The sequence below is a fragment of the Pyrus communis genome, chromosome 1, assembly GCF_963583255.1.
Source record: "Pyrus communis chromosome 1, drPyrComm1.1, whole genome shotgun sequence".
NCBI lineage: Eukaryota > Viridiplantae > Streptophyta > Magnoliopsida > Rosales > Rosaceae > Pyrus > Pyrus communis.
This window is the reverse complement of record NC_084803.1, coordinates 20,891,605-20,962,941: the sequence shown is the minus strand read 5'-3', so window position 1 is coordinate 20,962,941 and position 71,337 is coordinate 20,891,605. Positions and strand designations below refer to the sequence as shown.

The window sequence follows — 71,337 nt, the reverse complement described above, 5'->3', positions numbered from 1 at the left end:
AACAAGTCACTAACAACATTATCAACACCAGTACTTCGATGATGCTCAATATAGTTGTACTCAGCCAACTTACCTAACAATTGTTGCATTTCTGATCTCCCTGCTTTTTCTTTTGTCTGATGATAGTGTCTTGCATTGTATATTGTCATCATCGTTGTTACATTAAGTGGATCTTTTTTCTTGATGGTGTTCAAAATAACTTAGGTCTCACTAAACTTGTAGACATGTCAACTAAAAGTTCATTTTGCTCTTTAGTTAATCGTCCGACAAAAGAATGCCCTTCAAGATACTATGAATAAGTATGGTTATGCACCCCACACTCAACCTCCAATTTCCATTCATCTCCTTCTCCAACGTTTACTCCTTTCAACATAAATGGACATCCGCATTTTTTAGTACCAGTATTCCTGGGTTCTTTCTTCTTCTTATTATTTGCATCAGAATTTTGGTCATTAATATCAGACTTCCTCAATATGGATCAATACTCGCCATATCTCTCACAAGCAAATGTTATTTGAGCTCTCTTCCTCCTTCGATCAACCCCTCCCGCATTAGACCTCTTAATGAAAATAACCATATTATTCCTTTTCCTTGTGCGTGAATCCAATCAAGCAAATCATTTTTACTTTTGAACACATGTACATACAAGATCATTGCCATTTGCCACTAATAAAATGTTTGTAGACATGCTAAGATTCCAACCCATATGCTATTCCCTATTATGAACCTAATGCACTATGCTACATAAAAGAATGCAAGAGTTTCCATGAAATTCACATATGCACATTCAATATACTAAAAATAGTTACCTCGTCGGTTTTAAATGCATTTGTGTAATCAACGACACTCGTTGTTGCAACCTCAGTGTCCCCTATAAAAGTATTTCCTTGTATGCTATCATATTTAAATACACCAAAAATTAATATCAAATCCTCGTTTATTTACTAAGAATCATACACCTCAATTATTTGTTAAAAACCATACAACTCAATATCAATAGGCTGAGTGGTACATGCTAACAAACCTGCGACGCATTTTCAGGTCCAACCTCCAAAATATTTTGTCGCTTTCCAATGTTAATTTCAAGGGACATAACCAAACCTTCTCTAAGAGGATCAATGGCTGGATTTGTAACCTGCAAAGAAGAAAATGAATAACCAATGGAAGAAAAAAAAAAAGAATATGAAATTAACATTAGGAAAAAAAAACTATTAGTTGCAAACGATCCTCAATAAAAATAAATAAATCAATAATTATAACATCAATAACATAATTATTCATTATCCACAATAAAGAATGCATAATAAAGAACTATCACACCAAAAAAAAAAGTGAAAATGAACAGAAACTCTAAGTTTCTCACAATTTTCATGAAAGACAATAAACTTTCATGAGATCTGTCTCTCTTTCTTGCTCGGTCCTCATGACAACAGAAAAGATGGACAACTATCCCGCACCACTGAAGAAACATAGTTGAGGCCATAAGGGTCATGCCCCACCTTCCTCCCCACCCAAGATTTCATAGTTCCCTTGACACCATAACCATGGGATAATTGTATTTCACAAATGCTACTCATACAAAACTTTCATACAGTACATAAATTGGGAAGAGTCAACCTTGTGACAACTTAATTTCTGGCATTATACTGACTAATATCTAGTGAACTTCATTTATGGTTTGCTTTCAGAATAAATATTTCGTATAACAATCGCACAGCTTCAATTAAACACGTATTCTCCCATGCATTTGAATGTACACATAAAAACTAAATAACCACCACTTGTGTATTAAAAACCCTACTATTGGTGTATCAAATATCAATGCTCACTTTTTGTATCTTTCACCCAAAAATACACACGTAACCACACTTATGTTTCATCGGATTACCAAAAATATTATCAAGAACTAATCAAACAAACACACCAAAACTAGCAATGAAGGATATCACCTGAACAAAATCCAAAACTCTTTTACAATCCTTATCGACTATAAGTATATGCTCTGTTAGTCTCATGCTTTAAGAATATTTGTTCTTTCAAATAATCTTAAGCATTTTTAACACATGTTTCCTTCTCTTTTTTCCTTGATGAATCCATAAAATAATCTTAAGTTTCATCACTATTACAGTGTCGTACTTGCTGTGGACAGTCCTGAATTGTTCAATCGGATCGCAGAAGCATTCTCATCCAAGGTTGTCATGAAATTTGTAATTCTGCTTTAAGGGGAGAAGTCAAGCCTGGGTCGAGAGAGTCGTAAGAGTATGCTCGACTTTAATGATGCCCGTATGTCATCCCTCTGTCTTTGCTAGCAGTTTCTTTTTTGCTTTAAGATAGTACCAAAGATCTAGGATGCTAGGGCTGCAGTAACCTTAGTTTAAATAGTCTATTAGGAGATCTCGTGTTCAGTCTATTACTAATTTCATGCCAGTAACCAGATTATAGAGTTTCTCAGAGAAAAACAAAGCCCAAAAATCAACAAAACCCTAGCAGCAAAGAAACTGATGAACAGCCTCAGGGATCCTTGTGATCCCTAAAAGATGAATCTGAATATAGAAGTTTAAATAATGCAGCAAACGCAAGATTAAATAATTATCGATGTCGTCGAAATCACTAAAACAATGAAAAATATGAAGTCTTACCTCATGTGAAGCTTCCGAAACATCGATTTCGTGTTCCATTCGTCAAAATCAATTTTTCTCAATCAACATGCTTGTAGTTTCATTGCTTAGGGTTTTGTTCAACAATGGAGGGTGGTGGGAGGGTTTTGATAGTTGAGAAGATAAATAATACGCTAAAAGTGATTTGGGGTGCATTTAGATTTTTTTTTTTAAAACATAATAAGGTCAAAATTGTCATTGCAAAGTGGGGTAAATAAGTCATTTAATATTAAATTTTAATGTATGGTGCATTCAACATTTTGTGATGTGCTAATAAAAAATACCAGCCAAATAAAAACTCTAAATCAAAATCTAATAAGTCATTGTTTTCATTTCAAATATTCTTTATACAGTAAAACCACTCTAAAAGTTACAAATTTAGGACCAAAAACATTTTATAATTTTAAAGAGGTTATTACTTAATAGAGGTGTAGTTAAAAAAAAAAATTATTTATGGACTTATTATCCTTAAAGGATGTTGTATGTCCTAAATAGGATTCTTGAGGATGACAATATGGAAATACTAAGAGTTTCATTCCAAGAAGTTGTAAACATGCTTGAGAAGATTTAAAAACATTTTGGCTTCAACAAGAAGGTATCTATATTCACAAATTATTACATATCCGCAAGCTCAAAGACATGACATCAACTCTAAAAACTAAAGCAGTCGTGATCTTGATCTTACAAGCTAATTAAATGAATTTTGAAAGAGATTTAATAGGTCGCTGCAATTTCTAAAGAAAGTGTGTATATTAAGCAAAGTATTAAAAACTTGCTTCAAAGATATGCATTGGCATTTACGTGTACAACATATACTGCTACATGCTAGCTGAGGCCAGATGCTGAAGAGCTTTGATTCTTCATTACTATAGTGTTCGGTCCAAAATCCTAGCCACAGTCTCATACTAGAATTTCCCACAAATGTTAGAGTAAATATAGAAATATAGAGAATAATCCAAATGATGATTTTGAGGTACGACTTGAATTGTTTCCTTAAAGTGTTATTTGCCCTCACTCAAATGAGTTTGCTAAAAGGTTCTTGGCAAGTCACTTCCAAGATACAACAAAGTGTGGAATATTCAATTAGCAAAACCGAATTGTATTCCCTTAGAAATAACTAGAAAGAAATTGTATGAATGTGATGGAAAGAAAAGAGAGCAAGGAATGTAGAAACAAATTTCTGAAAATTGTGTGTGAAACATTATGCCACAATGGTATATATAGGCATTAAAGCACTCGTTCATCGAGTGCTTTCATTTTAGTTGAAGATATACAACCCTTCTTAATAGTGTTGACTCAAAAGACATGTTTTCTATTTAGAATTTTCAGAAAATAAATATTGATTATTTATATCTTTTAATTTTACTCATACAATTTGAGTAAGCATAGTCATGTCTTTTAACAAAAAAATTGTAGTTAAACCAAAAGATACAAAGGTTGAATTAAATCCAACCTTTTGGTACCATCATTTTCGTACATACATTTTGCACAATGCAACACCAATATATATGATATATATTATATTCATATATATACATATATAACATATATATATATATATATATATATATATTATATAGTATGTCATATGCTGCAATGCTTCACTCGAAGAGAAGCAATGGTTGGGCAAATATCCAACTTTTCAGCCAACAAATATATGAATATATTCTTGAAATATTCAACAACAAATGCATCAAGCCATTTGACATATTTGCTTACGAGCTACACACGACCTAATAAATTAGTATTGAAGGTGAATCTAATAGCGAAATTTTACAATGTCCCAATGTATGTCATTTCATTGGATTGGATGAAAAGAGTTTTAAATGAGCGACCAAGAGTCCAGTAGTTAAGAATCTTGTGATCTCAAATGTCAGTTTATAATATAAACTGCTGTATACCAAAATTAGATTTATGTAAAGTGATTCAAGTGGTGCAATTCAATAATAATTTTTTATAAAAGAAAACATTACTATGTTTTTTTTGTCAAATTAGCCGAATGTACCTTTACACTTACCATCACCATCGCTGTCACCTCCAAACACCATTATTACTGTCGTTGATGTCACCTCGACCCACTATCATTACCTTTGTCGTCACCACCACTTATGATCATTACTGTTGCCACCACAACAACCCACCATCATCACCGTACGTCGATGCCACCACCGCCACCACCGTCACCACCCCCACAAAGTACATTTTCTAACTATTATCTCTTGCATATGTATTGATGACTCTAGATACATATTAAAAATTCTTTTAGCCAGGTTAGTCAAACAAGAAAATTTACAAATTCTATAAAATAAATTTCCATCATTTTGGAATTTCTTCTAAATCTTAAATTTCCTCATCCAAACATATTATTAGGTATTCCAATACTTCCGAACTTCCAACCCAAATTTTTCTAAATGTTCCAAACGTATTCCGATAAAAAAAAAAAAAGTTTTCTGAATATACCCATTTTTATAGTTATTTACTCAAATTATTTAGTTTGTAATCAACTTTTTTATTTTATTGTTCGGTTTTGGATACCTTTGGTTCATTGTTTTTATATATATATTTTTAGTACATCGATATTTTTACACTAAAGAGAGGGGGAGTTTGGCTAAGCCACACAATGGGCAGCCTAATTTGGTATTGAATTCGCCATCACTAGAAGAAAACAATTCATCTACCACGATGGATGCTAGTTGTAGATTGCGACTCATCACGAGCATTGCGCCCTGTTAGGATTCTGGATGTGATAAAAATAAAAAAAAACCATTTTTACCACAGGCAATACCCGTTGTCAAATACAATGTAATCACGGATTGTGCTTGTGATAGATTGGAATTTAACACCACGTGCTATGACCGTTGCAAATCACTAGTTAACCATGTGCCAATGCGCGTTATAAAATTTTTTCTACAACTAATAAAAAAAACTATTTAAGAAATATATGTGTATATATTTAAATATTGATATACAAAATTGTATATTTACTACAATATAATAAAAGGAAAACTAATAAAAAAAAAGGTTTTAAAACTTTAAGTTTTAACGATAAGGACAAAATAAAGATTAAAGTGAATAGTACCAGGATTGACTTTTTAGTGTAAAAATGTGGTTTTTCATTAAAGTGAACAGTACCGCGAGCTTTTCGTTAAAACTCCCTATAATAAATACATAACATATCAAAGATTCAAATATTACAAGTGGTACATTAAAACTAACAACAAAACCAATGAGTTATACTAAGTGCCAAATAGGCCTCTAATAACAAAGATATTGTTACTTGAAGGCCACACATTTCTTTGAACACCTCCGAACAAAGGACTTGAGAATGAAATACTGCCTCTAATGCTTGAGCTTCAGAAATTGGTGCCTCTCTCTATCCATCGGCATAGACATAAGCATATGGATGAAAATAGTGAATAGAAAAAGAAAACTTGAAGCAAAATTAATAAGTAAAAAATTAAATAGACGAATCTCTAACAGTCCACACATGACGCCAAAAAATTAATCAATAAAAACTTGAACATTTATACAGAACTAACCTCAACAAGATTACGTAGTGCAAAATTAACATTGCATTACAGAGAATGGATCAAATGTAGCCAAGAACTTAAATTACAATCATCAAATTCCTAAGATATTCTTCCTATCTGCTCCACCTGTAAAGCTAGCATTTCTTCATTGCTCCGTTCCATCTCCCAATTGACCGAAGTCACTAGCTCCTGATCAATTGTTTACACATTCAGGTTATCTAATGCACATAAACAAAACACAATATATAATTACCTGATTAAATTAAAAAAAATGGAAGAATTGAAATTTATAAACATTAAAACAATAAAATAAAAAAGATGAAGCTTAATTACCCTAAGTGAAAAGCAACCCATCTGAGGCAGTAGAGGCAGTGTGCTCACGGTCGTAAGCAATGTCTGGCCATCGCCAATTAGCCCCCGATGTGCACCCAAAAAAGCTCCAAAAAGCTGCTTCGGGATCCTTAACTGCTGCTCCTTCCCATACCGACCTGTCTGCTCAGACTTGCAGTATCCCTACACGTAAATCGCCCTCTTCGTCGGAATGCTCACCGGCCAGTTGCGACCCAGAAGCTCATCAATGTCAATTTCCATAAATTCCCTTCACAAACTGAACCACAAAGTTGCAAGTCAACGAATTTGACAAAAAATTAACAAATTTTAATCCAATTGAAGGAGAAACTTGAGAGCTTTACAAAACGGGTTCTCTATTTGGTTACCTGGGAAATGGAATAGTGGTGAATTGAGATTTTATCGGCAGCCAAACAAAGGAGAAAGAGTAGCGGAGATACCTGAGGACTCAAAGTGGATGAGGAAGAAAGGAGAAAACTGAAAAATGGTTGTCGTGGGTGAAGTTGTCGTGGGTGAAATGTTAAGAGAGAGAGAGAGAGAGAGAGAGAGAGAGAGAGAGAGAGAGGATAGTGACAGAGATCGATTTAATTTCTCACGATTTAGGGAGGGGGAGTTTTTCAGTTACTAGCTGATGGGATGAGATAGACCAATAAATGAAATTTGAACTTCTTTTATATTTTGAGAAGTGTGCTGGAGTGTTGTGAAATTTTCAAATTTCAAAGATGTTTGAAATTTTCAAATTTCAAAGATGTTTGAAATTTTGCAAAATTCTTGTCCCGCCTCCTCTGAATTTTTTAGTTCAGTGTGTGTGATTCCACCACATATTATGTCTGTGACAGATAACAAAAAGACGATGTGGTTGTTAACAATATTAACCACAAGCATTGTCTGTGGTGGTTTTAGCATATTTCTAATATGCAATTTTGCGCGTGGTCATTCATTGTTGTTTTACAACAAGCTAAGATTTGTCTGTGATAAAAAATTGTTATTACTATGTGCTTATTGAAGGAAATATTTGTGAAAACTAGTTCATTTGAGCAACATCTATGCATGCTATTAACAATTAAAATGCGGAATCATGCTTGTATGCACTCAAAAACAAAACTTTACCCATGAAATTCAAGGCCTAGTAGTTGTGGTGAACCAAGACTCAACTCAAAACAAAGTGAGTTGAGAAACTTTATAACTTTGAAGCACCTCTTTGCTTAGCAAAGGTTAATCACCCATGTGAAGGCCTTCTTCCTTTGTCACCTTGCTCCTTGGCTCCATGGATTTGGATGGAGGAACTTTGCTTCTTGGCTCCATGTCTTCTTGGATATGGATGGAAGAATTGGGTTCTCCAAAAGTCACCAAAGTTGGAGACCTCTAAGTTTTGACACCAAGGATGGTTGAGGAAGAAGATGAGTGACCATGGAAAAATTAGATGCTAGTAAATTTTCTCGTGGTGGCTGGCTGTTCTAGAGAGAAAAAGATAGAGTTGTTCTCTTTTCTTCCCTTAGAAAACCCTAATGATGAAAAGGTTATAAAGTCCTTTATATAGTCTATTCAATTAAGAGACTAAAAGAACCACAAACCCTTTCCTTCTCTATATGGCCGGCCTCCTTTAGGCTATGGGCTATTTGGGCCCTTTTGGGTCTTTAGTCAATAAGTTGTCATACATTTTATGTTAATGGGCTTGACATTCAAATCTTATTGGGCCTTGCGGCCCAAAACTAACCCGAGGTCTATAATGAATTTATTCATTTGATTAATTAACATATTAATTAATCCTAGCCATAAATAATTAAACCATTTAATTAGCCTTACTCATCTCCGTTAAATCCTTCAAACATTACCTTACATGGTGTGCGATCCATTAGGTTCCTTTTAGCGAGGCAGTGGGCAATTAGAACTCTTCAAATCGATTGTGAATTGAAACTTACTTTCAATTCTCCCTTTGGCGATTATACACCTTTAGGGCTTCCACAAACCAGGAGTGACACCTAGTAGTATGTCGTGGCTACCTAAGCTAATTAGAAGAGGTGGAGAACCTATTTAGTTTGGGATTACAATGCAATATAGTCTTTCTCTAATACAATACTCTTGACCACATTGTTTGATAGTTTATTCATGTCTACTATCCAATATCATTCTTTTACTTATATGATTACCTTGAATGTGATTTGGAACGACTTCCTAAATCTCATTCATACTATGGCCAGAGATTCTTAATCATATCATAGAGTATTCTCCTTCAAATGGTTTGAAGGTTAGAGATCCCTTGTTGCGCATTCACTTGCCTCCATGGCTAAATGGCTTAACTCCAACTATGTCGTGGATACCCTTTGACAGAGTAACTTTGACATAGTCAAAGATCAAAGACCTAACCACAAGACAACTATGATGCCTCAGGTCAAATGACTACTTTGAATTATCCTAACCATGAGTTCTCATGTGACATGAGTATGAGAACTCTTCGTTGATCGCATTCAATGGACTCATTCTCTATTGAGCACCTATATGCTTGTCTTGGTGTCAGCTACACCAATTGCTCGAGACCAGTCACTCTCTTTAAGAGAAGACATAGCACGTACTGATCTTAACGGACTGTCAATGCCCAATTGGCAATCCTATGATCATGAATGTTTAGGATATATATACGAAAGAGAATGGTCTCATGAATCTAACTTGTTTAGATCACATTCTCCCAATTACATATTCCTTGGACTTATCGTTTAAGCATATAACATTTATATGAGACAGCTTTAAACAATAATCGTTGTCCTTTATATTAAACTAGATTAGTTTAACATGCGAAATGTCCGTAAAGTATCATCATATGATTGGCTTTAGGGCACATTTCCAACACTTATTATGCCCGTGGTAAATTTGTACTTTTTATAATGAGCTCATAAAGTCCATGGTAAAATTGTCATGGTAGATGAGTTGTTGTGTTGTAGTGCATCGATTGTTTTTATATTAAACATACACTTATATATTAAAAAGGATTAGTATACAAATATACCAAATATTAATTGACATGTTGTGAGCATCCATCCATGCATTTTAGCTTCTTAGACAGTCATTGTTAGGTGAACTTGTTCAATAAGCAAGCGCCTGTATATCTACCACGTGCCCACCACCGTAGCATGAGACAATACTAACCTTAATGCGATATACACTAGCCTTTACGGATAATCAATGTCTAGTTAACTTCCGAATGGCTAGGAACTTAGTTTAAGGGCCAAGTGACTACGAAATACGAGTATCCTTGTCTTAACCTCGTTTAAAACATTACTTCCATACCCAAACCCTATGGACTCATTCATAGTATATTATCCTATTATTCATTAATTAAAATGAAGTTGTTACATAATATCCACAAGGGCGGAGCTAGAAAATTTATGGCCGGTGGGCTAGCTAAGAAGTATAAAAAAGGTTGGTTTTTTTAAAAATGACTATGCGTTAATCTTATAAGCAAAGGTCGTCCAATTATTCTATGTTCATCAACCTTTAATATGGCAAATATATACATAAATAAATAGAAAAAGGTTAACATACTGTAAAACTTTTTTAAACAAATAAAAGTCATGCATAAAATCATTCAAAAACTGAAACATGCAACGAGTTGCTTTTGAAAAGAATTAAAAGCACTATTAGAGTAGGTAATTATTGTCATGATTAACCATAAATGGATAGTATATGAAGTGTAAAATAGATTTTGTTAGGAAATAAATAGTATTGGTTAATGAAGTAAATAAATAAATAAAAAACATGGGCTAATGGTGAGATGAATATAAAAATAAATGAATATAGGAAATAATTGATTTGTAACCACAAGAGCTACCTAGGCTATAGCCCAAGGTAGCCTTGTACTTGGCTCCACCCTTGAATATCCAATATTATGAAATTGGTTTTTAGGGCAAAACTCCAACACTGATCTGATACAATTCTGAACTTTTGGAACGGAAATTGAAAACGTTGCTTCCGATCCGATACATCCGAAAATCACCATTAGATGAAAGGTTGCTAACAAAGACCCTTTAAAGATCAAGCCAGTAAACTTGATAGAATTCTAGGCTCTGGCAGTACGCTTAAAGCTGAGTAGTAAAATTTCATTAATGAGCAAGGAGAACAATTGACACGTCTGACCCCAATATTCTCCAAACATCAAGATAGGCACGTGCTAGCCGACACCCGAGGATGATGAAGCCATATTTGATATGAAAATTAACTTGACATACAAATTAATCCCTATTGTTGACAATTGTAGTATATATGTAAGTAGGGATCGTTCTAGATGGAGGATTAACTAGGGATGCTAATCAACACAAATAAGACTTAAAAATACTAAATTAGACTCTATAGACTCAAAACTAACTTAAAACACTCAAAACAACAACAAATAATAAAAAAGACTCAATTCTAGACCTAACAAGTGATTTTGACGAAAATAAGACTTAACTTGACTCAAAAGACTAAAAGAAAACAGATTTTGACTCAACTAACAAGACTTAATGAAAGGGGGATTGTTTTTGATGAATTTAAAACTTAAAACAGAAACTTTGCATAAAACACTTTATAAAAACGAATTTGGAGAATTGAAAAAGGGTGAAAGGCTGGTTAGATGTTTCATCTCCACACATGACATATGCATACAAACCAATTTCCAACTATTATTCCTTTAGACTATGAATGACAATGCCCCAAATTAACCGTGAAAAGCACAAATTGACTTTCAAATTTTCCTTAACTCATTGAATTGGACAGGATACGCATCACAACCAAATTATCCTTATCAAGTTCCCTAACTATGAAAAGCATGATAGAATGACATATCAAAGGTCATTAAGTTCTTTGAAAACCATAAGCATTGACAAGGCATTCGTAACTATGAAAAGCATGATACTCATACCAAGGATTTACTTAACACAATCATGACTAGTGACTTCCACTACTTGTGAATATAAGTTCATAACGATTATGTGAAACTCCCTTATACTCTATCATCAAATTCATGCATGCAAATTAAGTGTCGACCCTCAACCAACATACATAAACAAGTTTTGATAACTCAGATAAGCAAATCACATTCAAGAATCAAGAAACAATAACTAGATGTAATCAATTCATATAAAATATATAATCATGGCTTCGAATTCACCTCCAACTATAAAGAAATTAGTTCCTCATGATTGCAGAAATTAACAATGAAATCAACATAATTGTAAAACTAAAACAAGGATAGAAGACACCTCAGAGACGCTCCAACACTCCCAAAAGCTTGGGCATAGGCACGGCACAAAGGCTTCTCCCTTCTTTCTTTCTTTTTGTTACGGCACAAATTGAATTTTTTTATTTTCTCTCTAAGTTCTCCCCTATTTGGTGCGGTATAAATGTATATATATGTATGATGCACGGCAAAACCCTAGGGAAATCAGAATTAGGTCTAGGGTTTGGTAAAAATCAGGTGGGAGAAGGACTAGGGTACGGCATAAGGCTTTGGCCTCAAGAAAAGGGTCAAAACCTAATTAATTTTTTAAAAGGCTTTGCACAATCCAAATCCACAAGGAATAAGGCCAATTCAATTCAAAATCCAAGAGGAAAGAAGGTTAGGGAAATTCGCCAGAAATTAGGGCTTCTAGAAACTTTGTATTTTGTGGCAGATTTTGGTACTTCTAGAAAAGATAAAGGTAGGAACAGATAGGGTCTTCTAGAAAGCAGGTATTTAGGTCCCCTTGCAGCTAGAAATAAGGTGGAACAAGATTAGGTTAGGATAAGATAGGATAAAGTTGTTTGGATAATGTTTTGGATAAGAAAGGATAAGGTTCCTTCTTTGTAGCTGATTCCTTACCTTCAAAACTTCCAATTTTGCTTCTCCCACTCTTTAGCACATTCCTAGACACCTTTGGTCTTCAAATTCGTCCATCCATCTTGCTCCACTCACAAGTTATCCAATTGATGCCCAAAACTGCTCCAAATGGCTCCAAAATGCAGTTTCTTGCCAACTTTGCCATTATGACCTACAAACACATGAAAATAGCTTAAAACACTATAATAAGTAGTAATTAGCTAACTAAATGCAAGCAAACAACATAACTAAGTAGCATAAATATGCTCCTATCAATATTAACATGTAATTAAGTTATGAAGAAATAACGAGCGTAAATAGTACACATAAATAATACAACTAATCAAGAATACTGTAGAAGGAATATTATGAATGTACGAATAAAGGATAAGTGGACCGAGTGAGGCGCAAAGCAAAGGATGAGTGGACCAAGTTTATATATAAGTAATACTAAAACAAGTTCTCTTCAAACGTACTAGCCCTCAGTTTTAGAAAACTCATATAGCATAAAATGTAGTAGGTTTTCTGCAAGCCCCATCATGCCATAAAAACCTTCATAAAACATATATCGTATATAGGGTGCTTAGTAGTGGTATCACTATCGCCCGAATGCCCTACATCACCCACTCGAAGGCATATATAAATCTTTCACTTGAAGGCCCTACATTGCCCACACGAAGGCATGTATAAATCTTCAGCCCGAAGGCATATATAAATCTTCTGCCCGAAGGCCCTACATCGCCCGCCTGAAGGCATATATAAATAAATATCCACTAAGTGAGCATAGAAAATCATGGACATAATCTTTCCAAAATATATCTCATCGAAGCTCAATAGCTCAAACATCATATCATAAAATCATATTCATAAATATTTCAGTAACGTGAATTCGATAAAGCATGATATTTCATAAAGCATAGATTTGATAACTCATAAACGTTTCATAAAATGCAGTCATAAAATCATGCTTTTTATGTATGCATTTCTAGTAATAAAATCATGCATTTTGGAAGGGGTCCACTTACAGAAACTTTGTCATTGAAGAGTCATTCGGACAAGGGAGAACAAAATCACCATTGATATATGTACCTAAGCACATAAAGGGATCAATTAGTAAAATCCTACTAAAATGATTGAATTTGGGAAAACGGAGCACAGATTTGGAATCAAGGCATCGAAATACCCTAAAATGGGTCCCGGGCAAATTTCATAAAAGTCAATGAAAAGTCAACATGAATATTCTAGAGAATATTCTAAAAAAAATCTATGGTATATTCCATTAGAATATTTCATAATGGATACTTCGATGAATATTCCATCGAGTCCAGGTCAGGTCGGATCCGGGTAGGGTCAAGTTGTTGGTTTAGGCTGAGTTAGGTTAGGCCTGGTTGCTGGGTAGGGCCGGGTTGATGGGTTTTGGATCTAGTTTTGGATTACGGGTCGGGTCGACCTGATTTTAAGTCGTGGGTTGGGAGGATTCTGGGCAGGGTTCTAGAGCTCCGTTCAAGCTCATTTCTTCGCCATTTTTCACGTTCTAGTTATGGAAATGAAGCTTGGAATGAGGAGAAGAGGTTCTTACCAATTTGGAGCTATGTTATGGTCGATGTTGGCCGAAAAATGGCCCGCAAGTCATGGAATCCCTCACCGGAAACTAGGTTCGTTATCCCCAAGTTGTTTCTGCGTCCAACATGTGAAAACAACTTAAAGCCTACCTTAATCTAACCTTAAAATACAACCCAAAAGGTCCTAGGGACTTACCTATGTCGGGGGTGATGAAAAATCGCCTTGGGTTTGTCGGGAAAAAGGTGAACAATGGCCTCTGCCACTGTCGAGTTTCCAAGACCTTGGTCTGGGCCCGAGATGACGACGTTCAGGTGGTGGTGACGATGGTTCGCCAGTGTTGTTTCTTTGTTCTTGTGGGTTAGTGCCTTGAAGAGGAGAGAATAATGTAGAGGTGAGGGGGAGAAAAAAGAAGAGAGAGAAGTGAGGGGGAGAGATGAGAGATGATCGAGAGTTTGGGGAGGGGGAAGGGACATGGGGCAAGAGGGGATGAGAGGTTGAGTGGGATGCAAGTCCCACTTGGCACACGAAACAATCCCATAAAAGGAAAATATGAAAAATATCTCTCAAACATGAAATTACTACTTTACCCTCGTTCTAAAATTCGTAAAATTCGGGACGGGTTGTTACAAGAATACACATCAAGGAAACATGGTTGAAACTTAACCTAAAAAAAAAACATAATGATCTGTATTGATGATGTATCACATTAAATTGACAGAACAATACGTCGTCATATTATATTGACAAAACAATACATCATCACATTATATTACTTTATTTGATCTAATTACTTTTATATGGCTTAAAGACCGCTTATGCAAGCGATTTCTGGCTCTGCCACTCACGATACACTATTTATATATTGTCAATATGCTTGGGATACATTATCAATATACTATCTAGCCGAGTCATGCGCATGCATGATATCCTTAATATGATGCGACAATTGTTAATGCAAGTTATGCACAAATCATGGACAACCCAGGTGCGCAGGTGACCGAAATGGCTCATTCTTCAACTGGCACACGATTAGAGCCCTGGACTTCTCCCATTGTTTGAGAGCTTACGGTTTTATGTTCTATTTCACTCCCCAACACACAAGAAAAGAAATAAGTAATTTATTGGGTAATCAAATGATACATAGTACGATATAAGTAATAAAAATGAGAGTTGTTAAGCTTTTTATCATCCTGACGTCTAGCCTTAAAATTTTCTTTTTCAAAGTGGATCTTAATCCAAGCCTCTATTTTTAATAACAAACCCAGCCTGCTAATATCAAACGCGTCCAAGCCGTGGTTCCACCAAAGTCGGTTGGGCTAAAAGGGCTTCTAATCCGTTTCGTAAAATAGCCAAAATACCCTTAATATCATCTCGTATTTTCTACGCGCGCCTTCCCACCCCCTCTCTGTAATTTCGGAGTCGAAACCAAGAACCAGAAGCAATGGCTTCTGCAAATTCGGGTCGGATCTTCGCCTGCATTCTCTGGCTTTTTTTCCTCTCGCTCCCGCTTTCATCCGCCGTCGAACCCTCCAATGAGCAGTCCTTAGGTACTTTCTTTTCAAGTCCCCATCAAATTTTACTGTGATTACAAAATCCAGCTCAACGAAGTTATAAAATCTAGGGTTTTAAGTAAGATAAACAGTAATTTGAATCCCAAAACTGTTTTTTGGTTTGGTGTGTTGGGCTTCTGAGAATACCGAGGGAAAATTTGAATCTTTTTGCTACGAATTGATCAAGGATTCGAAAACCCAATTTATATATATATATATATGAAGTGAATGGGAGTAGATTTCTGCATTAGGTTTCTTAATTTTTCTGAAGAAGTAAGATTGTGGGAAATTTCAAATTTTGATTTGGAGTGGGATATTCTTTGATTATATCAAATTATTTTTTTCTGATACAACTACTACATTATAGGTTTTGGATGTATTAGAATGGGTTTTTCTTTTGGGAACAAAAATGTGCCTCCAAGAACACAGCTTTTCGGAACGTTTTGTTAAGGTTGAAAAAGGCCATTTAGATTAGTTTGAAGTGTAGGCAGATAGAAATGGCTTATTTCATGTTTATGATTTTGAGTTCTAGAATTCTGTTACTCATGATTATTCTTTTGGTATTGCAGTTATTTCCGAGTCGGATAGGGTACAATTATCTCATGGCGCGCCAGTAAAAAATTCTCCTGGCTCCAAGCCTGGCATTTCAGTGCTGTGTGAAAGAGTTCACATCCGTGGACTGTCAAGGCTTAAAAATATTGGGAAGTTTGCCAACACGGTGAAGGTGAAGGTATCAGGAACAAATTCAAGCACTCGTATACCGACCTTTGAGGTTTGTTTCCACAGGTGAGTCATCAATATTATGGGCCATGTGAGTTTTTAATACAACTTCCCTGTCAGACACTCTGCATACAGAACTTAATTAACTGAATGGAAAGAAATTAATTATTGTGCGATATGATATTACCAGTGTCTCTGAGATATCTTTTCTATTGCTGTGACGTTATTTATGTGTGGAATGATGAATTTTTTCTTTCTTTGCAGAAATACAACTCTTGGGCTAGGGATGTGCCCTCAAAGCCGTTGGCAGAAGGTTCCCAAGGGCTCCTGGTCAAGGTCCATGTCACCTTTTGAGCACCAACTCTTAGATATACGAACATATGGTTCACCCTTAGAGAGCTTGGACGTGTCCATTGAAGAAGGTAATATTCCTGAGTCTAATGTGCACATGATTTTACCTCTTACTCTAATCCATTTAGTGACCAGTTGATTAATGTGTTCTTTGTTTTGCAGAATTTGTTAAATATCGCGTGACGTTTTTGATATTGGGCATAATCATGATGAGCTTGGCGTCCCTCCTGAGCAATTCATTAGTATTTTATTACGGCAGTGGAATGGCAATTGGGGTGGTCCTTGTAATATTGATTGTACTTTTTCAGGTAAAATAGTTGCCATACTGATGTAATCCTTTTTCTTGATAAGATTGCTGAATGTCCATTGTCCAATGAAGTCCTTACACCATCCAAGATATGACCGAGTATGATGTTTTAATTTTTGTGGTTGTGTACAGGGGATGAAGCTTCTTCCAACTGGTCGGAAGAATTCTCTTGCAATTTTTGTGTACTCATCTGTGGTATGTACCAAAGCTCAGTTAATTTACCTTTCTACACTTTTCGTTTACATGATAATGATTGATGTAATTCTCACACTTTATCAGGTTGGTCTGGGATCTTTTCTCCTTAGCTACCTACCTGGGTTATTGCGTGCAGTACTCATAGAGATTGGAATCAGCGAAGATATGTATAATCCTGTAAGTTATCTTGAATTATTCTTTTAGTTGCCCAACTATCTTCACCATAAAGAAAAATGCCTTCCTCTTTTTCCATCCAGATTTTTTTATTGCATGTATCGTCATGTTTGGCCGGTGACCTTTATTTTAGATAAAATCATCCATGTTTTTTGTTTTCTAGTTGCAAGATGTTACCGTGTTTATCTTTTGGTATTGTTGCTGAAATCTAGCAGGTTTACTCAGCCGGATATAGTTATAACTATTAAGTTATTTAAACAACGATAACAATTATGGGGTATATAGCGACATCATTTGATTACTCAGTGAAAGCTTCCCTTAGAGTTGTGTTTTCATTAAAAATTATGTTATAGGTATTTCAAGTGATATGCATGGAATAATCAATTTATAGCCATCTATTAGGGGGAACAAATTTTCCTTGTATCGCATTGACGTCGGCATATAGTTGAATGCTTTGATGAAATACGAACCGGTAAACATCTTTTATATCAAACCTCTCTTTCAAATAAAATATTCTCTCTAATATGCATTTAATTATTTTCTTTTGGGTTTTGATGTACTCTGTATTCTCTTTCAGGTAAGATCTGCTTATAATTCTGCACTACATTTCTCTTACCATCTTGGATTTTAGTTTTATTCAGGTGTGTACTAACTACTAATTGGTGCCAGAATCAGAATTCAAGTTTTTAATGGCATATAATACCTTAGAGGCTTACAAGCACACACTTGGTTTTTATGCCATATTCTGATAATAGTTATTCTTGTTCTAGTCTTTGTTACGTTATGGTTTTCATCTTGCATCCAAGTTGTCAGTCCCTTAGGCATGTAATAGTTGATAGATCATAATGATATTGATCTATTCCCAAGATATGCATCAAGTCACACCTTCATTCTTTAGGCTAGTTATTGTTCTAGTGGCTTGTATTATATAGAGGTTTTATGTTTTGTAAGTTGGAAATAATGCTTCTCCTTCTTTTGGGCAGAAATAGTTTACAAGTAGACTTCACATTCTTCATTCTTTAAGATACCCTGAAATTGACCTTTTTGTTATTATTTAAGTCATTGCTGCACCTTATTTTACTTTTATTGCGACCTGTATACTTAATGATTGCAGAGTTAACTGTTGGTAATACTGGGGAAATTCTCTCATAATTTGCAGTTGGCTATATTTCTTCTGGCTTTTCTTTTTCTGGCTGGAGCATGGTTGGGCTTCTGGGCAGTTCACAAACTCATCCTTACAGAAGATGGATCAATCGATATAATGACATCTCAGTTTGTTAATTGGTCCATCAAAATTCTGGGTGCTACTGTGATTTTTCAGGTACGTTAGATAAGTATACATTTCAAATTTTGTCTATCAAAGTTTCACTAATAGTGCTTATATATATATATATATATCATTATCTGAAAAGGGATTTTATGTATCCTTTGCATTCAGAGTTCTGTCGATCACCGACTGGCAACAGGAGCTATAGTATTTGGATTCGTCTTCTCTGCTATACTAAAGAAAATCTTTAGATGGAGATTCCTTCGTCGCGTGTGCAAGATTATGTCTTTCCAATTCTGGAGCTTAGTCATGGCCTTCCAGTATCTGCCAACATTTCCTTCGTCGATATCGACCGGGTAAGTAACCACCATAATATTCCTCAGTCGGCAATACAAGTAAACAGTAAACACTGAACAACTTTTTTTCTAATACAGCAATGTATTTTTATAATTGAAGTGTGTTACATAGGAGTCATCTCCAAATGTCAATAGTTGCTTAAATTGCGAGTAGTTGTGTTGTGTGCGTGTGCGTGTGAAAAACACAAATGTCAAATGGTTACTCAGTTTCTCACTATTCTGGTAATCAAAAGGACAATGTGATTTGTTATTCTTATGCATGCTGGTACATTGGTAATGGTTTTTTGGAGTCCTAGTAACATGTATTAGATGATGTGCAGTATAGCATGTATGTTTCTTAACTTTCTTTGATTTTTGCCATGTTTTTTGGGTTTTGTCATTCATGACATATATGGAATGTTCCTGCAGGAAATCGCTGAAAACACCCAAAAAGAACCGCCGCAGATTGGAAATTCCTGATTCTCCGCCTTCTCCACCTTCAGATCCATGGTTATTTCCTTCTACCTTCCACACCACACCTGAAAGGAGAAAATACTCGAAAGAAGAGTGGGACGCATTCACCAGAGAGACAACAACAAAAGCCTTGCGGGAACTTGCTTCTTCTCCTGAGTATCACAGATGGTGCTCCTCAAATGTAGAAAGAATCAGTGTCACTCCCCGGAGCACTAGAAAAGTTGCTGATCAACCGCGCCACTGGTGGCTCCTTTGGTTGTGGTAAACAAGCAGCTTACAACACCTCCTTTGCGAAGTCAACATGGGCATGGCACATGCAAGAAAAGGCTGCCGTATTTCAAAGTTGAGTTGGAAGAAAATAAAGATGTGTTGAACGGATCTGTAAAATTTGTGGTCTGGACTCTAGAGAGTAGCAGGAACGGTTGCAATGTTGTAAAATTCATAGTTGTGCGCAGTTGATGTTTTTTGAGTAACCGGAATGGAAATTCTGATTTCATTTTGTTCTAAAAGGAGATTCAGATAGCCGGTAAAAAGAAACAGTTTCTCCCTTAAGAACGGGGTCATGTGAACGTTGTAAGCTGTTGTTTATGTTGGATGTCAGGTTCCCATTCAGTTCTACGTGATGAAATAGGGTGCGAGGGTCGAATCACAAAAAAATCTGGAAATACATCGATGACTTGTAATAGAACTTATGCTTGATAGAAATATTAGTATCATATAGAGTCAACGAACAATCAAATACCCCTTCACTTTCTCTTCCCCTCTCTTTTCAACTTTGAGATGTATAGATAACTATTTCATTTTTAGTTTTTAGTTTTTTGTGTTGGAGAAAGAAGAGATGGAAGAAGGGTCGTAGGAGGGAGGGGTAAAAAACAAAGAAAAATAGGATGAAAACAAAACCTTCAAAGTGAGAATTACATTAATGGTTTATGATGTTTTCAACCAGAAAATAAGAAAAGAAAAGAAAAGAAAACTAGAAAGAAAAAAGAAAAAAAATCTGTGAATACCAATACCCTGTTGCAATCCTATTAGATTAAGAATGTGATTGTGTAAATCCTAGTGTATCTAAGGATATCTTGAATATTCCCTTTAGTAGTTAATATCCCGTTAGAGTTGTAATTCTAAAAGGGTAAGGAATTAACATTCTCTACTACTATAAATAAAGGCACAATCAAGACCAAAGAAAGCCAAAGCATATCTTCCCTTTCGCGGGGTGAAATAACACACACCTTACAATTACACATCTCTCTCTTTCTCTCTACTATTGCCGCACTCCTCTTTCTATGGCCTTCATAATTGTTCAGTAAATTATGCCTACAACACGTTATCAGCACGCTCTTAACGCTGCACTAAAGAGAGTTTGATCTTCAATCAAGGGAGTAGTACGTTTTAATCATTCTTTTTATGATTAATTTATTATTTTATTGAATTGATCTACATGCTATTTATTCAATTTAATTTTTATGTGTTAAATGTGATACAACGTATTCGAGATGCAATTCCGACTTTCTGAGAATAATCTTCTACAAATTCAAGGGCCTTTGCCAATCAGGTACACTTAAAATAAAGGAAGATATTTGAAACGACCATGAAGCATGAAAACATTCCCCATGATGCATGAGCCCCTTACATTTATATTTATCTTCCGATATATATATACACACACACGCTTCATGCATTACACAATTTTTTCTATGTGAAATTTGTGAGTCAAAGCATATAAATAAATTAGAAGCAATTTGAGTTTTTCAAACCCCAGAAAATTCGAAAAAACAAAAAACAAAACTGGGATATTTTTTGCGACACTGTTGCACCACCGTGACACCATGTCGGACCACTGCGCTGGCTTGAAGCCCAACCGCATGGGGAAGTAATGTTGTATTAACACATGGACAGGGCACACAGCCCTTTGGGCTTGCTACCCTATTGGAAACCAACCAAGCTTTGGCTTGGGTTGCATAATTTACAGGCCTAAAGCCTCGATCTAACCCAAGCCCATAACCCACAAGCCTTTGGCTTGTTGGGCTTGCTACCGCCTCAGCTTGCATGTACCACAGCTAGCCCTGCAAGCTGGGCTTGTCCCACTGCCTAAAGACACAGCCTCAACTTCGGCTGGGTTTTGCATGTGCTAACCCACAAGCTAGCTTCGATTGGGCTTGCTCTCGTGCACCTTTTGGCCCAAAAACGCCAACATCTTGCTGTTGGGCTACCCAGTCCCTCAGCCCATGGCCTGCAACCACATGTGGGCTGCTTAGCAGCCAAACCTGAGGCCCAAAAGCCTCTAAGGCTTTGCCCTACTCACGGTACCCAAACCCAAATGCTATTGGGCTATGGTTTTTCAAATCCAATGCTAATTTTTTGCATTTTAAATAATTTAAACCTAAATGTTATTATTATTTTTGCTTCCACGATCATCCCCCTTTGGTCCCAATCTATTGAATTAATTAAAGGTGACCTACAGTCCATTAATCTGATAATTAATCCAAAATTATTGATCTGAATATCACTTTGGACATTATCGATTCAATAATTTATTTGTATACTTTGAACCGTTGACATCCTTTCGTAGTCCCGAAGCTCTCACACTTATGTTCCCAAAGAAACTCAAATCCACTACACTCTAATCAGTATATTGCATTCTATGTTTCTTACAGGAACCTTTCTTTTATGAACTAAACGTTCATAAACTAAATTTAACCCATTGTTTCGAATTTAGTGCCTTTGAAACCCGGAGTTTTCTTAAAACAATACACATATGAAAACCCGACGTTTTCATGAAAATCATGTCTTAGAACTCGAATGTTCTAATTTTGATGCTTATGGATGATTCATTCCCATAGCACCAATCACAATCTTGTTCCTTCCAATTCAATGGATTGTCGAATCATCACAAGTTCGATTTCCCTTATTTGGACATTTTTATCAAATACCATTGAATCTCCACATTCATGGTGCTCAGTGCTTTGCCCTTGTTCTTGAAGTTCAAGACCTTAGGAGCGAGGTTAGAATGCTTCGGAACTCTATTTCCTCCCTTGGATAGGTCTTGACTCTGTTGACCTTGGTGGGACAACATTTGGCTACGCCTACCACACCTAGAACGGCGATTCGAGCGTTAATTCTCGCTAATATGTGCTTTAGGCACAGTGGTCAAGCCAATAGGTCGAGCTTAATGATTCTTCATCAGCAGCTAATTATGCTTTTCAACAAAAAGTAAAATAGAGGTCAAATTCGAAAACTTAGAAAACTCTGTGCCTATATTATTACTGCAGAACAATATTGATCGTAGAGAAGGTTGAACAGGTTTTCTCTAGGAGATCCTCTTTGGTCAAGTCTTCATTAAAGAACTTGAGAGGTGATCAGATTTGACAAACTTCATAATGGTATTCATTCACAGATTTAAAGTCCTAGAAGCGCAAATGCTACTAGTCGTATCTTGTTTCAGGCAAGAATATGTCTCTTTGGTGATCGAAACAATCCACCAAAGCTACCCATAAAGCTCGTGAAACTTCCTCAACGTGGTACTCAGTTTGCAGTGCGTCGTGTATATATCTTTGTATGAAGATCATGGTGGTGGCTTTCTCAGCTTCGCCAATCGGGATATTTGTCTCAGCTTCAATTGTGGCTCAAAGGCTTTTAGCGGTGAGATGGAGATTCATATCTTTGACCACTTTTGGTAGTTTATTCTGGAGACCTCTAAAGCGATAAAGTCAAGTTTGTTCAAATTTGGCATATCCCTCACAAAAAAATTGGACAAGATTGTGTTTAGTGTAATGAGATAAATTTTGTCAATCCTTCCACACATGAGTAAAACATTTGGGTTCTATGAGACATGTATTAGTTTAAATTTTCTTGAAAAACTTCAGGTTTTCAAGGCATATTGTTAGAAACTTTGGGTTTGAATTTGTATGAACTTCAGGCTCATGAGTTCCGGTAAGAAAACACAATATATACATAAAGTATGCAATATAGAAAACATGTAGGTCTTCATGGCCTACAACAATAATTTAATGAATTGATAAATTTCTGTTATTGAGCTTCGGGCCTATAAGGAGTGATGGACAAAAAAAATATTAAAACCCAATAATGCTTAAAAAATTAGACGATGAAAGTCGGTGGTCCAAAATAGAACCAAAGCCATGTGGGCTGGGTTTGACATGGGCCGAGTTGACGACTGCATGCCCTTTTCGTAGTGTTAGGCTGCAGGGAGCAGGCCCAGGTGGGGGGCAGCAGGAATGGGCAGTTGTTGGCAGGCCGTTGGGCAAAGCCCAATTGTTTTTTCAGTTGCTACGGGCTGAGAGGAAACTGTCAGGTTGAACCAAAAATACCCTAGTAATGCTGGTTGTGGTCACTAGGGAAGAAAACGGGCGCCGCCGCTTCACGCGGCCGTGTTTTGGGTCAGTGTCGGTTGGGGCGAAGCACGAGTTCAAACTGAAACCCTTGATTTGGACGAAAAAAATTTCTTTGAACGTCGGGGTGTGAAAACCGTGGGAATTCGATTTGAATCCCTCAAGGAATCGACGAAATTATTCTGGAATTTCCAAGAACATTGTTGGAGATGATGAAATCAATTCCCAAAAACACTACTGCAGGTCTTGATTTTCTAGAAAAGACGACGATGTTGTGGCTCGGCTGTAGGCGAGGGTTTCTATGTTTGGGGTTGACGCCAAAACGGCGTTGGGTTTCTGAGTTCTCAGGTGGAGCCAGCAGCTCCACTGCTCACGGGGTCGGCGGTGCGGCTTCGAACCGCTGCTCTTTAGGTTTTCGAGAAAACCCTAATTTTATTTTTCAATATTCAATGCATATTCACAATATCAAAATATCAATTCACATAATCGTGTTATTATTGATGTAATGCATAAATAAAATTAAAGAATTGTTATTAGTGTTCCAAAAATCTAATTCTACACTCCAAACTTTTTATATTAAGAAAGAAAAATACACTTATGAAGAGGAGCGTAAAATGAGATTTTTGAAGTACCAATAACACTTTCATAAAATTATGTATAATCTAAAATTCGTATTCCCGTCAAATTCTGTAGTGTAGCGGAGGAGTCTGCTAATAACGTGTTGTGGTCTATATTTATCTGAAGGAGAAGAAAGGTGCGGCCGCAAGAGAGAGTGTGGAGAAATTGTAGGGGTGCTTGGGTGTATTTATTTATTTACATAATGCCTTTATTTATAATAGAGAATGAGAAGAGTATTAACAATTATATAGAGAAAGAATAACTAAAGGAATTGTTATTGGCATCCCAAAAATCTTATTATACACTCCAAACTTTCTATATTTGGAAGAAGAAAAAAATTACTTGTGAGGAGTGTAGAATGAGATTTTTGTAGTACCAATAACACTTTCCATAACTAAAAGAATTATTATTGACACTCCAAAATTCTTATTTTGCACTTGAAACTTTCTATATTTAGAAAGAAAAATACACTTATAAATAATGCAGAATGAAAATTTTGAAATGTCAATAACAGTTCCCTAACTAAAAACCAAATATATATATAATTTATACAATTATAATCCAAGAATATTTGTAACACCTCGAATTTTATTAGTGTGAAATTTAAGCCCAAATAAAATACGACCAACCAACGGGCGAAAATTGTGAAGTGGTGCATGGTAGTAAACCAAAACTTCGGTGTGGGCAGTTTCGACCGCGGCTACCGGAGGTCACTCCAGCATTCAATTTTCGATTAGGTCACTCTGTGTGCATTTCTCTCCAACCCTTCAATGGCCGCGACGTACACCTCTTTAGGAACCCACAGACGACTCGCCGCCGTAACCTCCCAGCTAACCTCGCTTCGCCGCTCTTCTCTCACCGTTACTGAAAAACCATTGCGGCTGCCTCTGGCGAATAGAGGGAGGCGGAAGGGCGGGGCGGGAATTTCCCTCAAGTGCAGTAATGCGTATGGCCCAGTGATGGACGAGAGCGAGAGCGATTGTGAGAACTACAATTGCATGGAGGACGAGCAGTTCGTGCTGTGGTTCCGAGAGGCTTGGCCGTATTTATGGGCCCACCGCGGCAGTACCTTCGTTGTGATTATATCGGGTGAAATTGTGTCCAATAGCACTTACTTGGAATCAATTCTCAAGGCAGGTACTCTGCCTTCTAATTTTCTGAACTGTTTGGTTGCTGAGAAATTGTTATATTTGGTCTGTTTGGCTGCTGAGAAAATGAAACAAACAATGTCGTCAGCGGAAGGAAAGATCATATTTTTATTCATTAATGTCATCAGCGGAAGGAAAGATCATATTTTTATTCATTTTCTCTGTTTGTTAGAGCGCTGTGCAGCATTTTAGTTTAAGCAAAGTTCTTGTTAATTTATTTCTCTTTGTATTATACTATATTTATTAGTATATATATTTATACATTTGGGTTTTATGCAGGATATAGCACTTCTTCATCACCTGGGGATCAGGTTTGTTCTTGTTCCAGGACCCCATGTGCAAATTGATGAACTTTTGGCACGAAGAGGTGAGTGTTTTATTGTATGTTCTTGTTATTGTGATTTTCAAATGGATGGGGCTTGTTTGGAATTCGCTTATGGGATGGCTAAAAGCGTTTTCTGACAGCCAAAAGTCCTGATTGCGTTTGGCAGAAAAACTTAAAAGTGCTTCGGGCTCATAAAAGCACTTTCTGGAGAAGCACTTGCTAGATGCTTCTTCGAGAAGTACTTCTAAGTGTTTTTCCAGGTAGGATTTGGAGTTTTAGTAAACATGTCAACGTGGTTAAAGCAGGTCTAGAAGAAGCACTTAGGAGTACAAGTGCTTTTTAGAGAAGCAATCTCAAACGGAGCCTAAGCATGATATCATGGAGTTGAGCACAAATGTGTTTTATTAGTGTTATTGATTTTCATAATGCATATATATATATATATATTTTTTTTTTTGTTGGCATGGATGATTTAGTTTAGTTAGATTGTTAATCCTTTATGTTCTTTAAGTTGTTGGTTTGTTTAAACCATTTGAAGTGCTATAAGGTTGAAACTAAGCAGGTATATGTTAGTTGTTACTTTTCAGGAAAGGAGCCAAAGTTTGTTGGTCAGTACAGGGTAACTGACTCAGATTCCCTAGATGCTGCAAAGCAAGCGGCTGGGGCGATATCTAAGACGATAGAGGCAAAGCTTTCTCCAGGACCCTCCATGTGCAATATTCGTCGACACGGTGACAACAGTCGTTTGCATGAGGTTGGTGTCAGCGTAGAGAGTGGTAACTTTCTTGCAGCCAAGGTAAGAATCTTACTCTTTCAAAAGTGACATTAAACATTAGGTTGTTTTCTTGATTTGTGATTTTTTTTGGTTGGTACCGAATTCCGTAAAGTAGTGCTGCTATTTCGTTTTTCAGAGACGAGGAGTCGTTGCTGGTGTTGATTATGGGGCAACAGGTGAAATCAAGAAAGTTGATGTTTCTCGCATGCGTAAGAGGCTTGATGATGATTGTATTGTGATATTGAGCAACCTGGGTTATTCCAGCTCTGGAGAAATTTTAAATTGCAAGTATGCTAGCATAGTTTCTGTTTCGGTAGTGATTATCTATTTTGTTGATAATTATATGCTGCCAACTCCTTTTGCATGTATAGTACCTAAGCTGATTATTTATGCTTTTATATATTTCAGCACTTATGAAGTTGCAACAGCTTGTGCCTTGGCTATCGAAGCAGATAAACTAATCTGCATAATAGATGGTCCAATTCTTGACGAGAGTAGACGCCTTATTCGCTTCTTAACTCTTGAAGAAGCAGACATGTTGATTCGTAGGCGGGCTCAGCAAAGTGAGACAGCTGCTAGCTATGTGAAAGCTGTCGATGAAGAAAATCTGTCTGGTTTTGGATATGATGATCATAATGCTACTCACCAGAATGGGAGGGCTTTTAAGCAAAATCATACTGCAAGGTTTCACAACGGTGTTGGTTTTGAAAATGGGAATGGATTGTGGACTGGTGAACAAGGTTTTGCTATTGGAGGTCATGAGCGGCTAAGTCGATTAAATGGTTACCTTTCAGAATTGGCTGCTGCGGCCTTTGTTTGCAGGGTAAGCTCATAACAGTCCTTTTTGCCCCCTGGTTTACATACTTCGTTAAATCTTTGTCTGCATAGTTTAAAGTCCCAGCTTCTTTATATGTTGAGTCTGAAGAACCCAGCCAATGGTAGTTTCTGTTTATTGCCAGGGAGGTGTTCAAAGAGTACATCTGTTAGATGGCACTAAAGGGGGCATGTTATTGTTGGAATTGTTTAAAAGAGATGGATTGGGGACAATGGTGGCTAGGTATGCTATTTTTGCAGTAAATGTATCCGTATTTTTGTATACTTTGACGACTTTCTGATGTCAGATTCTAATAAACTTTAATGTGATGATAAGCTATGCTGATGGTCCTAATTGCCAGTCTTTTTGTTGTTGATGTGATTATCTGCTATTTATATTTTCCTGGTTTATGTTTGTTTCCTCTTTTATTGCTTACTAGCCTGGTCAGCATTTTAGTGGAAATCCAAGCAGCAATTCTTCAAGTCACATTACATCTATAAATTCATCGATAGAACATTAGAATTGCACGAGTTCGTAGAGGTTGTTTCGGTCTCGTTGTGCTTGGATTGTGCATAAAATAAGCTCTTATGGTTCCTGGTTGTTTTGGGCTCCCATGGTTCATGGTTGTTTTGGTCTTATATTTGTATTTTCTTATCACTAGTTCAAAAAACATTCCAAAAAAGTCGTCCTGCACTCCTTCCGAATAGAGAAAAGGAGGGAGGACTGGGACATGACGTTTTTGAAGTGCTAATAACAATTCTCAATATTTTTCTGCCAATGAATTCTCATCATTGCCGGTTAATCATGCTAAGATTGGATACTGTTGAAGTCTAACTTCAAGAGCTTCCTTACATTAATTATGAAAACGGAGAGCAAATAATTGTACCTAACATATGCATAAGTTTTCCTCTATCTACCCACTCACACGTGCATTAAATGTTCGACCTTAGTGACCTGTATGAAGGAACCCGGATGGCTAGGGCATCCGATTTCTATGCAATAAGACAAATTATACAACCTTTAGAAGCAGCCAGCACATTGGTTCCAAGAAGCGATGAACAGGTTTGTGTTCCCGGTCCTTCTTAATTTTTGTTTTTCAGAACCTTCTATTATTTACTCGTGATTATTAATTAAAACTGATCTGAAATTGTTTTATTTTAAACTGAATTTTTACCAATAGCTACGTGAAGAATTGGATTGCTTCATTGTGGTGGAAAGAGAAGGCCAAATCATTGCATGTGCTGCTCTTTTCCCTTTCCCAGAGGAGAAATGTGCAGAGGTTGCTGCTGTTGCAGTTTCTCCTGATTGCCGCGGTCAAGGGCAGGGTGATAAATTACTTGGTAATATACTATATAAACTTGAATAAGCATCCATATATCTTTGCTCTTGTTGCTTTCCTCATTTCTTTCTGTACTTTCAGTGGTCGTTACTGAGCTTATTTTCAACATGAACTGTCGAAAAATATGCCAAATTCTACATGAACCTCTTAACCCAAGATGCTTTGAACTGAAATTTGGGATCCAATTAAAAACAAAGGGACAGTTTGATATAATGTATGTTGTATATCTATAAACTTTATTATCGTTACAGTTAGATAGTCCGTACTTTTAAGAATTTTGATTTTTAATATCTGCAGACTACATTGAGAAGAAGGCATCCTCTCTTGGATTAGAAAAGCTGTTCGTGCTCACAACACGCACTGCAGACTGGTTAGTTCCCACTACTTGAACTACATGTATGCTTGTGGAGGTTTCACTAGTTAATGGAGTCATGTTTCTGATTTACTTTGGTTTGGAGCTGAAGATGAAAAGGAACACCGTAATCTAGTTGAGGTTTTTCGTTGTGGAATCGGTCCAATTTGTTGTAGTCGCGTGAGGGTTAGATATGCCTATTCCACATATTTCTTGGTGCTTCGGAGGAGTGATTTGTCCGCAACATGTTTTATTTTTTTATAAGCAGAGAAAGGTTCAATGATCTGTCTTGAAGAATGACACCCGTTGTCTATAACACAGGTTTGTGAGGCGTGGTTTTTCACAATGTTCAATTGAATCAATACCAGAGAGGCGGCGGACAAAGATCATTCTGTCCCGTAAATCCAAATATTATACGAAGCACTTGTTACCAGACACTAGCGGAATTACTGTTAACAGGGCGTTCACATGAGGTTGAAAATGCTGGCGGCAAATCCTCTCCCCACCAGGTTTAGCTGCTGAATCATGGTCGATACAACTTCAACAATTTCAATCTGGTTCCGGGATTATCTGAGGGGAAAATTTATCATTGTGTTTGAGTTATGAGTTTTATATCTAAACCGACGATCTTTTTGCCACACTGATGGAATAACGAATTTTCTTAATAAATGATCGGCGAAATTGATTTTATATAATAAATCGATATTGGGAAGTGCTTGCCTGAACTAGAAGCCTATAAAATTTTTGATTTAAAACAAGGTTTGATATGATTCATTAGCTATCGATGAAATTTCAAACCGTGATTCATAAATGGTCATAATGACCATCGAATGTGGGCAACTGACTCTAGCACAACCTTTAATTACCATCGAATGTAGGCGGCTCTGTAACACAACTTTTGATTTTATACTGTTTTCGAAACAGATAGTCAAGACTCAACTCGTAATTTCAAAACCCCGAGGTACTTAGCGTAACAGTTACCATTCAACCAACAAAGAGATTTGGGGGAAAGAAGACCAAAGGGATTGAGATTTATGCAAAGGAGGGAAACAGAGAGGAGAGGGAGAAGAAAACAATTCACACTGCACCGAATTGTAAGCAAAAAATATAACAAAATACGACACGGAATACAATAACGGTAAAAATACAATCAACCATAGAGGGAATACAAATGCAGTGTCATTTATGTCAAAGAAATAGGGGGAGATACTTCACAGCATGAATCCCGTTTATTATTGTAGTCGGTGTTTCATTTGGGTCAAGTAACACGTTCAATGAAATACAACTAAGGAAACTGCAAAGCATTGATGCACAACCTCCCTCCTGAGATAGAACCCAGAAACAAAACCATTGAAACAAAATCAACTCTCCTCAGTTTTTGGTAGGCCTTTAAACTTGAAGTTGTCTGCATATGCCTTCACCTGAAACTAGAGCTCAGTTAGAGAGAAAAAACACCAAACTTCATACAAATAACCATTTGATGCCCAAACATTCCGAGAATGCAAAAAGAAGAAAGGATCTCAAATTGCAGAAAAGAAAAGATACAAAGGAAGCTGGTCACCAACTTAAGAAAATTTATATCTCAAGGATACGCAATTCCTCATTACTCCAGTTCTTTAACAAATTCAAGAAAAAGTGCAAAATTATACTACTAAACTTCCAATGGACTATGTCCAACAGTTTTGTCAATGCCATCACAACACATTATCTACTCTTCCACACACATAGCTTGCATAAAGCAGTTTGATCTGTTTTGAGAAGGTAATCATGGCATGAATTGGCAATACCAAAAAGAGAGCTGTGTAACTTCAATGAAGTACTTGGTTCAGGAAATTATCACCTAGGTAGCTCAAAATTAATAGATTGAAACTATAATATTTACACAAGTCCTTAAGAGTAAGTCTGAGCTATATTAACAGAGAAGAAAGAAACCAAAAGCTGTGTTCATGAAAATTGAGGATGCATTTATATTCTAATTCCCAAACAAAACCACCGTCTTAATCTCAAATGACAACAGTCTGCTGTATGCACCCTACCCCTAAAACCCAAAATATATTCACAAAAAACCAAAAGATAAAGAAACTGTTATCGTATGAGAATGGAAATAGCTTCAGAAAATATGAAGAAAGAATCACATACCCTCAATAATGGTGTTTGCCGCCTTTTAACCTGCAGATAAGTTCAAGAACTCTTGTTAATAGGTCAAAGGGAAGTTATTTTAAGTTTTTAAGGTGCACTAACAGTTATAGGGCTATTAATCTTTCCACCTGTTTGTACCATACTTGACCAATCTCGAAACTACCTTCAAGGACTCACTGAGGGGTTCACGCTAAGGCACCCCTGCACAAGAGTTTCCCTCCAACCAGGAGGCCAATCACAGCTCGACACATGTCAACGTTAGAATAAAGCTCATAGAGTCCCACATCGACCGCAGACAAAAGCTAAAAGGAGACCATTCTCCTACAATTAATCCCTAATGTCATTATTGTACTTAAACTAGTCATTAGAGCCCAATGATGATAATTATGCTTAGACTTGTGTATTTTTGTAAACCCTTCAATGTTGATGAAAACTCCTCTACTCCGTGGACGTAGCTAGACTTAGGATGAACCACATACATCTTGTGTTTGCTTCCCTATCTCTATCTATTTATATATTATTCTCACCAGGTGACCGGAGCAACCGAGCAAAGGTTACAAACTTGACACTTTACGTTGTTCCAAAGTCTTCACCGATTTTGTGCATCAACATTTGGCGCCGTCTGTGGGAATCGACACAAAAGCCATGTTGGTTCTCTCTTATTTTTTTCATCCCACCACCGCGAAACCCTCACAACCTCCCTCACTCCACCATGAATCGGCAAAAACCCGAGAGCCCAAAACCTCTCTCCTTTCCTTCGTGTTCAATGCCTCCATTTCTCAAAACCAATGCCTAACCTCCAATCCAAACCATCTCAGCGCCAGGAGACCCTCATTTCTGCAAACCCACAGAGCAGCCACCATGGTCGCTCCATCAAAATCAAAACCGGGTCTCACTCCCTCTTAGAAATTCCATCATTTCTCGAATCCTAGAGAGAGTTCAATGAATCCGAGCCCAAATCCCTCAGAATCAAACTAAAAGGGATCTGAAGTGGAGGCCATGGTCAGAAGAACGATGGAAATGACGGCAGCTGTTCAAACTCAGGCTGCAATGCACAACTGTGACCTCCACAACGCACAGCTCGCGAGGAATTGCCGCCACCAACGAAAACCACTTGGACTATCAGATTCTCACTCAACCCAAGTGGTGCCAGTGCTGAGAAGCTCACCATGAGCAGGCCTTGTACCATCGCTGCCATCTCCATTGTTTGGGGAAAATCCATCGGAGAAGATAAGGACTCCATCTTCTCCAAATTATTACTGTTTATTTAATATTTTATTATTATTATTTTGTGATATATATTGTGTGTGTCCCCATTGTCATTATATTAAGATTGCATGCTACAATAGTCACATATGTTCAGAACGCTTTCCATCATATTTCACTAGTGACCTACATATTTAGGCAACTTCTTATGCAATATTTATTCATTGCCTAGTGATATTGTGATGCCCTTAACAATGTCACATATGAAACAACTCATTTACCACACAACTTACATAGTATGACATTATGCTTTTGCCAAATTCTGTGATCGATTTATTCATTATCCACTCATGCTTAAACTATCATTTATTGTTAGGATCCGTTGATCAACATTGTTACTGATTAAAGAAACCTGTCAACCACTACTGATGAACTTATAGATCGATGAGCCACACGTTTATGGGGACAAAGATTCAGTCCAAAAGGTGGTCTCGTGTTTGACCAAACACCCACTTGATCGGACACTCGCTCATTTGGACACCTATGTGATCAGACACCCGCAAGTTCGGACACCCAATCGTTCGGGCACTTACGAGATTGGACACCCATAAACTTGGATACCCTTGAGCTTCGACCTCGACTCACAGACCCAACTTATGGACCCAACTCAAAGTCCCTACGTATGACCCCGACTCAAAGACCTGACTTGTGGACCCAATCCGTGCACCCGACCCATAGACCCAATATGCAAACCCGAACAAGCGGACCCGAGTCATGTCAAGAGTTAACTCACAATGAGCGCAAGCAGAAGTCGAGTGCATACTCGCAATGAGAAACGCCACGAGCCGCCTCGCAATGAGTACCGCTTCCAACCAAGCAACGCCTCGCCGCGAGCATTGCCTCTAGCCGAGCAACCGAGCAACGTGTGCTACCTCTAGCTGAGTATTGCTTTACGTTGAGCACCGCTTCATGTCAAGTACTAGTTTCGGACGACATCTAGTCATTTCGGCTCGCACATGGATTGGATTTGAAGTCTCCAGCCAAAAGATTCTCTTGATTGAAGACTTGAGGGACTCCTGTTGTACCATACATTGGGCCTTAGTATTTGGGCCTCATGACATAGCCCATGATGTATGTAGGAGGTGAAGGAAACCCTTATTCTATAAAAGGGATCCTTCACTCTCACTTGAAGGGGAGAAAAGGTGAAAAAAGAAGAGCAAAGAGAGAAAACCCTGGCCTCTATAGTCTCCATGTACATTGTAACACATATTTTACATAGTGAAACCATATCGACACCAGTGTGGACGTAGCCCCAACTTGGGGTGAACCACAACATATTTTTATGTTCTTGTGCGTTTGTGTGATTCACTGTCGGATTTACGTTGATCCAAGATCGACCCGATCTTGTGCATCAACACCACCAAAACGAGATATGCAAGTAAAAAAACGTTTAGAGATGTAAGATGATATCTGCAATTCACTGGATATATGCCTAGTTCTTTCTCCACCTTTTGGGGAATGAATACATGCCTAGATTGAAAACACACAAGATGAACTTAAGCTCAATAAAGGCCAACCCTATAATGGTCAGTTTCTGTTTGTGTTTTACTAGAAACATCTAGGACATAAAGCGGGAACACTGCATAAATTCAAGCAAATGCTAGGAAAAACTATAAAGTATCTTTAAGTCAAAACATATGAAAATATATTTTTAGCAGCACGAAGAAAACGAACAAAACATACCACATAATCCCAACCATGTCTCTCTGCAAAGGACCTTGCAGCGTCTTCACTGTCAAAACCCAGTGTCGAATCACCGACATGTGCGTATGGGTCCCCAGTGGAAGTCCAGCCCATCAATGGATTCTCCCACCTATAAACATATCACGGAGATGAGCTATTAATCATCCAATTATGCTAACAAAATAATCATTCAATAATTATGAGAGAACAAAAATAAGTTTATTTCACAGCTCGACTGAGAGATGACATGAAATATCCCAATCAAAATCCAAGAAAGGCACCATCTAGCTAAAGCAACACGGTTTTCAGGTTTTATTGTCATTCTAATTACAGTGGACTACTCAGAAAAGTTTAAATAGACAGTGTTATCAATGAAGAGATTCACTATTAGTCCAAGAATTGTTAGCTGATTATTATATTTATTTCTTACTTTCACAAAATAAGTAGTTTGGTTTGATATCAAACTTGACAAGAGTAGCTCAAGTGTTCAGAAGGCTTAAGCAAAAATTTAACACGAGATCAAAAGCATAAGTATCACTTCAAACGCAACATTCACATTGTTCAACAGAAAATCTCGGTGCACAACATTACTCTTAGTAGAAACTAAACAGTATAAAACCTATCTACCCACCATGAAGCACATCAGAAGATTTTCACAACCCCAAAAACTAGGATAACCAAAGAAAATCCAAAAATCTATAACCAAATCGGCGAACAACAACAATGGGAACCAAAAAACCATACTTCTGTGTTGACACAAAGTTGATCTTCCACTTCCCAAGTTTCCCTGATCCTTGCTGAGACGCAGTTCTTGCAGGTGAGTATATTATAACCTGTCATATACGCTCATAAATCAATAAAATTCCCAATCACAATCAATTTAAAATAATAAATAAATAAATAAATTGATATTAGCTATGTATAGCTTGTAACTTTCATTAAAAAAAAATGAAAACTTCAAGCCTCGAAATTACTATTTTCCTACAGATACAACGAATTCGACATATGCCAAGTGCCCTAATTCGATCGATAAACCAAAAACTCGATTTGGGTTATGTGAATGCATTGGAGAAATTAAGTCAAAATTACAAAAGATTCCGAATTGAGTTTCAGAAAGAAAACGAAAGGGTTCGTACCCTCCGGCGGAGATGTTCATCGGGAATGCCAGCGACCTTTCCGATCTCACCGGGCATGTACTCGACCAGCGCGTCCGCCGAGAACGGCCTGGACCCTGAGGCAACAGAGGCTCGGAGAAGACGAGCGTGGTTTGACATGCGCTGCAGAGAGCTCGCCATTGCCGGTTCACGAATCAACGGAAGAACCAAAACTCGCGCGCGCCTTGTGAAATGTAAAACTTGCAGCCGGAGCAGTGAAGACCGAAAGTAATATTCAGTGTCGTCGTTTTAACTATTTTGACAAAAATTGCTGTTTCACTCCTCTAGTTTGAAAGTATATACAAATTGCCCATAACGTTATTGAATTCGTTCTATTTAAACCACAAAGTCTAATAAGAGCATCTCAAGTGACTCTTTTAACTGTAGCTCTTCAATTACAATGAATGATCTTGAATTCTTTTTATATTTATAGATTTTTGTAGACAGAAACGAAGTCTTCAATTTAATAACTTGGTTTGTGACGTGGAATAGGCGACGGAAATAATCGAAGAGCAATTAGAAAATTATATAATTTGCAACAAACAAGACTTTATTGAAAACATTCCTAGTTTAAGTATGATTGTGTAAATTCTAGATTAGATTTTATTCTAATTATCATTTCCTATTCTATCTTGCATTCCTTGGGAAAGAAGGAATATTTTCTCTCCTTTTATTACTATAAATAAAGACATAATGTAGGAGGGATAACAACACACACATTCCCCTACAATTCTACAAACACATCTCTCTCTTCTTCTTGCTGCCAGCCACCCTAAACCTGTCAGATAAAATAGACCACAACATGTTATCAGCACACTTCTACAGTTGCGCTTAGGAATATGACGTTGAAGAATTTTTCTGCATCAAACCAGTTTATCCATATCATCACGCAATCAGGTTCTTTAAAAAACAACGGTTTTTATCTCGATATATTTGCAGCCCTGATAGCATGAACATTCACCATGATGCATGACCCAACTTTACGTTTTACAAATTTTAGATTCTACATAAATTGTGTATGCCTCATAATCATAATTGTTGAATTATGTGAATTTGATATTGGTTATGAATTGAATCAAATATATGTACATGCATTAACTTATTTGAATTGCATATGGATCAAATTGAATTATATATGAATTGAATTGAATTGAAAAAAAAGAGCAAATTTTTTTTTAAATCAGGAAACAAACCTGGTGCCACTAGGGTTTTTTTTTTTTTTTAACCCACGACCTTGCCCAGGCATGTAGCTTGTGGGCTGAGCTACGCCACGCCGCAAGCCGAAGACATGGGCTCCTCTGCTAGATACCCGAGCCACTGGGCTTGGCCCCCCTCCTAGAATCCTGCTCCAACCTAGGCTGAGCTGCTCCACGTGGCAAGCCGAAGACATGGGCATCTCTGTTGGACACCCGAGCCACTGGGCTTGGCCCCCCTCCTAGAATCCTCCTCCAACCCATTGAGTTTTGGAGCTTCCCCGGCGCGAAAAAAAAAAAAAAACGTTTTTGGGCTCGCCTAAAGCGGCCCGCGAAAGGAAAAAAAAAGAATTTTTTTTGGGTCTGCCTACTGCAGCCCATTCCTCTGTCCATTCTTCCCGTGGGCCTGCAGCCCCACCCGAGACACCCTAGCCCAATTTAGGACCTAGGTCACACGGCACCATGTTATTAAGCCACCCTGTAGGCTTATATTTTCTATTGGGCCTCGAGCTTTATTTGCCTAATTATATTAGGCCCAATGGGTTTTATGTTTTTTCACCCACACTTTAATTTGGCCCGAAGTCCAAATAATTAAAATTCAATTATAATTGTAAACCTAAATTTTATATTTTTGCATATTTGTTTGCATATATATTTGTGTTTGCCTGTAGGAATATATAAAGCTGAAGTTCATAATTATTTTGAAATCTAAAGTTTCTTATAAACATGCCTCTTCTGAAAACCTAAAGTTTTTCATTTAAACACATCACCCATGAAAACCCGAAGCTTTTTCATGCAAAATTAAACCAAATCATGTCTATTAGAACCTGTATGTTCTACTCCTACATGAATGGATTGATTTTTCTCCATTACACTAACCATATCTTGTACATCTATTTTGTGATAGGAACATGTCGAATTTGAACCAACTCGACTTTACCGCTTTGGAGGTCTCTGGAAGGAACTACCTCAAGTGGGTCCAAGATGTGAAGTTCTACCTCATTGCAAAGAACTTGCGTCCTACTATTGAAAAAGCAATGGACAAGCCTGTTGGCAAAGCTGAAAAAGTCACTGCTATGATCTTCATCTGAAGACATATTCATGACGCTCTGCAAATTGAATATCTTGCTGAGGAGGATCCACGTGCATTATGGGTCGCTTTGGCTAATCGTTTTGATCACCAAAATGACATATTCTTGCCTAAAGCAAGACGTAACTGGCAGCACTTGCGCTTCCAAGACTTTAAGTCTGTGAATGAATATAATTCTGAAGTTTGTCAAATCCGATCACTTCTCAAGTTTTGCAATGAAACTTTGACTGAAGAGGATCTCCTGGAGAAGACATATTTGACCTTCTTTGCTTCTAATATTGTCATGCAGCAACAATATAGAGCTTAGAAGTTCATTAAGTTCTCGGATTTGATCTCTGTTTTACTTCTCACTGAAAAGCAGAACCAGCTGTTGATGAAGAATCATCAAGCTCGACCTACTGGGGTGACTGCTATGCCTGAAGCATATTATAGCACCAACCAACACCCAAAACATCAAAATAGGCGTGGTAGGGGTGGCCAGAAGCCATCCTACCAAGGTCAATAGAGTTAAGGGCCATATAAGGGAAGAAACAAAGCCCAGAAACGCCCAAACCTCGCTCCCAAGGCCCCGAACTTCAAGAATAAGGACAAAACACCTGAAACCATGGATGTGGACTTGTGTTATCGTTGTGGTTCAAAGGGCCATTGGTTCCGTGTTTGCTAAGCTCCTAAGAAGGTTATATATAAATATCATTCTCGTCGTAAGAAGTTTAAATCAAACTTCATGCAAGTGGACGAACCGAAGACTACAAAGATGGAGGTTTCTGATTTTCATGAGGATACCACTCCTATGGAAAATTAGAACCTTAGACATAGACTTATTTTTAGTTGAAATAAGACAAATAGGGCTGAATTCCACCTAGTGGCCGAACCCCTCCTTTGTTTTTGGTTGATTTTTGAACAATTTTCCTTTATGTTTGGATTATTAGTTGGTGATTTGTTTTGGATATTAAGTTTTTAATCCTTAGATAAATGAAATTATATTGAATTGATATTTGTTTTCAAAACTTTTATGCATGTAAGCAATTCAAATTAATTTTTCATTCTAGGTATAATTAGTGGGAAAGTTAGTTGTCTGGCAGATAGTGCAACCATGCACACCGTTTTGCATGAATGCATCTATTTCACTAACTTCATACATAAGAATGCACCTCTGACAACTCTCTCAAACCCATCCAACCTGATAGAAGGATATGGTAAGATATGTATAATGTTGTCCAATGGTACAATCTTGACCATTTATAAGGCACTCTATTCTCTACATTTTGGAAGAACGTTGTTAAGCTTCAAGGACATTAAAGATAACAATTACTAGGCTAAAACCCACGTAGAAAACGAAGTTGAATTTCTGTGCATAACTTCTTACGAATATGGCCAAAAGCGTACTCTAGAGAAAATGAAGCGTACCCCGAGTGATTTATATACTACGACCATACGCCCCATAGAATGCCACTATGTGGTTGGCCCTACTATTAGGACCGCGCACGAAATTACACTTTGGCATGATCGTTTGGGACATCCTTGACGAATAGCGAGCGTCATATCCTTAAATCTTCACACAGGCATCCACTAACCCGAAGTTTAGGTTCGATCCAAGGAATCGCATGTCAAACATGTTCGATGGGAAAGCTTATTACTAAGCCTTCTTATGACAAGATTCATTCGAATCCTCCCATTTTTCTACAACAGATTCAAGGGGACATTTGTGGACCGATTCACCCTCCTTACGAACCATTTAGATACTTTATGGTTTTGGTTGACGCTTCTACACGTTGGTCACACGTGTGCTTATTGTCCACAAGTAACACTGCATTCTCCAAATTGTTGGCTCAGGTTATTAAGCTCAGGGCTCACCACCCTGATTATTCGATCAAATCTATTCAATTGGATAATGCTAGATAATTCACATCTAAAACTTGTGATAATTATTGCATGTCGGTTGGGGTTGAAGTTGAACATCATGTACCTCATGTTCACACCCACAATGCCCTGGCAGAAGCTTTCATTAAGCACTTACAAATGATTGCTCGATCATTGGTCATACGTACCAAGCTCCCAATCGCTGCTTGGGGCTATGCAATATTGCATGCATCAAAGTTGGTCCACCTGAGGCCTGTTATGACACAACAATTGGTTACCAGATACGAACCCGACATATGGCATCTGCATGTATTTGGTTGTACGGTATATGTGCCGATCTCACCGCATTTATGTACAAAAATGGGGCCTCAGCGAAGGATGAGAATTTATGTTGGATATGATTCTCCTTCGATTATTCATTACTTAGAACCTTTGATAGGCGATCTGTTTACCGATCGTTTTGCAGATTGTCACTTCTATGAGACAGTTTTCTCTTCGTTAGGGGGAGATAAGAGCGTCACTGTTCCTGAAGAGCGATGCGAATTATCGTGGACGACTCCCACTTTGTCTCATTTAGATCCTCGCACCGCTCAGTCTGAAATTGAAGTGCAGCGCATATTAGATCTTCAGAGCATGCCAGATGCTTTCACCGATCTAGCACGAATGACAAGATCACATATTCCAGCTGCGAATATGCCTGCAAAGATTAATGTACCAAATGTACGACGAATTGCCCTCCTAGAAGCCCGAGACTCCAATCTTGGTGATCCATGTACATTAGTGACTAGCCAATCATTTACCCCTAAACAAAAGCAGGGCAGACCCCTTGGTTCAAAGGATTCAACCTCTGGAAGAGGAAAACCATGGCACAAGGTCCCGAAGAGCTTACCGTGAATTCGACTATCGTTTACTCATTCTACCCAACTCATGAGGAAATTCTAGATTATGGAAGCGTCCTTGAAAAGATGAATCCTCCTCTTGAGAATCGTGAGATTTCGGTCTATTATGCTAGCTTAGATGATGTGTGGCATAGAAATGAGATCATTGTCAACGATGCATTAACATTTGCAGTAGCTGCTGAGATCATGTTGAGCGATGACATTGAACCGCGTTCTGTTGATGAATGTCGACGTAGAACTGATTGGTCAAACTGGAAATAAACAATCCAAGTCAAACTCGATTCGCTTGCGAAACATAAGATGTTTGGACCTGTAGCTCCTACTCCTTCTAATGTGAAGTTCGTTGGCTATAAGTGGGTTTTCGTTTGGAAGCATAATGAGAAGAACGAAATTGTGCGTTACAAAGTTCGTCTTGTTGCACAAGGCTTCTCACAACACCCCAGGATTGACTATGATGAAACTTATTCACCCATTATGGATGTGATTACTTTTCATTACCTTGTCAGTTTGGTAGTTTCCGAAAAACTGGATATGCAACTTATGGATGTAGTAACCGCGTATCTTTATGGGGTTCTTGATACGGAAATTTACATGAAAGTTCCCTAAAGACTTACATTGACTGGTTCAAATATTTCCAAACCCTGGAACACGCTTTCAATTCGATTGAGGTGTTCACTCTACAGTTTGAAACAATCCGAAAGAATAGAAACAATCCGGAATAATGTGGTATAATCGTCTGAGTGAGTATTTGACTAGTCAAAGATATGTGAACAACGAACTATACCCTTGTGTGTTCATTAAGAAATCACATTCCGGATTTACGATTGTTGCAGTATATGTCGATGACATGAATCTTATCAGAACTCCTAAAGAGCTTGCGAGAACTGCCGCACACTTGAAGTCGGAATTTGAGATGAAAGATCTAAGTAAGACTCGATACTATCTTGGTCTCGAGATAGAGCATTGTTTGGATGGAATCCTAGTACATCAATCGAACTACACCCAGAAGGTGTTGCGCCGCTTTAATGAGGATAAAGCGAAGCCTTCGAGTACTCCTGTGGTCGTTCGTTCGCTAAATGCAAAACGAGATCCCTTCCATCCGAAGGAGGATGATGAAGAGATTTTGGAGCCTGAAGTTCCTTATCTAAGTGTGATAGGCGCTTTATTGTGCTTAGCTTAATGCACTAGACCTGACATCTCCTTCGTTGTTAATCTTTTGCCAAGATACGGTAATGCACCAACACACAGACATTGTACGAGTGTGAAAGACATTTTTCGTTACCTTAAGGGTACTACGGATTTGGGCTTGTTCTATCCCTACGAATCCTCGAACGGTGCCACACCTTATGCTACTCGAGTCGATTCTCGCCTTGTTGGTTATGCCGACGTAGGATACTTATCTGATCCGCACAAGGCGCGCTCTTAAATGGGTTATGTCTTTACCGTTTGAGGCACCACAATCTCTTGGAGGTCAAGTAAACAAACCTTAGTTGCCACTTCGTCTAACCATGCTGAAATTCTCGCCTTACATGAAGCAACTCGGGAATGCTTTTGGTTGAGAGCAGTAGTGGGCCATATTTGAAGCTCCTGCGATCTTTATCCACGTTGATGTCTCGACTACGATCTTTGAAGACAACACAGCTTGCATCGAACAACTCAAGAAAGGTCACATTAAAGGAGACAACACCAAGCACATTGCCCAAAAGTTTTTCTTTTCACATCAACAACAAGAGTATTAGAAGATTGAAGTCACGCAAATCCGTTCACAAGACAATCTGGCCGACCTCTTCACCAAATCACTGCCGAAGACAATGTTTCAAAAGCTTGTTCATGGAATTGGTATGCGTAAACTTTCTTGAGTTGTAACTTGATATTTCTCTTTGGAATTATGTTAAACTCAGGGGGAGTATCCTGTAGATACTTGCTTGATCTTAATGTACTATTTTTCCCTACAATTATGAGCATTTTTCCCACTGGGTTTTTTTTTACCTAACTAGGTTTTAACGAGGCACCCATATTGGGCTAATCATATCCCTGATGATGTCATCTAGACATTTCTTTTGACTTTGCATCTCTCACGCACTTTTCCTTAGACTATGGATTTTGTCCCTACTCGGGTTTTTGCTATAGCCTTAGGGTTTTTTAGTGAGACATACTACTTATGCAAGTTCCTACCTTATTGAGAATAAGCGTTGTTCCATAGAATCGGTGTTGATGAGTCTACTTCATCAACTTCTGCATGATGCTAAATCTACCTTGAGTATATACACACTCAAGGGGGAGAGTTGTAAACATTCCTAGTTTAAGTATGATTGTGTAAATCCTAGATTAGATTTGATTCTAGTTATCATTTCCTATTGTATCTTGTATTCCTTGGGGAAGAAGGAATATCTTCTCTCATTCTATTACTATAAATAAAGGCACAATATAGGAGGGATAACAACACACACATTCCCCTACAATTCTACAAACACATCTCTTTCTCTCTTCTCCTTGCCGTCGGCCACCCTAAACTTGTCAGATAAAATAGACCACAACAGACTTATCATTTTTTTTTCCTAATATATGAGTATTTTTGGCCAAACTCCATTATTTACTAGCCCAAAATGGCATCTTAGGGTTTTAGATATTTTCTATTGTTATTTCTTTAATTTCTTTTTTATTTGTACTCCTAGAAAAACGAGAGCCAAGAGGCAGTATACCTGGGTGCTAAGTTTGTAACTTTTCATATTATCAAATTAATAAATTTTAAGGTTTTTTTGTTTCTTGGTGAATTCCAAATTGGTAATGGATTCAAACTTAGGTTAATTCATACAATTTCACTATTACTATCGCATTAGTTTGTGGATTCTTTCGCTGCAATGTTGTTTATACATCTAACCCGCCGTCTTTCTTCCATTCTTCTTTATTTCTCATTTCTACATATTTTTTCTCATATTTAAGCACCAAAAAAAAAAAAAAAAAAAAAAACACCAATAGACTGTAATTTTTGTAGGAATACAAAAGTTTTGTTCAAATAAAAAATTTTCAAAAGCAAGTCCTCTTCGTTAACTTCCAAGACTTTGTAAAGGTAATCCAAAAAACAAAAAAGTTATTCGAAAAACAAAAGGAGAGAATAAAAGAAAAGAAAAAACACGGAAAAACTACAGGGGTGGAAGTGTAAAAGTGTCCAAAAGAGGGGGTTCTAACACAATTTTCAGAAACCGAAGATCCCAATAGGCATTTGGCATTAACCATTTGGGGGGTCCCATCTCCCTCGGGCCCGTCTGTGACTCTGTCCATCTCTCAAAAGGAAAGGCCGAGCGGCACAAAAACAAATCCAATGGAAGAATTTCAATCTCAACAAATTCAACAAACACTCGAACACCAGTAGTCCATAAAAATTAATCCGAAACATTTCATATAAATTTCGTAAAACTCTCAAATTCTTCAAATTTCGGATTATGCAATCGATCTCTCAGCTGCCCACATTTTCGTCAGCTTCTCAGTGATTTCTCCGATCCGGTAATCCTTTGCTTCCCACCTCTCGCTTTTTTCTGTTCATTTTTTTGCCGGCGAATTGCCGGAATTTCAATTTTTAGAAACCTCGTTCTTATTTTATTGAGATAATTATGCGAATTAGATTCTTGGGTTTTTTTGTGTGTGCAGGAATTGCCGACATGCATTGCCATTTGATTGAATTGATGTAAATTTTCTTAGTTGGGTGAGCGAGTTGGAATTCAAGCTCTTGTAAAAGTTCAGAAATTGAGTGGGATTTTGACAGAAATAAGAGAAAAAATGATAAATTATTAAGCTTTTAATTTTTTAAGATTTTAATTGAAATTTAAATTAAACCCAACTGGAAAACTTTTTAGACAGTTAATTGTAATTAGAGGCCGGAATTTCTTGGCACTATCTGAGTTAAACCCCGTTTCTAAATCAAGGCAATGCATCTGTTTTTTTTTTTTTTTGTGTTTGTTACTACACTTTTAACTTGAATTCGATGTCCCGAGTTCAATATCCGCTCTCCCAATATCGTTTGTATAAAAAATTAAAAAAAAATGAATCAGTGATGCTTTTTAAGTAATGGAGTATATAATTTAGTGGATGAGTTAAATTCAAGGTAATCTACAAAGAGGCTTTAAGTTTCACATTTGGTATTTTTGCTATTCAGAATTATAGTAATCTATGGTAGTTTGTTGGTCTTGTAAGTTCCTATATGGTGGTTGACGCTTTTTATTACTCAGAATTCGATAATCTATGAAGTTCTGAGAAGTGCAGAATTTGATTTGGCAGATTTCGTTCTGGGAGGGTTCTGGATTTCAGTTAATGGGTGCTCCTAAGCAGAAGTGGACCGCCGAAGAAGAAGCAGCCCTTAAAGCCGGAGTACTTAAACACGGGGCAGGAAAATGGCGCACAATACTTACAGATCCAGAATTCAGTACTATCTTACATCTGCGTTCAAATGTTGACCTCAAGGTATCCATTTTTCAAACTTTAGCTTCATGGGAACTGTCAAACTACTATGGAAAAAAAAAAGATGAAGTATAACCTCTGGAGATCATATCTGATTTCGTAGTTGTTTCCTTGGATAGGACAAGTGGAGAAATATAAATGTGACCGCAATATGGGGTTCTAGACAGAAGGCTAAGCTTGCACTTAAAAGGAACTTACCAACTCCTAAACACGACAACAACCCTTTGGCCGTGAGCACTGTAATCCAAAGTCATGAAGAAGTTGTTGACGCTAAGCCTCTTGCCATTTCTGGTGGAAAGCCGCAGACAATTGAATCAAAAGATTCAAAACAACCAATTGCCAGGTTAGATCTTCACCGCTTACTTGGATATTGACAGTACTTTCATTCTCTGTCAAGAACTGGATCTGAAAAATCTCAATCTAATGTGTTAACGGTCAAATAACTGGGTAGCACTAAGGATCAACAGTACCTGTTATTTTCTCCCTCATCTCATTATCTTATTTCCATAAAATCTCGTACTCATGAATATTGTCATCACAAAGCAGATGGCATGTAAATGTTATTGACAGTCATGCACAAATGAATTTTATCACTGCATCTATAATATTTTGTCTTTAGGGGTCCTGTGATGGGTATGAACAGTTGTGTGCAATTTATAATTACCTTTTTACTCATTCCTTTTTCCGTTCATGTTTAGTCTCTATACACTGACTTTGTATTTCCTGAACAGTTGAATAGGAATTCTGTATGTAAGCATAGCTGTAAAGGTCACTTTAACTGAAGACTCTTGATATGGTTGGTATATGACGATGGTTACGTTTACTAATTTGCGAGGCAGTTTTATGAGATCCTCCTACATTTACAAAAATATTTCCTGAGAAGACTTCATTTCTCATCCTTAATTTAAAATGGCAAAAGAAAACATTGTATGCATGCCATTCCATCACATTTTTGTTGACGTGGTTATTGACTAGCTCTATGGAAACTCCTTTGGTTGGTTTTAGGTTGGATCACCTTATATTAGAGGCTATTACAAATTTGAAGGAGCCAGGGGGATCTGACAGAGCTGCAATTGCTATGCACATAGAGGTATATATATTGTGGGTCTTTCATTCATAGTTTTGGAAACCTGCCTCATACAAAAATTTCAGAAATCCTTCAGGTTTAAGTAATAAATACTTGACAAGTCAAACTAAAGTACGTATTTCTGCTGTTTTTGGACACAAATGAGGAGAAAAGAGAGTGCATGCTTTCCTCGTATTTTCTGTTTATGTATCATTTCACTGCAATCTCAAGTTTCCTCAATCTCATCTACTAATACTTGATCTTTTAGAGGAATTTTGACGTTCTCAATTTTCATTTTGTAGGAGCAATATTGGGCACCACCAAAACTTAAAAAGTTACTGTCATCAAAATTAAAGAATATGACAGCCACTGGAAAGCTGATTAAGGTAATTAAGCTCTCAATTTTGGTATTTTAGAGCACAATTATTGTAGTATGTGTGCACTAAGATCTCATTTATCTGATTGATGTAAGAAGAAACCTTGGCCTGTAAGCCTGAAAATGTTTTCAATGCCAATATATACTTACTGAAGCTTTTGTAGTATGTGATGCATGAGTCTTTAGTGATGATGATTTAGACTCGAGCACGAATCCTCTCCAACCAGGGGAGTTTGATGAGTAACATCTACAAGGCTCTCCAAGAGTACTTGGGCTCTTTATCCAATTAGGCTTGAGTTCTAGTTTATTTGGGAATCAGCCATTTAACTTTTTGTCATTTTTCCCTTTATGTTTTATGTAGCCCTAATAGGATTATGATTGATTAAGTCTTAGTTGGAATAGGATTAATTAGGCAAGTCTTGGTAGTTAGTAAACAAGGATAAGGAATGGTAGTTGAGGTAGGACGGGATTTGGGAAGTAGGGTTTAGTTGATATGACTCATAACCATGGATTTGTTTGATTAGGACTTAAATATTGGTATGGATAATAAGCTACTTCCCATTGGAGAAGAAGTTTGTAATATGGAACATACGTTCTTAATGAAAAAACAAATATTATGTGATTGTATCTCAGGAATTTTGTTTTATGGTCTGTGTTGCAGGTCAAGCATAGATACAGAATTCCATTAAGTTCAGCTACTTCTGAAAAAAGAAGAAGCTCTTCAGCGTTGCTCTTGGAAGGAAAGCAGAAGGATTCATCGAGAAAAGATAAGAGTGACATCAACATCCTTACTAAATCCCAAGTAGATGCAGATTTAACCAAGATGAGAAGCATGACTGCACAAGAGGCTGCTGCTGCTGCTGCGCAGGCGGTAGCAGAGGCAGAGGCTGCCATTGCAGCAGCTGAGGAAGCAGCAAGGGAGGCGGAGGCGGCAGAAGCTGAAGCAGAAGCAGCACAAGTTTTTGCCAAAGCAGCAATGAAAGCATTGAAATGTAGAAAAATTGGTAAAGTTCTCTTAAGCAATTTCGCATCATAAGTTGACCTTTAACATAAAATGTTTGTAGACTGAGAAATTCCCTTGTAGGATACTACTTTGCATCCCGTTAACTTTTGAATTTTGAGAGCTTGGCCAGTATTTGGATAAATGCCATCCCTACTGAAGGGTCGCAGTTTCTCTATTTACTAGCCCTGCTGATGTTACTACCGCCTGAATTCTTGTCAAGTTACTGAAAGGTCGCAGTTTTATCCACTAGCTCGTGAAGCTGAATAGTTTTCCTTCACTATAATAGTATTAATGTATAGTGATTTGCAAATATTAGTTTTTTTATGGCTAAAATATATGATTCATGATTTCTCGCTCTGAGGTTATATATATCATGCAAAGGATTCATGTATGAAGATTTGTTTTGGTAAAACTAATCTAGTACTCCTATCCAGGCCTTTTATGTATTTCTTTGCAATTTTTTTATTTTTTATTTTGCAGACCTTGACATGAAACTCACACATGGGTAACTCATTCTTGAGCAAGAACCATGCGCGTGGGATGATGATACGCTGGGGCAGCGATGTCTTCATGTTTCTGTAGTGTAAATAGGTTGGGATTGTATATTTGGAACGTGGGAGCTTCGTTTCTGAACTTTCTTTCTTCTGTCTTTTTACAGGTATCATTTTGTAAGGAGCTTATAGGTTTTCTGTTTCTGAGAGTTAAACGATGAGTAAACACTAGCTAAGGGAAGAGTTTTTTCATGCCAAGGTAGATAAATGATGCCGCATTTGCAGTTGCTGTTGTATAAGTGCATGGGAAAATTACGATTCTTAGAAAATGCGATATGTCAATTGAAATGTGAGATGTTTGTCTCTCTGAAGGGATCTGGTTCAAAGGAAAGTCTAAACTTACTTCTGTCCTTGTTGAAAGGGGAAGAGTATCCCATCCCTTTTCCTTCTTTCCTTCCAAGCTTACAGTTGCCGCTGTTGTATAAGTGCATCTGAAACATATTGCTCCGTCCTAAGACCTAACATATCGCATTTGCAGCTGTCGCTGTTTTTTAAGCTTCCAGTATTTCATTCTGCCCTGAGTCATGAGAATCAACTCCATTTATCGGCGTTTCAATTTCCTCATCGACTTCTGAGTTTTCTCCATCTTCATCTGAAATGTAATCCAATGACCTTACTGTGTCGACATCTCTCCGGTGCGAGTCTAACCAACAGAAAACTCATCCGAAGGAACATCACTACTCTTACCAACAAGATGATCCCTCCCAAAAGTAGCATTGTCCAAGGATGATGTGTCTGTGGCTCCACTGCCAAAAGTGCCGGAACTTGATAAGCCTCTTGATCTGAAAGACGGACAAAGAGAAAGCAACGATTTCTTCAAGTTTATCACTGTGTGGCTTCCGATGCTACATTACATCACAATCATTTAGACCATCCTGACTGATTGTGTCTCCATTTTTTTCTCGAAAAGGTCCGTCCGTTCACTGCCTTTGGCTGATTTGAAATGGGGCGTGAGCCATAGCATTGACCAGGACAAAGTGCTACGGCTACTTGAATCGGCAAGGACAAAGACTGATGCCGAAGCATCTATGGCCTTTGTACTGTATCCCCGGAGATTTGGAACCGAGAAAATTCCACTTCCCCACCCAGCTACACCACCAAGAAACGCCAGCATTTGGCATGCTCTACGAGCATGAAACCATGCTGGATCGGCTGCTTCGACCGTCTTGAGATACCTTGACACGATTACGCCGATGGGCATAAGTATGCCCCAGCTAATGGTATTGACAACTCCATGGGCATATTTTAAGGCGGTTATCGAAGTACTCGTTCTCTAGCTTGTTTCAATTTTCCCGGAAATAAAATCCAAGGTTCCAAAGGATTGCAAGTTGGGACCGGAAAGCGAGTGCATTCCGGGGTTGTTTCTGAACATGGGTCCTTGCTGCCAGACATGGTGCACAACACTGACGTTGTTTGGAAGGACTCGGGTGGCAAATTGATGACTTGGTTGTTTTCGTAAGCCGCAGAGACATCGTACAAGGGAAGCTGAGATTCTCTTTTTCCAAATGACTCCCGTAACTTTTAATTGGTGAAGAATGTACAGTCATAGTTCCATCGGTTCTTTTGTAAGCGATAATAGCTTGTGAACCGACCATGCCGGTAGACGTAGGGTTTATGGCCCATGCAGCCCATCTCGAGTCACTCACCACAGATTGTGTGAATGCAACGTCGACAGTGGCTGTCAACGGCTAATAATTCCAGCAGATCATCGAATTCAGAACGGGGAGCGTACTGCATGCGGCGGAGGTTTTCTTGTTGGAGAAGGTACAGCTTGTGCATGGCGGATGTGCGGCAGCTGATGAGAAGACGGAAGTAAACAGTAAGCAAATAACAAAGAGAGACTTGGAAAGTTCCATATATGAGCGTTCGAGTTTAAAATCGATTGTTTGTCGTGGTTCATTAGCTATATATATAGCTAATGGCATGATCTCATAATCCAACATGGAGTAGAACAGCTGGTTGCTTGGGAACCAAGCCTTTTTTAAGGATCTGTTTGGTATCCTATTCAAAAAAATTTCATCATTTCTCAAAATATTTTTTGAAAAAAAAATTTCTTTTAAGATTCAAATACTTGTTTGGTATAAAATTTAAAATTTTTTAATCTTAAAACTTAAACTGGACAAATAGATCAAAAAAGAAGGGGTCTCAAAAGAAGGAGAAAGAGGAGAAAGGAGAAAAGAAGTTAAAAAAAGTTAGATTCAAGTAGAGCACCAAACATATCCTAAATATCTGCTAGTTTCCTAATTAGTTCAATTTCAATTCTCATTAATTAAGGATAATTACACGAGTTAAAAAGTGAATTACGTAAAGAGAATTTTAGGGCCTTTTTAATTAAGTTTTAATAATATAAGGGGGAGAAGCAGAGTTCAAAACTGTTACGATAATTTAGGAGAGGGAGAGTTTTGAACCCGGGCATGGATAGCTAGCATAGATAGAAACCCAGCACTGTATCCACTAGGATATTTAACACATGCAATTTTAGGATCATAACCTACATTCTGAATCACTGAAATTGAATATATAGTTTGTTTCCGGTGTGATTTTTCCAATTCCAAAGGAAGAACACCCAAGGTGGTATCCGAAGTCGAAGATAGTTGGAGGAAATTGAAATCGAGTGATACCAATTAACATCGGATCAGCTATCTATAATCCAATCTCAGGGATTAACAACATCCATTTGGAGACAAAAAGTGTTTCGTTCTCAAACTCAATCGACAGACTGATCTGTCTGCTCAACCGCGCTCCGCTACTAACTTGATGCATGATCTCGGCTAGGTGGTTAAAGGAACAAAACATAACAGTTTTCTTGTAAGCAATACTAACTGCAGTATGACAGACAAACAGATAAATGGGTCGAAAAGAAATGCTGCCAACTCAAACTCACCAAACCATTCTCATGATTTATCAGGTAACGAAACATCATGTTTGTTTGTCAAGGATTTCTATGTGACAAATCAAAGTGAGTGCAACGAATTACTGCTGTTCACCGATTGTCAACTTCATTGCATCAAAGTGGTGAAGATAAGTATTGCCCTTGCATTACAGCGTGTGTTCGAATCCCATCGGCTTCATAATCTAACATATAATTTAACAAATCTATCGTTTGAGGGAATCTGCAGTTAACTTTTCTGCATGAAGAAAAAGACTGGTCTCCAAAACCTCCGTGAATTCGTACATGTGGATGTAGGCAGATGTCTCGGGGAGGAAAGGGAGACTAAGAGCACCAGAACAACCCTAGATCGTCTCCAATTAGAAGAAATGATACAGTAGAACACAGTACAACATCAAATAATCAGCAACCAAGTTAATCAGACACGTCAATCCCAAACGCCAACACCCCGTACACAAAGAATCCTTTAATAAAAATTATATCACACAGAAAAAACAAAAGCAGAGAGAAGCAAAACCATCTCTCAGCTTTTTGATTTGGAATGCTTTACAAGCCAATCGATAACTGAATCGATGTTCGTTGAGTTTTTGCATGAGATCATGAAGCAACAAACTTCTCTGTCTGTAATCGCCTTGAGTCCCCTGCACCAGCACAATGCCAAGATCAGTACCAAAACAACACGTCTTTTTTCTCTTTTTTGATGAGTTTCAATAATAAAAGCACAACTGGATTTACATTTCATCAGTCAATGCCTGTTTACTGAGAGCTCCCGGCTTGTCAATCTTGTTTCCAAGGACCAGTAGTGGGATCCCGCTTAGTGAGTTTTTGTTCAGCAAATCATGAAGCTCACTTTTTGAGACGCTCATGTTATCTGGATCGGCAGCATCAACAACATAACTGCAGTAAAAAACAAGTTGCACAACATTGCTTAAGTCTTCTAATACAAGGATCAACTCAACTGAATCATTAGTCAATGTATTATTGTCTTTGATACTCGAACAATCAACACACATGGGCCATTAACCAGAACATTTGACAATCAGCTAAATATTTTTTTAGACATATGAAAACAACTACTAAAAAATTAGTTCGTTTGGCCAAAGAAAAAGTTTTAAGTTTGGGGACGCAGTTCCTAAAACTAAAATTTATACTTACAGAGTTCTCTAAAAGTAAAGTCATTTGAGATGGGAAATGGGTTACATACACTATGGCAGAAACAGCACGACAGTATCGCTCCCACATGCTGCGGAACCTGGGTTGACCTCCAAGATCCCACAACTTTATAGTAACATTCCCCTTGGTTACCTTCTTCATATTGAATCCTACCTGAAAAACATTGTCACTAGAAATTATTTCACTCACTAGAAAGACAACGGATCACGGAAGCTCTTTGTAAGAGGTACAAACATTTGAAAACATAACTTACTGTAGGAATCATGTCCTCACTGTATCCGCCCGTCTAAGCACAAAAATAAAAAATCAAGTTTTCAACACATCAGCGAAACAAGTAGACAAAAAGGAAAGAAACACCAAATACAAATGATCGCACTGATTTACTTACTGCAACAACATTTACAAGAGAAGTCTTTCCAGCATTCTGAAGTCCTATCAAAGATAGTTCCATTTCCTGCTTGAAAAAGAGGCTGTAATCACATGCTGATAACGTAAGCACAGGCAGTGTGAACTGACGTAGAGGTCAAATAAAAAAATTTATATATAGCACACATATGTATGCCCGAAATTTGGCCATAACCACCCAAAGATTCCAAATGCAATCCCCACAATCAAAGAATAAAAGGGAAAAATAGCTCTTCGAAAAAGTTAGTTCCATCTGCAGTTATAAATTCATAGGTATTTCACAGTTGCTTAGGTTCATTATCTATATTTCATTCAATGCCTCAATAGAAGCCATGACTGCAGAGTATTATCTACACAACTTTCCCGTTTGAAAGACGCATACATCACTAACATAACTTAAAATTTGACCAAGATTGAAATTACAAATATATACAATTTGGTATGCAGTGATATTATTTTCAAAAGACGTTCTATCACTAAATCTAAAAATTTCCCAACTTTTATCATTTTACAACATCAGGAATCCACATTCTCATTTCCCTTGACCAATCCTTAAGCAACTATAACAATTGAATTGTCTCAATGCAAAGGAAGCAAAAGAACATTAACAAAATCTACAACAGCCAAAATGACATTCCACAAAGCACTGTGCCTATTTCAGTTCAGCAATTCAACACAAGGCAAAAACAACCAAAATAAGCATAAATATATATATATATATATATATATATATATATGTGTGTGTGTGTGTGTGTGTACCTCAACAAATAAGCAGGAAACATTGCTAGCCAGAAGGCACAAAGCAATCAATCTAGAGTATAGTGTTCCAGACTTAAATTCACCCATCAGGGAAAATATATCAAAAAAAAAAAAAAAGTTTGGAACAAAACTATATCTTCAAAAGCAAAAGAAAACAATTTTGAGGTTCTTTCTTTTGGGTTTTCCTTTCCATCGTCTTTTTATGAAACCCAAAAAGCAACCTATGCATTTAAACCTTACAAACCAACAAATTCAAATCAAAATCCCACTCAAAATTTTGTTACTTTCAAACCCAAAACAGAAGCAAAATCTTTCAACCAAGTCCCTGTAAATTCCGTACATGTAAAAAAACAATAGAAAAATCTAAATTCCAGAAACAAATGTATCAAAACAGGATCATACAACAACCCCAACAAATTGAAAACCGAAACCAGAGAGAGAGAGGAGCTAACCTGCGGAGCCAATTGAGAAAAGCTTCCCACAAACCCATTGACGAATCTTGATTTCTCTGCGCTTAGAGAGAGAAAGAGGATGAGAGAGAGAGAGCAAGAGATCTGTAAAGACACAGTCACTCTGCCTCCCTCCAAATCGAGGCTTTAGCTTCTTCGCCTTCCTTCTTCTTCTACCAAAACCACTACTTCTCCATAAATACGAATTATTTCGTTTCTGTTTGTTTTTGATCTGAAATGCAATCTCTGAATAATTACCCTGTCTAATGTCCTGTAAAATCCTAACCGTCCACGAGTATAGTGGGACCCTGTAATTTGAACGGTTGAGATTAATTTTAAGCCAAACCAATCGATGGCCGTACGTTCCGTTTACGAGGATCAATCAGATGAAACTCTACTGTTTCGGGAATGTTGCTATCGTAATCTTAGCAGTTGTGAGTGACATTACCGACCAATGATAAGCTGGCTTAGTTTGACGTGGCAAGAAACCATTGGTTGAGTGGCCGTGAGTTTGGAGAGTGCTTGTAGAGTTTATCAACCTTTGTACGTCAAGCCCCACGAAGTTTCGGGTGGCAGAGACAGATGAGTAGGAGCCCACCCATTGAGTTGTCTTGTTTTTGTTTATGTGTTGGTTTTTTTTTCCATTGTGGATCGCACTATAATTTGATACTTTTTTGTTTTAAATATTACAATATTATACCTCTATTTATGAATTTATTTTAATTTCAACTTTCGTTAATTGACATCAAAAAAAAAAAATTAAGTGATGAGGTGACAAATGCAAAGTCCATATTATTCTGACATGAATAAACCAATTTAAAAAAATAATAACTTTTATGCCAAAAAATTAAATAAATAGAGTGGGGCCCACCCCAACCAAGCCATCCATCCTTTCTTCCCCTTCCATCCTCTCTTTTACTTCCTTCATCATCAAAAGTCAAGGTTCTAAAATAAGTTAAGCGCTAATTGGACGGCGGGCTAGAGCCTAGCGTTTAGACAGATTAAGCGGATTTAAGTAAATCTATTATATTTTGTGTAAATAAGTGTCTTTTCATTTCTCAAATGAATATAATTACATCATAAACTACAAAATAGAATGACACATATATTATGAAGTATTAGAACATAATGAAAACATGGGAAACAAACATATAATGTGTGTTCATTTAAGTATTCTACAAGTCTCTTACAGTTTATTAAAAAAAAAAATACAAAATAAAAATTATCTATATTCTGTCTAAATGAGTTGTAACCTAGGCGGGTGCCGATGCGAGTTTGAGCAGGCTAGGAGGGTGCCTAAGCTGTCTAGGTAGTGGTCTAGGTGCTTTTTCTTAATTTTTCAAAGCCTAGACATTAATTGGGGCAGTAGCCAACCACATAGCGCCTAGGCAAGGCCTTGGTAGCGCTAGGTACAGATTTTTAGAACAATGCCAAAAGCATAGCCCCGCACCTCCTTTTACACCCCTCATCTTCTTGCATTTTCGTTCATCCTTTGGTGTTGTCGACGAGGGTTTTGCCATCCTCACCCTTCTTCCCCCTCCATTCATGAGTCCCTGCCACACCCCGCCCATCCCCTTCCTTCCACCTCACTCATCTCTCTCACTACGCTTGCACCCCAAACTACCATCCCACCCCGATGAATCCTCATCGAAACTGAAGCCAAATCCACTGACCCCTCGACTACAATCTCGGAAGGCTGACAACGATGGTGCTTTGGAAATAGATGGACTTGTCAAAGAAAAAATTTGAAATCGTTGCGTTTTATTTATTTATCTTTTTTAAAATTTGAAATTGGAGCAAAAAATTTGAATATGAATTGTGGGTTTTAGTTGTAATTGGAAATGTAGGAGGAAGAGTGTTGAAGGAGGCATAGGGTTGTGGTTTTGGTGGTGAGGAAGGAAGGGGACGGACGAAGGGGGAATAAAGGATGGATGGTTTGGTGTTGGGGTGGGCCCCACTCCTCTTAATTTAATTTTTTTTGGCATAAAAATTATTATTTTTAAATTGATTTATTTTTTATATTTTATCAACTTGGTCTTCCACGTCAGAAAAATATAGATCCTGTATTTGCCACGTCATCTGTGACATCCCACATCGCCCAGGGGAGTGATCCTTATATGTATATTCCCATCTCTACCCAGCACGAGGCCTTTTGGGAGCTCACTGGCTTTGGGTTCCATCGGAACTCTGAAGTTAAACGAGTAGCGTGCAAGAGCATTCCCAGGATGGGTGACCCATCGGGAAGTTTTCGTGTGAGTTCCCAGAAACAAAACCGTGAGGGCGTGGTCGGGGCTCAAAGCGGACAATATCATGCTACGGTGGTGGAGCGGGCCCGGGAAGTGGTCCTCCCCGGGCCGAGATGTGACATTTGGTATCAGAGCCTAATCCTGGCCGTGATGTGCTGACGAGGACGTCGGGCCCTAAGGGGGGTGGATTGTGACATCCCACCTCGCCCAGGGGAGTGATCCTTATATGTATATTCCCATCTCTACCTAGCACGAGGCTTTTTGGGAGCTCACTGGCTTTGGGTTCCATCGGAACTCCGAAGTTAGGTGAGTAGCGCGCGAGAGCATTCCCAGGATGGGTAATCTATTGGAAAGTTCTCGTGTGAGTTCCCAGAAACAAAACCGTGAGGGCGTGGTCGGGGCCCAAAGTAGACAATATCGTGCTACGGTGGTTGAGCGGGCCCGGGAAGTGGTCCCCCCCCGAGTCGGGATGTGACATCATCACTTAAGGGCCATTTTGACGAGAGTAATTAATAGAGATGTGACATTGCAATAAATTCATAAGTTGAGGTATATGACATTGTAATGTTTAAAACATGAGGTATGAGATTTTGGTGTGACCCATAGTTGAGCTAGTTTTATATAAATTACCCTTTTTTTTGTTAATATTTGTGTTAAGAAATTTTATTTAACCTATATAACCTCCTTCTGCATCTAATTTAAATTTTAAATATGAGATATCTTTTTTATCTTATTGCATAATTATCATAACGTACAAGATGAAATTAACAATAAAATTAAACTTTATCAAAAATCCACACCCAATAATCAAAACCCTACCATTACAAAATCTCTCCCCTACGAGAGAGAGATAGAGAGAGAGAGAGAAATTAGATTTATGATTAAGGATTAAATAACAAACAGAAGTCAAGCCTCCAATATCCGAAATCCAATCCAACAAAATTCAAAATAGCAATGTCAAATTTCTGCAATCGTAGAAATTCAAATTCAAAATTAAACTTAGTAAAAACCAAAATTAGGGAATGCAAGAATCTGAATCTGAATCGTATGGATTTAATTACAGGTATTTGTCGGCTTACCCCCGAACTTGTATAGAGGTGCTAATTCTCCCATGAATTCAATTATAGTCAATTACCCCCTTGAACTTTTATAATTAGCTAATTTTCCTGTTGAACTTTAACTTTAACCGATTACCCCCCTAAACTTTTATAAATAGCCAATTTCCCCTCCTAGTGTTAAATTTTAAATTGGGTAAATTACACTTTATCACATCAGGTTTGAGGTCTATTGCAACCTGATATAACATCTTCAAAAAATTTCATTTTCATACCTCATATACTATTTTATTTCAATATAATACCTCCGTTATATTTTTTATCCATTGGTCCGTTAAGAGCTGATGTGGCAGTAGTGGACCCCATTACACGTCAGCACACTCCCTCCAAAACTTGGAAACGTAGATATCCATCTGCCATGTCATGCCAACTCAGCAAAAAGTGCCACGTGGCCAAAATTTCAAATTTCCCGCTTAAATTTGAATTGTTTCAAAAATTTTGAATTAAAAATTTCCCGCCCAATTTTTTTTTTTAAATTCTTTTTTCTTTATGGGTTTTGGCAGCTAAATTATGAACAATTGCATCAAATGCAATCCAAAATGCAAAAATGCATATTCCCACATAATTGAACATGGAAATCAATGAATAGACAAAAATGCATTCCAATATCCAAATAGGCAACTAAATTAGCAATATATTTCACAAGAGTTCAATTGAAAATAACAAGCATGTTCCATATATTGGCAACCAAAGCTAACATCTAAGAGTTCAACTGGAAATAACAATTCCTAACCCTAACAAGCTAGCATGTTCCCAAAAGGATATATAGCCACTAGAAAAATAACAGTTCCTAATAACTACAAATCCAATTGGGAGCAAAAAAACAGTTCCTAGCTGCTGCCAACTTTCACAAAAAATTCCAGCCACTAGCAAAAAATTTCAACATAAAAAAACCCAATTTCTTCTTGTATGGCAACACTTTTCACTTTCTTGGTTGCCTTGTCTTTCTCTTCTTCACTCTTCCATCTATTTGAACCTTTGAATTACCTTCTTCAGCTGTGCTTGATGCCTACATCCAATGTTCAATACAACAATATCCAAATCAACGACAATATAGGCCACAAGTTATCACAAAAGAATATCCATATCCAATGCATACAAAAGAATCCCTAAGTTATCACAATATAGGCCACAAGTTCATTTACAAATCCTAACTCAATAAAACAAGTGGAACAATTCTTACATTGGGTTTCCTTCCCTTCTTCCTTGGTACACCACTTGGATTACTAGATGCTCCATGTGTAGAACTTGAAGCCTAAAATAAATTAAAGGATTTCAAGATTAACAAAGTCTTAAATCAACTTAGAAATCATATAACTTTGTAAAGGGTTATATTACACCTCTTGTCTTGTAGGAAGATGCATGTGATGAACCCTAGTATTGTGACATTTTTTTTTTTTTTTACAAATTTCACATATAAGGGTCCATTGGCCTTTCCTTGAGAGTTGTTGTGGTTGTGGAATATCTCCACTTCTATTAGTGGCTTCACTTTGTCTAGGATTAGCTTATTTCTTCATTTCTGCAGGCTCTTTGTTTTTTTTTCTTCTTGGGTCTTCCAGGTTGTCTATATAGAGGAGGCTAGATAGGTGGATTTTCAGTGAACTCCCACATCGACATCCCATTCATTGGTTGGATCAAGTGTTCATATATTTCCAAATACATGACCTTGGAATAACAAACATTCATATAGTCTTCTGGCTTCTCCCTCTTGTAACTAATGGCAGCAATGGCATGGTTGCATGGAATACCGGTGAAGTCATATCTTTGACATGAACATGTACGTTTAGTCAAGTCAACAACATATTGGTCACCTCATCCATCATCCACTTGGAATTTAGTCCCCCAGACCATTAAGCAATGCATCGACCATTGTCTATTTTTGCATCCTCCAAGTTCTTAATCTGAGGGCACAAATCTCTAGGTTGTCTCACCATAATGTCTTTTCTCATTTGAATCATTTTCATCAGCATGGTATGAAGGATCTGAAGCATGGTTACAATTGGCTTCGACCTTGCCTTCACTATCACGACATTGAAACTTTCACACAAGTTGTTCAGCAACATTTCACACTTGGTATGCATTTGAAAATGAGACCTACTCCAGTGAATGGCAGGCCTCTTCATGAGCCAATCATATACGTCTTTGTTCAACAAACTAAGCTTCTCCATGGCTTTTCTAAAGTGTGGAATTGTAGTGGTCTTGGCAACAACCCATAAAGCATCATTCAATGCCTCACCCTTAAACTATTTTCTATAGTTTGTGTATAAATGTCGTACACAATACCTGTGGTGACAATTGGGAAGAACCGTCAAGAATGCAGGAATTAAACTCTTTTGCTTGTCACTAATGAATGTCCAACCATGTTGATTTATAATCCCAATATCCTTGGCCAGAATCTCCAAGAACCAAATCCATGAATCTTTGTTCTTTATCTCAACAACTGCATAAGCTATCACCCAAATTTCATCATTGGGATCTATCCCCACAACAATCAACAATTGACCCTCATGTTGAGACTTCAAATGACAACCATCTAAACCAACCAAGGGTCTGCAGCCATTATTAAAACCTTCATTGTATGCACGCAACACATACATCCTTCGAAACTTTCCTTCATCCAACTTAATCTTCACAGTGCTCCCCAAGTTTGTCTTATTGATTTCCTCAGCAAAATCCCACAATCTTAGGTATTGCTCAGTATGTTTACCCTCAATAATCTTCATAGCAGCAATCATTGCTTTATAAGCTTTCGTCTTCGAGCAACTGTGTTTCCATTCAACTTTAATGGTGTCCATAAAAAAATCAACATGCCATGTTGAATTAAGTTGGATCATTTCCAAGTACTGCTCAATAAGCCAAGACTATTTCATATTCTTATTCATCCATAATCTATCACATGTGTGATGATCCAAAATTTTCTTGATCCGCATTTTGTTTGCATTGCACATCTTCCCACACTTGACAAACCACGGATAACCTTCTTTGCAAGCTGCATCAACCTTGAACTTCTCATTTCGTGGAAAATGGACATCCCCATACCCATTTATCATAGAGTGCATAACTACTGCCTTTTTGAACTGTGCATCATCCCTAAATATCAACCCTAATTATAATTATGGGTTCTTTATGTCAGTTTTCTCATTAAACTCAAGATACTGCCCATTGTTGTTTCAACCACCATCTTCATCTTCATACACACTATGAAGGGTCTGAATTTTATTCTGGCTCACCAATAAAATCTATATTGATCTTTTCTTCAAATCATTTCCTTTGTTGCCAAGATCTATCCCCTGATTTGGGTTATTTTTGTAGACATTGAAATTTCGGTGAAATGAATGTTGACCAATAATTAAAATTTCAACGCTCACAAGTCACATAAATTTTACATGTAGCGTACGAAAAATCGAAATAAATCGGAAAAGTCATCAAATAGGACACGTGTCAATACCTGGCAGAAATGATTTATTTCATCTGATTATTTAAATCCAAAAATCAAGTTTTGGAATTCTATAAATAGGAAGCCAAGGCATTCATGAATGAGAGGAATTAATATCACACCAAAACCTTGAAGCATTGAAACTCTAAAGCTCTTAAGCAAATCCCGAAAGATCAAGAAAGCTCTCTTCGTTCTTCGTCAAATCCTCCTTCAAGATCAAGCCCCGACGACCCTTGAAGAACTTCCACCGACTTAAGATCAAGCCCCAACGACCCTTGAAGAACTTCCACCAACTTAAGATCAAGCCCCAACGACCCTTGAAGAAAGTGTTCATCGTTCATCATCCGTTTATCCCAAGATCAAGCCCCAACAGCCCTTTAGATTAACAACATCAACAAATCCACACATCCAACCGTTCTTTAAGATCAAGCCCAAAAGCCTTTGAAGATCCACTCATTAATCAACCTTTAAGATTAAGCTCGACGACCCTTGAAGAAATCCGCATAACCATTATTCAAAGATTAAGCCCCGACGACCCTTGAAAAAGCTCCCACTTGTTCATCTTAAGATCAAGCCCCAACGGCCCTTTAGATCAACAACTTTAAGATCAAGCCCAAAAGCTCTCGATGATCTATTCATCCCTGTTCTTCAAGATCAAGCCCTGACGGCCATTGAAGAAACTTCCAACTGTTTATTCAAGATTAAGCCTCAACAGCCCTTGGATCAACAACACGTCAACAAACCAACATCTTACGGAGATCGAATTAGAGGACTAAATTACAAAGAGATTGTAATCCCAAAATCATTAATACAAAATATATTTTGTACACGTGTTCTTATCTCGTTCGTCGTCAAGAATTTTCGTGTTTACAATTTTATTCCCTAATGCCAGCCAACACTGCATCTTCCTGTGCATCCACATGATCATCTACAAACTTCATAAACTCCAAGTGATGTTCATCAACAGGAAATTATTCTTCTATATAGTCATTGTCATTTTCATCTTCTTCTTTAGCTCTTTCATCACCCACATCAACCACTCATTCATCATCTACCCCCTCATGAGCCACTCATTTATCCTTCACCCATTCATCAAGCACTCAATCAACCACCCCTTCATTAGGCACTCCTTCATTAGCCACAAAATCATCACCAAGTACTTCATCAGTAACCCTACTTCGTGGATCTTCAGCCGCTTCTTCAACAGTTTAAGTTATACATTGGGAAGACACACTACACAATCACTACTAAGGCCACTGATTGGATATTCTATGGCTAGCTTGGCCTTTCCTTTAGTCACTTGCACTGGCCTTTCCTCTACTAACTTGCACTGGTCATCCTCATCACCATCAATTTCTTCAATAACCACACATCTCTGAGAAACAAGTTCAAATGACTTGATGAATTTCATCTCTTGATAGGCACATTCTTCAGGTGTTATCTTCTTAATATACATATCAATCATAGTGTAGTTTGGCACAAATTTGCACATGTTGATAACATCAGAATCTGTCATCAAAGGCTTCAACCCATTTTGAATTTCCATCCCTATGATCTTATACTGGTAACTCATGAAGACATATCCATATCCTAGTTCCTCAACTATATTGTCAACCTCAAGCAATGACATGAAATCTTTGTCAAAGAAATCCACATTCCCTCTAACATATAAGTCTTTATTGAGTTCTCCATCATGATACATTTTGATTGTGAATAGTTCATTGTTCCCTAAAATTGCAGCATAAAAAACCCTATTATAAACTGATGAAACCCAAATTTCTGAATAAAAAAAAAAATCCTATTTTAAAGTGATGAAACCCAAAATTCAAGACCCAAGACCACAAAACAATTCACCGATAAAGGCACATCACAAATGACAATGTGGTGTCCCAGATAAAGGCATAGTTAAAAGCACAAATAAAGGCATAAATAAAGCATCATACACAAAAGGCACAGATAAAGGTATAAACAAAGCACTGCCAAACTTACATAACCCACAAGTTTTTTTTCTAACATGATTAAACAAAGATAAAAGTCCTCTATTAACCGGCAAACCAAACAATTTTCAATTCCCCACCATTTTCGAACAAAGCAATTTAAAAATAGGAAATATATAAAGGTATAAACAAAGCACTGCCAAACTTACGCAACCCACAAGCTTTTTTCTAACATGATTAAACAAAGATAAAAGTCCTCCGTTAACCGGCAACACTAAACAATTTTCAGTTCCCCACCATTTTCGAACAAAGCAATTTAAAAATAGGAAATATAGATCTAAAGTTACAAAGTACAAACAATTTCAGGTCCCCAACATTTTCGAACAGTCTAAGCATTATCGAACAACACAAAATAAAGAAACCAAAAAGCATTAATCGTATGTTGGGAATGGATCCAACAGATCCTCCCTCATTTCCCAGGTCATTTTTAGCCTTCGAATCCTTCACTTTGAAGCACTAGATTATCGCTGCAATTGGGGGTTGGTTGTGGGTTGTGGATTGTGGGTTGCGGGTCATGGGTTATGGGTTGTTATGGGTAGTAGGTACGACGGTGATAGGCTAGAGAGTGATGGAAATAAGGTTTCGCGACAGGGTTTTGTGATGGAAGTAGGGTTTCACCAACGGGGCTAGGGTTACCAAAACTTCAAGCTTGTCGATTTTGGGTTTGGGAATGGTGTGCTAGATGATAGTAGGGTTATGTTGGTTACTAGGATGAGACAAGTGGGTTAGAGATTCAATAAATTTTCTAATTTTAAATTTGCCATGTTGTCAGTCTACTTGGCTCCACATGGACTATTAAATTCTACGTGTGCAAGTTTTGGCGGGAGAACTGGGCCACGAGTTGGGGTCCACTACTACCACGTCAGCTCTTAACGGATCAATGGATGGAAAATGTAACGGAGGTACTATATTGAAATAAAATAGTACGTGAGGTATGTAAGTGAAATTTTTTGAAGATGTTGTATGAGGTTGCAATAGACCTCAAACCTAAGGTCGTAAAGTGTATTTTACCCTTTTAAATTTTTCGTCCAATTTTCTATTCTTTTTGCTCCGATACAGTTATGTCTCGCATGACCAAAATGGATAAACATTGGATGAAAATATTTAAAATCTAGCGGTAAGGGGAAATTGGCTATTTATAAAAGTTTGAATGGGTAATCGGCTAAAATTAAAATTTAAGAGAGAAATTGGCTAGTTATAAAAGTTTAGTGGGTGATCGGCTAAAATTAAGGTTCAGGGAGGAATTGACAGCTCTATACAAGTTTAGGGGGCAAATGAACAAATATGTCATTTAATTATTCTGCATGAGAAAAAAGTTACCACAAATTGAACAAAAAGAAGCCAAATTCAACATGTTAGTAGAATGGGTGTAAAGATAAATCTACAGATTGAATTGGGTTCTGAGGATGGTTTAGGTAGTATTCTGTGTTTAAAAAGATATTGATAGTTTAATTAAAAATAATATGAGTGCATAGAGTAAATTGAGTATAGAGAGATGTTATATGTGTTCAAATAAAGTTTCTTTTTGTATTTGTGCAAGACAAGGTTAACTTTTCCAAAGTTGGATAATTTAGTGTAATTATCTTTTCATTTAAATTAAAAATTTAGAATTCCATTCCTTATTATCTAAATTTTATTAAAATCTTATATATATATATATATATATATATATTTTTTTTTTTTCATATTTTGATTTTAAAACATTCCTTAAATATAACTAGTACATGGCCACACATAAAGTGTATGTGACAATTTTTAATTTTTGTTTCTAAACTAGAAAGAGAGAGGAAGAGAGTGAGAGAGAACGTGTGTGAAAACTTGTCACTAATTATACGATTTTATAAATTTTAAAAGTGTGAATTGACGAAAATGCCCCTTGAGGTGAGATGGTTGACTTTTGTTGACTGTCTTCTCGTGACGTATACAAGCTACTATTTGTATTCTTGAAGTACTGACAATGCGAACGCGTGGGCACAAGAGAAATTGAATTTAAAGCTATGACGGAGATTTTACAGGCTTATGAAGTTGAAAGGGCATTTTAATAATTTCACTATTCTAGATAATTGGGTATCTATTATTTTAAAATTTTCTTTTGAATTTCCTGTCCGATGGGACCCCATTCCTCTCCATCATCCCGTGTCTCCCCTTCTTTTTCCCTATTTTCGGGAAATACTTTCATCTTTCTCGCCTAACTTTCTCTTCTTCCCTTTCTCTAGGCCTAGTAATTTTTGACACGACACGACACGAAATTAACAGGTGTTTGGGTCGACACGATAACGAATCGGGTCGTTATCGAGTAACCCGATAAGCACTTGTTAAGATAACGGGTAGGTTTGGGTATACACGTGGGTAATGCGATACACGATAAGCAAAATATTAATTTTATAATTTTATAACCCTAAAAAAATATTATAATAATTATATATATATATATATATATTAATTTAACAATTTTATATCCCTAAAAACTATAATAATTATATATATTAAATTAAATATTAAAAATTGGTGACCACTGGATCGACTTAAATATACATACCATTCAATTTCTTAAGTGTTATACGTACAAAATAAATAAACATTGAACTTGATGGGATACAAATTTCTTAAGTGTTATACATACCATTCAATTTGCTTAAATACACACACACACACACACACCATTGAACTTGATGGGATACAAATTCTATGAAACTAATTTGAACGATCCAACTGTCAAACTTGTTTGTATATGCATTGAGATCACATCAGCAAAAAATCGTAAAATAAACATTCAGAGATCAAGTAAATAGACAAAACTTTTCGACGGTTATCAACAAAAAATCACGATTTAACGGTTATTTTAACTCCGATTTTGATGATTTTTTTACAGCTACACTCCTTGATCCTATATGAATATAATGAATGAACTCGATCTTCAATTTAAAATATTCACACAAGTAGATACCACAATATCTTATGTTATACTTAATGAAAGTATGAACAAACTCTTAAGTGTTAGTGAATTTATCGTTTTGATGGGATACGCATTCTACGAAACTAATTTCAACGATCCAACCGTCAAACTTGTTTGTATATGCTTCAAGATTGCATACGCTAAAAATCACAAAAAACAAACATTCAAAGATAAAGTAACGGGACAAAACTTTTCGACGGTTATCAACGAAAAATCACGATTTAACGGTTATTTTAACTTCGATTTTGATGATTCTTTACAGCTACACTCCTTGACCCTATATGAATATAATGAATGAATTTGATCTTCAAATTAAAATATTTACACTATTGGATACCACAAAATCTTATGTTATACTTAATGAAAGTATATATAAACTCTTAGTGTTAGTGAATCTATCATTTTGATGGGATACGCATTCTACGAAACTAGTTTCAACGATCCAACCGTTAAACATGTTTGTATATACTTCGAGATCGCATATGCCAAAAATTGCAAAAAACAAACATCCAGATATCAAATAACGGGAGAAAACTTTTTGACGGTTATCAGTGAAAAATCATGATTTAATGGTTATTTTAACTCCGATTTTGATGCTTTTTTACATCTACACTCATTGACCCTATACGAATACATTGAATTAACTCGATCTTCAATTTAAAATACTTACACTAATGGATACCACAAAATCTTATGTTATACTTAATGAAAGTATGAATAAACTCTTAAGTGTTAGTGAATCTATTGTTTTGATGGGATACACATTTTATGAAACTAGTTTCAACAATCCAATCGTCAAACATGTTTGTCTATACTTCGAGATCGCATACGCCAAAATTGCAAAAAAAACAAACATTCAAAGATCAAGTAACGAGACAAAATTTTTCGATGGTTATCAACGAAAAATCACAATTTAACGGTTATTTTAACTCCGATTTTGATGATTTTTTTATAGCTACACTCCTTGACCCTATATGAATAAAATGAATGGACTCAACGTTTTGATGGGAGACGCATTCTACGAAATTAATTTCAATGATCCAACCATCAAACATGTTTGTATATACTTCAAGATCACATACGCCAAAAATTGCAAAAAACAAACATTCAGAGATCAAGTAACGGGAGAAAAGTTTTCAATGGTTATCATTGAAAAATCACGACTTAACGGTTATTTTAACTCCGATTTTGATGATTTTTTATAACCACACTCCCTGACCCTATGTGAATACAATGAATGAACTCGATCTTCAATTTAAAATATTTACACTAGTGGATACTACAAAATCTTATGTTATACTTAATGAAAGTGTGAATAAACTCGTAAGTGTTAGTGAATCTATCGTTTTGATGGGATACGCATTCTACGAAGTTAATTTCAAGGATCCAACAGTCAAACTTGTTTGTATATGCTTCGAAATCGCATACACTAAAAATCACAAAAAACAAACATTCAGAGATCAAGTAAAGGGACAAAACTTTTTTTACGGTTATCAATGAAAAATCACGATTTAACAGTTATTTTAACTCTGATTTTGATGATTTTTCATAGCTACACTCATTGACCATATATGAATACAATGAATGAACTCGATCTTCAATTTAAAATATTTACACCAGTGGATACCACAAAATCTTATGTTATACTTAATGAAAATATGAATAAACTCTTAAGTGTTAGTAAATCTATTGTTTTGATGGGATACACATTCTACGAAACTAGTTTCAACGATCCAACAGTCAAACATGTTTGTATATACTTCGAGATCGCATACGCCAAAAATTGCAAAAAACAAACATTCAGAGATCAAGTAATGAGACAAAACTTTTCGACGGTTATCAACAAAAAATCACGATTTAACGGTTATTTTAACTCCGATTTTGATGATTTTTTTACAGCTGCACTCCTTGACCCTATATGAATACAATGAATGAATTCGATTATCAATTTAAAATATTTACCCTAGTGGATACCACAAAATCTTATGTTATACTTAATGAAAGTATAAATAAACTCTAAGTGTTAGTGAATCTATCATTTTGATGGGATATGCATTCTACGAAAATAATTTCAACGATCCACTGTCAAACTTGTTTGTATATGCTTCAAGATCGCATACACCAAAAATCTTAAAAAACAAACATTCAGAGATCAAGTAACAGGACAAAACTTTTCAACGGTTGTCAACGAAAAATCACGATTTAACGGTTATTTTAATTCTGATTTTGATGATTTTTTACAACTAGACTCCTTGACCCTATATGAATACGATGAATGAATTCGATCTTCAATTTAAAATATTTACACTAGTGGATACCACAAAATCTTATGTCATGATGATCAATGAAAATTGAGGATTTTGTAAAAAGAATAACATGCAAGCTTTGAGTTCCATTGGCAAAGTTTAAACTTTTGAGAAAGGCTTCACAACCTTGAAAAAAAAAAAACTCTTTCATTTTGCATATCCTTGCACATTTAATATTTTGTAATAGACTAGTAGTGTATGGATGCTTGTTTATTAGGCTCTTATTTTCAAGCGTAGATGTAGTATTTAAACGACAAATGTGTTTTAATGTTTTGAAGTAATATTTATGTGGCAATGTGTGGTATGTGCAAATTTAAGAAAAAAAATACATTTTTCTTAACGAGTCATAGCGGGTCATAACGGGTCGGGTCACTTTACCCGTTGGGTAAAGTGACTTGACTTGTTAAGGACCTATTAAGATAACGGGTGTGACATGACACGACCCATTAAGATAACGGGTGTTACACGAAAACGACACGAACACGACAGACATAACCCGTTTGCCAGGCCTACCTTTCTCCTTCATTCCTCAATTTTGCAGAGACCAATGAATCATAGCCACTCGCCCACTCCGGCGAGATTCCCTATCACGGAACAACCACCGCCTACTGCCATGATTTCCTTCCCTTACTTCTTTCTCTCTCTCTACCCCAGATTCTCTCTTTCACCCTTAGGCTTTCCCTCTCGAACCCATATGCTGCACTCACGGCACAGAGGCAGTCAGCTAACCACCATGACCATTTCACAGTGGAAAAGTTGTGCAACCACCATCGTTCTCGCGGCGGACAACCATCACCACCCTCACTTACCATTTTTCACGACAACTTTCCACCGTGCACAACCAAAGTAATTTTGGAATCCTCCCAACCTCAAACCTTTCTTATTTTGAACCCCTAATATTGTTTTTAACCTTAAAATTATGATTGGGGGTGATCTGGTGCAGAAAACAAATCGGGGAAGAACTTCCCCACATTTTGGAAAATTTGGACTATGGTCGTTAGGCCATTTTTAGGCTACTTTTCCGGCCAACGTCAACCAAGTCTTGGCCTAACCTTGGAATGGATTTTTTCCTCTCGTGCTGGGCTTCATTTCCATATAAATTATGTTGTTTTTGGTGAAGAATCAAGCTCGAAATGAGCTCCTAAAGTTAGAGGAAAAACACGAAAAAATCTGGAAAACTCACGATGGTGGCACGTGAGTTGCATGTGGGTTGCCACTCTCTCTGCCATGTGCGGCGCATGGTTGCCAGTGCAGCCACTTGTGGCGGTGCATGGAGGAACCCGAGGTCCCTCCTTAGGTTTCTCGACGTGCCGAACCCAAATCCACCCTCCATTTTCCAAAATTCGACCGTTTTAAAATAGTTCATTTATTAGCCGTATTTTGTACGAAAATGTGTTTATACGTTAGTACATTACCTATTTACGTAAATGGTTTCGTTTCTAGGCGAAACGCATTGCAAGTACTTTCGATGCTATGAGGCGGGTTCGACTCAACGACATGATTTGTGAGTGGGTCTTTGTTTTTAATTATTATATATTTATTTATTACTCTACGTACTCCTAGATTAAACTAATGTTTATAAGAATTAGCGAAATAATGGAAATTATGAAATTATCCTAAAGCCTACGGGATACACAGGTATGCGTGCTGTTATGAGATTTTAATTACGGCCATGATTAATGTTTTATTTATTATTATTGTGTCGATGTGAATTATCAATTTACTGTTATGTGATCGTATTGCTCATTGTTGCTGCACCGTTGTTAGTACTCGCCCAGGCCAAGGCCAGTCTTTCACGTGTATGTGTACATCGCACCGTACGCTCACTTTAGATCCATTGTAGGTGCTAGGCCTGTCCTACATTGCTACAGGCAATTAGGACTCGTATGTGTTGCACATAGCGCCAGTCTTTACATGATTGTAGTACTAGAGCATATATCATTATTACACCCAGTCTTGTTCATGTCAGAATATCTTTGCATGAACTCGTGTGTCAGCATGTGTCGATGAGCACTCGATATGATATGTTTTCTTATGCGAGATTATGTGATTACGGATGTCATGTACTTATTTACGAAATATTATTTCGTATTGAATTCTTGAGATTTTGTAGGCTATTGTAGGTATTTTCTTACTATACGTAATATGTATCTTTTGGAAACTATACTTGTTTTACGGCGAGGGGTTATTATGTTTTCGAAAAGGTTTTTACAAAACTTGGTTTTTAGGCCCACTCACCCTTGTTTTTCGCTCCTCCAGGTTTTAGTGGCTGAGCTTTTGTGTCGACGAGGATTCTTGGCAAATCTTGATATTAGAGGTTACCTTCAATGGTGTCATTCTCTTTCTACTTTACTGTACTTTACTTATGCTTAAACATCACGTGTGAAATGGGTTCATTCATGCTTACAAGCGTACTCTTATATTTAGGCACGTTTAGGTTTAAATTTATTCATATTTTCCACATCACTACACTTTATGACTTCGTCACCCTTCGGGTGTCGGCCAGCACAACTCGATTCGGAGTTCAGGTGGACATTCCGGATCAAGGTTTGTTAACGTGAAAGTAGGGAGGGAGGGGAGAGAGCTTCATTTTTTATTTTCTGTTTAGAGATATGTTAGAATCATATGTAGGTGAAGCAAAACTTTGGCTGTGTGAAATTACATTATTGCCCATATTTCTTATTTATGTTCAATTTTAAATAGAGGGTTTGAATGGTAATTTCATGAGATTTTGGTTGACAATGAAGGTTCTATTCATATGTAGTTTAGATTTCTAGTTCTTGAGAGGAAACCATTTTGCATGTTACTTATTATTTAGTAGAAAAAGTAAGTACGTACCCATTTTTCAATTGAAATGTATGACTTTTTTGTTTTTAACAAACGATATTATTTACACTAAGGGGATGAGAGAGTCGGTTAAGTCTCACAGTAGGCTAGCAATAATGTGGTCCAAATTCGCATTTGGCGATAATCAAACCTAATATATATTGTACTGACATTTCGGTGATAATCAAATCTAATATATATTGTACTGACATTTTTTAAAATAATATGTATCCATGTTTTTAATGTAAAATCTATTCAATTTTTTACATAGACCTATTTTTTTTTTAAATATAAAATCTACTCATAATTAATAAACGTTTTTGCTACAAATGGTCTTCATTTCTTCCACTTCTTCTAGTGTGCGTCGTGGCTTTTCTTGAACCTGACTTGGCTCGGTTTTCTTCACACCCTTCTTGTCTCGCATCGAGGACTTAAATGGACCACCTAACTACACTTATGTACCACAAAGTTGCTCAAACAGTGGCATTCCAGTTGGAAAGTTACTAGAAGTAAATTATTATATTTCATTTGAAAATTTAGGACTCGTTTGATAAACTTTTCATTTTAATTTATTGTTAAAAATAAAGAAGTATGTACATGTAAGAGAAGAGATAATTAAGGATTTTATATATTAAATGACTACAAACTAAAAACGCGAAATGAAAAGTTACCAAACAGCCTTAGAAAACTAATTGAGCTATGTTAACTGGGGCTAGAGATCACAATTAAGGTTGACTCAACACATGAGTGAAGACAAGAGTATAAGATTTAGAATCACATCTTAGACTCATAGAAAACTAATTGAGCTATGTTGATTGGGGCTAGAGATCACAGTTAAGGATGACTCAACAAATGAGCGAAGACAAGAGTATAAGATTTAGAATCACATCTTAGACTCATATACATATATATCGACGTCATCTTGGTTATTTAAAGTTCAACGTTCTAAATTTTATTCAAAAGTCCAATTAATAAGTAGTGTTTTTAGCACACTCAATTTAGCTTCTAATGCTTACATTGTCAGTA

General features: G+C 37.0%; 5 protein-coding genes, 1 long non-coding RNA gene and 1 pseudogene across 10 annotated transcripts; 3 read left to right on the top strand and 4 right to left on the bottom strand.

Moving 5' to 3' along the window:
- Positions 1-6,151: 6,151 nt before the first annotated feature.
- On the bottom strand, positions 6,152-7,154 carry LOC137724923 (uncharacterized). Its single transcript, XR_011067470.1, has 3 exons — positions 6,904-7,154; positions 6,521-6,794; positions 6,152-6,376 (listed from the first exon to the last, which is right to left on the bottom strand). It is a non-coding gene; the product is annotated as an uncharacterized lncRNA (long non-coding RNA).
- Positions 7,155-15,295: 8,141 nt separating this feature from the next.
- LOC137707774 (uncharacterized) lies at positions 15,296-19,774 on the top strand. The gene is made up of 9 exons (XM_068446694.1): positions 15,296-15,475; positions 16,048-16,264; positions 16,463-16,620; positions 16,712-16,857; positions 16,989-17,051; positions 17,136-17,228; positions 18,385-18,546; positions 18,664-18,848; positions 19,257-19,774. The coding sequence occupies exons 1-9, from the start codon at positions 15,370-15,372 to the stop codon at positions 19,564-19,566; spliced, it is 1,440 nt and encodes a 479-aa protein (XP_068302795.1). The 5' UTR covers positions 15,296-15,369; the 3' UTR covers positions 19,567-19,774.
- Positions 19,775-25,035: 5,261 nt separating this feature from the next.
- Positions 25,036-29,980, top strand: LOC137723309 (probable amino-acid acetyltransferase NAGS1, chloroplastic). Its single transcript, XM_068462509.1, has 10 exons — positions 25,036-25,458; positions 25,693-25,780; positions 26,326-26,534; positions 26,650-26,801; positions 26,922-27,336; positions 27,473-27,570; positions 28,278-28,389; positions 28,508-28,667; positions 28,964-29,036; positions 29,340-29,980. Exons 1-10 carry the CDS (start codon positions 25,036-25,038, stop codon positions 29,488-29,490), a joined length of 1,881 nt encoding a protein of 626 aa, XP_068318610.1. The 3' UTR covers positions 29,491-29,980.
- Positions 29,981-30,200: 220 nt separating this feature from the next.
- Positions 30,201-35,490, bottom strand: LOC137737986 (NADH dehydrogenase [ubiquinone] iron-sulfur protein 4, mitochondrial-like). 2 transcript variants are annotated; one of them, XM_068477582.1, is made up of 5 exons: positions 35,243-35,490; positions 34,851-34,939; positions 34,107-34,236; positions 31,158-31,187; positions 30,201-30,445 (listed from the first exon to the last, which is right to left on the bottom strand). In XM_068477582.1, exons 1-5 carry the CDS (start codon positions 35,399-35,401, stop codon positions 30,380-30,382), a joined length of 474 nt encoding a protein of 157 aa, XP_068333683.1. In that variant the 5' UTR covers positions 35,402-35,490; the 3' UTR covers positions 30,201-30,379. The 2 variants fall into 2 exon arrangements, with proteins under 2 accessions (XP_068333683.1, XP_068333692.1); XM_068477591.1 differs by having other exon boundaries at positions 30,201-30,439; positions 35,243-35,486.
- An 8,073-nt stretch (positions 35,491-43,563) lies between these two features.
- On the top strand, positions 43,564-48,232 carry LOC137741957 (telomere repeat-binding factor 1-like). 4 transcript variants are annotated; one of them, XM_068481690.1, is made up of 8 exons: positions 43,564-43,806; positions 43,951-44,005; positions 44,578-44,760; positions 44,877-45,100; positions 45,763-45,847; positions 46,126-46,209; positions 46,861-47,203; positions 47,861-48,232. In XM_068481690.1, exons 3-8 carry the CDS (start codon positions 44,611-44,613, stop codon positions 47,872-47,874), a joined length of 900 nt encoding a protein of 299 aa, XP_068337791.1. In that variant the 5' UTR covers positions 43,564-43,806; positions 43,951-44,005; positions 44,578-44,610; the 3' UTR covers positions 47,875-48,232. The 4 variants fall into 4 exon arrangements, with proteins under 4 accessions (XP_068337791.1, XP_068337785.1, XP_068337769.1 ...); XM_068481684.1 differs by having other exon boundaries at positions 47,683-48,064; XM_068481668.1 differs by lacking the exon at positions 47,861-48,232 and having other exon boundaries at positions 46,861-47,661.
- Positions 48,233-48,360: 128 nt separating this feature from the next.
- On the bottom strand, positions 48,361-49,609 carry LOC137723221 (cytochrome b561 and DOMON domain-containing protein At5g47530-like; annotated as a pseudogene).
- Positions 49,610-50,968: 1,359 nt separating this feature from the next.
- Positions 50,969-53,615, bottom strand: LOC137747742 (ADP-ribosylation factor-like protein 8a). Its single transcript, XM_068487900.1, has 6 exons — positions 53,433-53,615; positions 52,205-52,286; positions 52,070-52,102; positions 51,848-51,969; positions 51,379-51,540; positions 50,969-51,284 (listed from the first exon to the last, which is right to left on the bottom strand). Exons 1-6 carry the CDS (start codon positions 53,468-53,470, stop codon positions 51,167-51,169), a joined length of 555 nt encoding a protein of 184 aa, XP_068344001.1. The 5' UTR covers positions 53,471-53,615; the 3' UTR covers positions 50,969-51,166.
- Between the last annotated feature and the right edge of the window lie 17,722 nt (positions 53,616-71,337).

Bases quoted from the DNA above. Each gene is read 5' to 3' on its own strand.
- LOC137707774 (XM_068446694.1), top strand. From the start codon at position 15,370: ATGGCTTCTGCAAATTCGGGTCGGATCTTCGCCTGCATTCTCTGGCTT. The intron at 16,265-16,462 runs GTGAGTCATCAA...CTTTCTTTGCAG, and splicing joins TTTGAGGTTTGTTTCCACAG to AAATACAACTCTTGGGCTAG. The intron at 17,229-18,384 runs GTAAGTTATCTT...CATAATTTGCAG, and splicing joins GCGAAGATATGTATAATCCT to TTGGCTATATTTCTTCTGGC.
- LOC137747742 (XM_068487900.1), bottom strand. From the start codon at position 53,470: ATGGGTTTGTGGGAAGCTTTTCTCAATTGGCTCCGCAG. The intron at 52,103-52,204 runs GTAAGTAAATCA...TTTTGTGCTTAG, and splicing joins CTCTTGTAAATGTTGTTGCA to ACGGGCGGATACAGTGAGGA. The intron at 51,541-51,847 runs GTATGTAACCCA...TTTTTACTGCAG, and splicing joins CGTGCTGTTTCTGCCATAGT to TTATGTTGTTGATGCTGCCG.
- LOC137723309 (XM_068462509.1), top strand. From the start codon at position 25,036: ATGGCCGCGACGTACACCTCTTTAGGAACCCACAGACGACTCGCCGCC. The intron at 26,802-26,921 runs GTATGCTAGCAT...TATATATTTCAG, and splicing joins GGAGAAATTTTAAATTGCAA to CACTTATGAAGTTGCAACAG. The intron at 27,571-28,277 runs GTATGCTATTTT...GTTCGACCTTAG, and splicing joins TTGGGGACAATGGTGGCTAG to TGACCTGTATGAAGGAACCC.
- LOC137737986 (XM_068477582.1), bottom strand. From the start codon at position 35,401: ATGGCGAGCTCTCTGCAGCGCATGTCAAACCACGCTCGTCTTCTCCGA. The intron at 34,940-35,242 runs GTACGAACCCTT...CGTATATGACAG, and splicing joins ATGAACATCTCCGCCGGAGG to GTTATAATATACTCACCTGC. The intron at 30,446-31,157 runs GTATGTGATTCT...ACTGAGCTCTAG, and splicing joins GGCAAACACCATTATTGAGG to TTTCAGGTGAAGGCATATGC.
- LOC137741957 (XM_068481673.1), top strand. From the start codon at position 44,611: ATGGGTGCTCCTAAGCAGAAGTGGACCGCCGAAGAAGAAGCAGCCCTT. The intron at 44,761-44,876 runs GTATCCATTTTT...TTCCTTGGATAG, and splicing joins GTTCAAATGTTGACCTCAAG to GACAAGTGGAGAAATATAAA. The intron at 45,848-46,125 runs GTATATATATTG...TTCATTTTGTAG, and splicing joins CAATTGCTATGCACATAGAG to GAGCAATATTGGGCACCACC.